At 57.6% G+C, this 67218-nt stretch overlaps 5 protein-coding genes and 1 long non-coding RNA gene across 11 annotated transcripts in view; 3 read left to right on the top strand and 3 right to left on the bottom strand.

Moving 5' to 3' along the window:
• Positions 1 to 1311, top strand: part of RTN4RL2 (reticulon 4 receptor like 2) — a 5944-nt gene extending 4633 nt beyond the window's left edge. Inside the window, exon 3 of the mRNA XM_077820278.1 lies at positions 520 to 1311. Coding sequence (XP_077676404.1) covers positions 520 to 1311 — 792 coding nt within the window. The remainder of the gene's footprint in view (positions 1 to 519) is intronic.
• Positions 1312 to 19165: 17854 nt separating this feature from the next.
• SLC43A1 (solute carrier family 43 member 1) lies at positions 19166 to 32666 on the bottom strand. Its single transcript, XM_077820800.1, has 14 exons — positions 32540 to 32666; positions 31908 to 32084; positions 30462 to 30645; positions 30051 to 30106; positions 29366 to 29442; positions 26994 to 27418; positions 26552 to 26730; positions 23773 to 23919; positions 22208 to 22243; positions 21573 to 21711; positions 21072 to 21213; positions 20798 to 20871; positions 20244 to 20367; positions 19166 to 19360 (listed from the first exon to the last, which is right to left on the bottom strand). Exons 2-14 carry the CDS (start codon positions 32059 to 32061, stop codon positions 19166 to 19168), a joined length of 1932 nt encoding a protein of 643 aa, XP_077676926.1. The 5' UTR covers positions 32062 to 32084; positions 32540 to 32666.
• An 11050-nt stretch (positions 32667 to 43716) lies between these two features.
• Positions 43717 to 46698, bottom strand: TIMM10 (translocase of inner mitochondrial membrane 10). Of its 3 annotated transcripts, none has more exons than XM_077820799.1 (3): positions 46575 to 46698; positions 46052 to 46176; positions 43717 to 44032 (listed from the first exon to the last, which is right to left on the bottom strand). In XM_077820799.1, the coding sequence occupies exons 1-3, from the start codon at positions 46674 to 46676 to the stop codon at positions 43831 to 43833; spliced, it is 429 nt and encodes a 142-aa protein (XP_077676925.1). In that variant the 5' UTR covers positions 46677 to 46698; the 3' UTR covers positions 43717 to 43830. The 3 variants fall into 3 exon arrangements, with proteins under 3 accessions (XP_077676925.1, XP_077676923.1, XP_077676924.1); XM_077820797.1 differs by having other exon boundaries at positions 46546 to 46667; XM_077820798.1 differs by lacking the exon at positions 46575 to 46698 and adding an exon at positions 46363 to 46496.
• A 20-nt stretch (positions 46699 to 46718) lies between these two features.
• Positions 46719 to 50515, top strand: LOC144267107 (uncharacterized). Of its 4 annotated transcripts, none has more exons than XR_013346541.1 (4): positions 46719 to 46742; positions 48056 to 48129; positions 48736 to 48840; positions 50373 to 50515. It is a non-coding gene; the product is annotated as an uncharacterized LOC144267107 (long non-coding RNA). The 4 variants fall into 4 exon arrangements; XR_013346542.1 differs by lacking the exon at positions 46719 to 46742 and adding an exon at positions 46914 to 47218; XR_013346543.1 differs by lacking the exons at positions 46719 to 46742; positions 48056 to 48129 and adding an exon at positions 47305 to 48019 and having other exon boundaries at positions 50373 to 50511.
• Positions 50516 to 51055: 540 nt separating this feature from the next.
• Positions 51056 to 55576, top strand: SMTNL1 (smoothelin like 1). Its single transcript, XM_077819818.1, has 8 exons — positions 51056 to 51220; positions 51564 to 51720; positions 51922 to 51967; positions 52168 to 52335; positions 52758 to 52860; positions 53358 to 53509; positions 54254 to 54398; positions 55418 to 55576. The coding sequence occupies exons 2-7, from the start codon at positions 51606 to 51608 to the stop codon at positions 54396 to 54398; spliced, it is 729 nt and encodes a 242-aa protein (XP_077675944.1). The 5' UTR covers positions 51056 to 51220; positions 51564 to 51605; the 3' UTR covers positions 55418 to 55576.
• Positions 55577 to 57125: 1549 nt separating this feature from the next.
• On the bottom strand, positions 57126 to 61286 carry UBE2L6 (ubiquitin conjugating enzyme E2 L6). The gene is made up of 4 exons (XM_077819816.1): positions 61131 to 61286; positions 58541 to 58636; positions 58185 to 58371; positions 57126 to 57841 (listed from the first exon to the last, which is right to left on the bottom strand). The coding sequence occupies exons 1-4, from the start codon at positions 61155 to 61157 to the stop codon at positions 57687 to 57689; spliced, it is 465 nt and encodes a 154-aa protein (XP_077675942.1). The 5' UTR covers positions 61158 to 61286; the 3' UTR covers positions 57126 to 57686.
• Between the last annotated feature and the right edge of the window lie 5932 nt (positions 61287 to 67218).

The following is a 67218-nucleotide window of genomic DNA, read 5'->3' as shown; positions in this document are numbered from 1 at the left end:
GCGTGCCCTGCCCTGCAGAGATCACAGGGCTGGGAGCTGGGTGGTTAGGTGGCAAAGCTTGTGTCATGTCATCTGACTTGCCTGCCGTCCGTCCCTCCCTCTCACTGTCATCTCGCCCCTCTTCCCTTCCTCCAACCTCTCTCTCGCCATCCCTCTGTCATCTCTTCCTCTCCTCCTGCTTTCCTTCCACCTCCCTCTATCATCCCTGGATCCTTCCTTCCATTCCTCCCCCTCTGTTCCACCATCCACCCTTCCCTTCCTCCATCCACCTTCTACCCCCATCTATTCCTCCATCCATCCAACTCTACCACTCCTCTCTCCCTTCTTTCTACCCCCTCTGTCCATCTGTGCTTCCTTCCATCCATCCACCCCCTCTCCATCTATTCCTCCATCTATCCATCTCTACCCCTTCTCTCCTCTTCTCTCCCTTCCTTTTTCTTTTTTTCTACTCGGCTCTCCATCCGCCCCTCCTCCCCTTTTTTTTCCCCACTCTCCATCCTTCCCACCTTGATCTCTCAGGACGACCTGTTTATGGATCTGGCCAACCTGAGCCATCTCTTCCTGCACGGGAACAAGATCCGGGTGCTGTCAGAGCACGTGTTCCGGGGGCTGTGGGGGCTGGACCGGCTGCTGCTGCACGTCAACCGGCTGCACTCAGTGCACCGCTGGGCCTTCCGCGACCTGGCCAAACTCACCATCCTCTACCTGTTCAACAACAGCTTGACAACGCTGCCAGGCGAGACGCTGGCCGAGCTGCCCTCGCTGGAGTTCCTGCGCCTCAACAACAACCCCTGGGCCTGCGACTGCCGCGCCCGCTCCTTGTGGGCCTGGTTCCAGCGCTCCCGCGTCTCCAGCTCGGCCGTGGCCTGTGCCACCCCGCCTGAGCGCCAGGGCCGTGACCTGCGCCACCTGAGCCAGGCTGATTTCTGGGACTGCCTCCCGGCCAACCACGGCCCGGCCCGGCCTGCCGGGGGCACCAAGCCGAAGTGGGGTGTGGAGGCCGAGGCAGGCCGGCCCCGCAGCAACAGCTCCTCCAACCACCTGTACGGGCTGGGGGAAGCTGGGGCGCCTGCCGCCGACCCCTCCTCCTTCTACCGGGACCTGCCGGCCAGTGACATCCGCAGCCCCAAGTACGACTCGCCCACCGAGGTGGACTACTGGGCCGGCTATGGTAGTGAGGAGGGCCGGCTCAAGGAGGGTTGTGCCGGGCCTGGCTGCTCCCCGCTGGACTCTGGGGCCTGCCAGCCAGGCACACTGCCCGCAGCCCTACCCCCACTCCTGCTGCTGCTGTTGGGGCCCCCCGGGCTCTGACCCAGCCCCACCAGACTGCCCCGGACTGAGCAAGGACAGCGACTGTGGGAGGAGGGGAGGACAGATCCTAAATAACCCCCCATGGCACTGAGACAGGGGGGCAGGCCCTCAGCCCCCATTCTGGGACTGAGCCTGCCTTGTTTCTCTCTCTCACTCACACACACACACCTGCCCTTGTGGGCAGCTGGCTAGTGGGGAATGTGGAGTTTGAGCAACGGGTGCTTTCTCGATGCCCAGTGGATTCCTGCTGCTTGTCTGCTTTTGGATGGGAGCCTATCAGTGCAAACAGGACCCCCAGAGAACCCCCTGCTGGCACCCCAGCTTCCCTCCCCATTAGGCCCTCACACCTCCAGGGAACACCCACATAGGACCCCAACCCCAAGGGACCATTCCATGCTAGCCCCCAACCCCGTTGATGTTGCTCACTAGACCCCCCCCACCCACTGCACCATCTCTCCCACCCTGGCTAGAGCCCCCCCTTCCTATGTGACAAACTGTGCAGGGGGACCAGCTGTTGGATGCCTCTTCCCCATGCAAAAGTCCACAGCATGGTCCCTAGGAGTTATAGCTCCCCTCCTGCTGAAGAGAGAGGGGGATCAGTGTCCTTTTAATCCCCTACTGTCCCTTCTAAGCCACACCACCCCCTGCTCCCACATGCCCACAGCTGCCCCCCCAGCCCATTCCCCACATCCCTATAATCTCCACTCCAAGCTACTGCTTTCCCCCCCCACAATCCCCCCCCCCCACTGCCTCCTAATGGAGAGAGAGAGGGAGCAGCGTCCCCTCCCCTGCAGTACTCCCAGCCCCTTCTTTCCCTTTCCCACATGACACCCCCCCTCATCCCCACCCACCTCTCCCTTCCCCCATCTCCGTGTTCCTGGACTGGCCCTCGGGGATGAAAGCTCTTTCCTTCTCCCCTTCCCTCCTCTTAGTCTGGTGGGATCTCCCCACAAGCCCCGCTCTGCGGCTCTGACCCCCCCTTTGCTGACACGTCTGATGCTGGATGTTTTTCTGCTGCTCACCCCAGCCCCCTTCTAACAAGCAAAAAAAAAAGGGGGGGGGGTTGGAAAATTATTTATTAAAAAAAATTCTATTATTTTAGGCCAGTTTGTTGGACTTAGTCACTCAAGCACGTGGGCAGCAGCTGCCTTGGAGTCCAGTTCCTGAGCTTGCCCGCTCTTGTCCGGGCAGCACAGGGGTATTCAGATTGCTGGCTCCTGGCTGGCTCTCTGGATCCCATCTCAGGCCAGGAGGGTGCCAAGCCTGGTGGGTCTGAGTCCTGATGGGGTAGGTGCCCTCATTACCAGCTCCTCATGCCAGCTGGCACAGATTCCCATCCCCGCAGAGCGGGCATGGACTCAGCAGGCAGAGGAGGTGAGCAGCAGCAGCTCTGGCAGCTTTTGGTCTCTTGCCCACAGAATCTGCTCTCATTTCAAAACAGCAGCTTCTGTCTCCTGAAGCTGGCAGTGATTTGGGGGAATCCTGGTGGCCCAACCTATTGGCCCCACGCCTCCCTGCCCCTGATGACTATCCCCATTGCAGGCTCTCGCTCTCAGCATCGTAGAGAGAGCCCCACAGAGGCGTGACGTGCATGCTGCTGCCTGAGTCTGCAGCCAGCGTGAGCCGATGGCCTTGGGGGTGTCCCTTTCAGCTGAGTAGGCTGTTAACTCTGGAACCCAAGGATGGTGATCTCACTGAAAATGACATGAACTTGTGGGTTGCTGCCCAAAGCCCCTTGCCCAGCATCTACCTTCAGGGGCCTGGCACACTTGGACCCCATGTTCACTTGTGTTCTCTTGCCCCCCGCCACTTCTGTCTCCCCATTATTGGGGTTAGGGGTGGGTGCAGGGTGAGCATGAGGTTGATCATGGGGTGGAGGTGAGGGATGGGGTGGGGTGGTCACATGGGGATGGGCGTTGGAGGTCAGTGAGGGGGGTCAAGGCAGGGTCTCACTGGAGCCCTGTGCTGTGGCGGCATAGGCAGATCTGGCGCTGTGCCAGAGGGGGTGGCTCTGCCTTTCCAGGTCATGTCATTCTCCTCGTGAAATATTCATGGCCTCTCTTGCAGAACAGCAACACAAGCCAGTGAGCACGGCTGCTTGAAAGAGCCTTCCCGCAGGGCAACCCAGCACTCCCTTCCCCCATCAGCATCCAGGGGTTGCCTCATGCCACATGAACCCCAGTCCCACCCCTGCCCCTTCTACCCCAATCCTCATGAGGCTCAAGGGGGCCTGGCCAGCCATGGGGGGAGAACAGAGCCCAGGACAGAACAACCACCTGCCCGGGGACACCAGGGAGGCAGGAGGGACGGGTCTGGCCATGGTACAGCTTTTGTGTTTACAAGAGGAGTTAAAGCCACACAGGGCAGGAACTGGCTCAGCCTCCCCTCAGCAGGCTGGCTGGTGTGAGCCACCATGTGAGGGGCTCTAGCCCAGAGCTATCTTCTCCCCTCCCTCCCTCTCCCAAAAAAAACCACCTGGCTGAGGGGCAGCTAAGGTAGCTCAGTGCATCTGTATCTCAGCACTTCTCTGGCCCCCTCCCGTCTCCATCTGTAATGTAGTTACCAGTTGCCCCATGCAGCAGGGCTATTCTCCCCATCGTACAGAGGGAAACCAAGGCACAGAGCGACTCTGTGTGCTGACACAATTCCCCTTCCCCCCCAAAAAAAGTTTTCTGAAATGATGCCCCTGGGTGGGAAGCTAACGGGAATGGAGTCTAACCAGAGGGAGTGCTGCATGCCTGAGTCTGCCCGCAGCCTGAAACAACAGCTCTAGCATGGGTACTAGCCACCCTTATCACATGGAGCTGTCAACTCTGGAGTCTACTGGTGACCCCTGTGGTGCCAACCCAGTGAAACATGGCTCTGCTGCTGATCAAAGTGAGTGAGGAAGCAGAGGAAGGATGGAGAGAGATTTGTACTCCTGGGGGTGGGTCTTGGTTTGGGGGACAGGGCTTGGGAGGCTGCAGCTCAACCACAGAGCAGCGTGGTAGGATAGTAAGGGAGGTCTGCCCAGCCCCTGCTCTGCAGCCACTGCCAGCCCCAAATTCACATCCCCCCCCCCAGTGTCACACTCTCCTGCACAACAGCTATTGTGAACACACGTGCAGCTGAAGGTGGGGAAGCAGCTGAGGGAACAGGGCTGGTCCTTTAAATCTGGTGGGGGAGGAAGGCAACTGAAGGCAATGTGGCTGGCCCTTTAAAGTAGGGGGAGTGCATCGGCAAGGCAGCTGGGAAGAATGGGGCTGGCCCTTTAAATCAGTGAGCCAGGATGGAGCTTGCAGCTGGGGTCAAGGCCAGGCCCAGTGCCTGCCAACAGGGGGCACAGCCACATACCATGGGGAGCAGCAGCGGGGCTCTGGGGTCCCTATAGCACCCCAAAGCTGCCCTCCGCAGATCTTCATAGCCAGTGCCCATTGCACATCGAACCCCCTGCCACTCAGCCACGCAGAGCCTAGCTCAAGCCGGTAACCGCTCAGCTGGCTGGCCCCTCTTCCAGGCTGCTACCTTGTTCTCCAGCGACTGGGCCAGGCGCTGGCTGTGCGGAAGCGCCTGGGAAAATATCGAGGACAGGGAGACACGTAACACAAGGGTCCAAGGCAGCTCTCTGTGGCTATGTTCTCTAGCAGGCCAAGCCCCGGGAATAACCTCACTGCAGAGCCATGAGATGGGAAGGTGCGGCAGAGCTGTGAGCATTCAGGATCAGCCCAATGGGCAACATGGCCCAGTAGCTAGAGCATTCCTGGGTTCTATTCCTGGCTCTTCTGCATGACTTCAGGCAAGTCACTTTCCCTTCTGGGCCTCAGTTTCCCCTCCCACTCCTCATCTATTCAAGCTGTGAGCTCTTTGGGGCAGGGGCTGTCTCTCATTGTGTGTCTGTGCAGCCTCCAGACAGAGGCTGGAGGACTCCAACCCTGGTGCGGGTCTGGGCAGCACCTGGCACAATGGGGGCCCTGTGGAGGGCTGTGGAGGGCCTATCACTGCACGGTGGCCTGACATGACAGGGGCCTGATTTTGGTTGCTGCCTGTAGGTGCTACAAATAGTAATGTTCTCTCCCACGCCCTGTGCCAGGAGAGAGCTGGGAAGCCTCTACTGGGGGTCATCAGGGAATTGCCACACACAACCTATTGGGCAGCCATGCGATCTCCCATTAATGAAGTTCCAATTTAATGGCCTGAACAGCTGTTCACCGCGGGATCAGGGGATTAAGCGGCAGGAAAGCAAAAGATAAACATCTTCAATGGTTTTATATCTTAAAGCCATAAGGCTATTAGAAAGTACGGGACACGATTCAGGGAGCCAGCTGCACCGTAGGGATCCCCATAGCCTGGCAGCTGGTGGGACCAGCCAGGGGTGCTGATCACAGCTACAGTCTCGCTGCCTGATGGGACCAACCCCCCTGTGGTAACGCCAGGGGGGTAGATCCACCCTGGTGGGGCTTGGCAGGGGGAACATGAGCCGTAGCGCAGGCCCAGCACAGACAACACCCCCTCATGCCCCAGAACATCTCCTCTTGTGAATGCAGCCTGGTGCCTGCCCACCATGCTGGGGTGGGTCTCCCCTGCCCTATGGTGGTCTACAGGGCCAGGGCAGAGGGATGACTCAAAGAAGGGGGCAGATGGGCGGTTCTTAGCCCGGCAGCGTGGGGCCATGCTGGCAGCTGTGGGGCGTGGGTGCAGAAAAGTGGCCCAATGCACTCAGCTTCTGAGCTGGAGAGCAAGCACATGGGGCTGCGGGCAGCTGATGCCCATACAGGGATCTGAGGAGACAGGCAAAGGAAGAGCAGGTATTTAGCTTAACAAAGAGCAGGTTATGGGGGTGACTTGATCACAGTCTAAATGTATCCACATGGGGAACAGATATTTACTAATGGTTTCCTCAGTCTAGCAGGGAAAGATCTAACATGATCCAATGCCTGGGAGCTGAAGCAAGACAAATTCAGCCTGGGAACAAGGCGTAAATGTTTAACCACTGGACCCACTTAGGAGCCTTGTGGTGGGTTCTCCAGCACTGGCAATTTTTCAATCAAGAGGGGCCACTTTTCTCCACTCTGCTCTGGGAATGATTTGAGGGCAGGTCTCTGGCCTGTGTTACACGGGAGATCAGACAAAAGGATCACAATGGCCTTGGCATCTAGGAGGGAGCCAGGAGTCCAGGGAGCCAGGCCTTGGAATGATCAGGTATCAGAGTCTGGGCAGGAGAAGAAACGAACTGCAACTGGACAGCGCATTGTGTGTGCCCATGTCTGAGTGTGCTGTGCCCAGTGTGCCCAGTGTAACAGGCTGAAGGGTAGGAAAGAGACAGGCCCTTGGGGCAGACCGATTCCCCCTTCCCCGACCAATTCACGCTCTGCAATAAGAGTGGACCCCCCTGCCTCCAGTGAGCCTCTCTGTGATCATGTGTCCCAGGATTGCATCTGCTTTCCCCTCCTCAATTCTGCAGAGGATCCGTTGCAATGGGAAGAGCCCCTTGGTTAGCCCACCACCGCCCTCTGCTGGAGGGGAGCATAGGTGTGTGTCATGGGCCCCATACTGCTCCCAAAAAATGACAAATCCCGGATTGTCCAAGTGCTGGGGTGTGGGAGGGGCGCTGTCTGGGCAGGAAGTCTCTGGAGAGGCAAGGCTCTGCACAGTACAGCAGGGCGCACTCTCTGTGCAGGGGGCACTGGCAGGGCAGGTTACAGCCACGCTCTCCCTGTGTCTGGCCCAGATTCCCGGGCTCCCGGTGCCCAGAGCACAGCACTGCGTGTGACATCACAGCAGCTCACTGACCCACTTTCCAGCCAGTCAGCGAGCCCCACGAGCACAGGGTCCTTGGGATGCGGGGCACTTCCCGCACGCACTGATGCACACATGCAATGATACACACTCACACACACACACACATAGAGTGACATGCACACACACACCAATGCACACGCACTCACAATACGCACAGAAACATCAGATACATATGCTCACACACAGAAAGACACGCAATGGGCACTGCTGCGGGGAAGCTCGCAGTGCTGCAGGCAGGCTAGTACTGTTGCAGGGAAGCTTGCAGCTCTGTGCTCAGGCTGGCACTGCTGTGGGAAAGCTCGCAGCACCATGGGCAGGCTGGCACTGCTGCGGGGAAGCTCGCAGCGCTGTGGGAAGGCTGGCACTGCTGTGAGGAAGGTCGCAGCACCGTGGGCAAGCTGGCAGAGCCGAAGTCTGTAAAGTGACCCATGCCAGTGGCAGTGCAGACAATGCAGCGGGTCAGGTTACCAGCATGAATGTTTAATACCCCACAGCCCTGTCAGACCTTCTGAAACCCTAGAGGTGCCACTCACCTTACGCCCCCGCCCCCCACTCCAGCTGGGCCCTTCCCCCCACAGCCAGGCAGCTGATCCCCTCCCTCCCCCCCACCTTCAGCTGCCTCCGTGATTCATTGTCCCTCCCGCAGCTTCTGGGCTCTCCAGATCCTGTCTCTGTGGCCCTCTCCACTGCCTCTGGGCCCCAGCTCCTATCTCTGGGGCCCCCACTTCCTCTGGCCCCCAGATCCTGTCTCTGGTTCCCCACCACCACCACCCACTGCCTCTGGGACCACAGATCCTTCTCTGTACTCCCCCACAACCCCACAACCTCCCTACACAGGGACACAGAGAAACAATTTTGCCCCAAGTAACAAGGGGGCGGGGGGCAGTAGGGTCCAGCCTGCCCAGAACATAGCCAAGGGCCCCTCTATCCCCCCCTTTCTGTCTCTCTTCTTCCTCTGTCTCTCTTCTGCCTCCCCCCCCCCATTGCGGGGGTGACCCCTGATCTTGCGGGCTCAGCTCTTTCTCTTCCCTGGGGACAGTCCCTTCATCATCCTGCCCAGATCTGCACACCAAGCCTGGCCTGTCGTCCGCTGTCCCAGGCACACACCTGCCTGCCCTCCTCCCCGCAGGGAGCACAACTGACCAGCCCTGCACCCCCCACCCCAAAGCAGATGAAGGGGAGTTAACCCTTCCCATGCTGGGGGGGGCATACCCAGGAAGAACCCTTCCCCCCAGGAGTTGGGGGAGCAGTCAAAGAAGGGGGGAATCCCTTTGTGGGGAGGAGGACCAGACTCAGTTATTGGTGCTATTAAATGCCTGACCCCCTCCCCCGCCATGATCTTCGGTGCTCATCCCATGTACCCCGCACGCCCCTTGCCAGTGTGGACCTGACTGCTCAGTGTGGGGAGGGCGGGAGGAGAGGCATAGGCTGGGGAAAGGGGGACAGGCACAGGGGGGAGGAGAGATGGCCCTAGGACACTGGAGTTAACACCCCACAGTGACCCATGGGGCAGTTCACCCCTCTCAGAGAGATCAGCTCAGGCCCTGTGCAGAGTCAGGCAACGTGTCAGTTACACACGGGGCTGTTCACACCCCTCCCAGTGATGGGTTCAGGCTATGTGCAGCCCCAGGCAGGATCACTGCAACGCTCACACCAGGGTCACAATTTGATGTGTTTTCCGAAGGCAAGAAACTTGCTGCTGCTTTTTTAGCTGCCAGCGGAGCTGGATGCAAACCCGGGAATCCTGGGCTGGGGCTGCGGCTTGGGGCTGCAGCACCTGGGCCTGAATCCAGAGGCCTTCACCTAAGGTGATGGACGTGGAGGAGGCAACTGCATCTCCTCCCTCCCCTGCCCCATCACCCAGGACCCGGGCCTGGCCAGAGCTAAGGCAGGGCCATGTTGGGAGCCAGCGCTGAGGTAGGTGCCCCCACCTAGGATCCCAGCCATGCAAGGGGCAGGTTAGTGCAGGGTGTGCTGGGCAGGTGGGGTGAACCCAGGGCATGCTGGCGGGCGCTCTCGCTGTCCCAGGCACACACCTGCCTGCCCTCCTCCCCGCAGGGAGCACAACTGACCAGCCCCGCACCCCCTACCCCAAAGCGGGCACCATGCGGGTCAGAGGGGGTTGACAGCCCCTGAAGTGCCCACCTGGCACACACAGGCCCCTGCCCTCCTGCTGTGATACTGCCTGGTCCCTATTGTCTCCCCTCCCTCCTTTTGTGCCCCTCCCCCTGCCCTCCCCCAGCTCACGCCTCTTCCCTCCTGTGGTGCAAGCCCAACACCTTGCCAGGCGTTTGCAGCCCTGACTAAGCGAGAACCTCCCACTCACAGTGCCTGGCCTTTGTTAACCCTTGCCTGACCCCACTCCAGCTGGGGTTGGGGGGGGAGGCTGCCCTTGCTGGGAAGGGGGTGCAATAACAGAGAGCTCAGAGGGGGTGCTGCACCCCCTCTTCCCAATCAGAACAAGGTACGCTGGGGGCATGGGCAGAAAGCATCCTTAAAACTTGGCTGGGGAGCTGTGGAGAGGGCGGGGGGAGCCATGTGTATGTGGGGCAGGGTTTTCCTCCTGGCAGAGCTGCACCAGGGCCCCCCCACTGCCCACTGGCAGGGCAGTGCCCAGAGGGCACAGATCCCCTGCTCAGGGACCCCTATCTCAATGGCCCTGGGGCAGTGAGGATGCTTGGGGGGTAGCCTCACCCCCTGGATTCTTGGGGGTGCAGAGGAGTGCTGAGGGGACTCAGCCCTGCTCCCTGGCTTCAACCCTCCTCCATGATCCCTTCGCCCAACACACAGCCCTTTCACAGCATCTGTTCCCTGCAAAAATCGGGTTGTTTTCCCTTTTCTAGCCCCTCCCAGCGCCTTTGTTTACTCATCGCTGCCTCCTGCCCCCATGCCAGCTTCGGAGGGAGGAGTCCAGCCCTCACCCCCAATAACATCTGGGCCCCTCCCCACATGTCCAAGACCCTCCTCCTCAAGCCAGCCCTCCCCTCCCTGCCCTGCAATGAGCAATCAGGGGTCCCTATGGGAATGGGGTCCCCTTTCCACACCAGGGCATGGGTTGAAGGCAGACAGAGTGGGGTGTGTGGGGCATGCTGCTGTGGGGGAGATCCATCACCAAGGATGATCTGACCCCCAAGGGCACAGGGGCCTGTCCTGATGCCCTAGGCATTAGTGCCCAGTGCTGCTCGTCTCTCCCTGCCCTGACCGCAGCCAGTGCCCGTCTACACAGCAGCCAAGTGGGAGATGACATTCCTGGTCCCTGCCTGCCAACACCCAGCTCTGCTGGGCCTGACCCCTCAAGGGTTAATACTGGAGGCTGCCTTCCCAGGGAACCAAGACAATGGGGGGGGCCCTGTGGCCTGGAGACCCCAGCCTGATTGCCCCCTCCCCAGGAGGGTCAGGTCCCTCGTGCCCCTGCTTGGGGAAGAGACCACCCCAGGCATGTGGCCGTGCTAGCCCCCACACTGACCCCCCCTAGCCCCTCCCCACCTGGCCCATGACCCCCCCCTCGGGTGCCGGGATTAGAAGGGGCGCAGTCCGGCTTCTTCTAATAATCTTCCCTGCAAGGGGAATTATTTCCTCCTGCAAGGATTAGCATGGGCAGGGAGAGGGAAGTGAAGGGCTCTGGCTGGGCCAGGGGTGGGCCTGCCCTGATTGCCTGGCTGCCTCCCCACCGCTCTACTGCAGATCGGGGAGGTGTGGCATAGTGCCACACCCTGGGGTGGTCCCTCCCGACAAGCAGCATGGTGCTGCCACTGCCAGGTGGATGGCCCTGCTCTGGCCACTTGGGCTGCGCCTGAGGCTGCCGGGTGAGACCCCTCCACACCTTCCCCAACTGGTGTCGGCGCTCCCCAGGGCTGCAGAATGGCGGCCCCCTGTGCCCATGGGAAGGTGGCCCACACAGGATGGGCAGCATGGTCTGTCTGGTCATGGTGCTGCAGCACCACCGGCTTGGCATGCGCCTGCTGGCACCCACAGCTTCACCCATGGATTGAATGGGCACCAGCCAAGCCTCTGCCCCCGCCCTGCCCGGCTGATGTTGTGGGTGGAGATCTCACTGGGCAGCCAGCCACTCATGGGCCATTGCTCCGCTCCCCTGCTCCCGCTGCCCCCAAGGTGGTCTCCTCTGCCCCCGGGCAACTGGCTCTGTGCCCCACCCCCAATGGGCTTTGTGTGCAACTGCCCTGGGAAGAACTGGGACGGGATCCTGGCATCTCGGCACATGAAATAACCTCAGTGAGAGATAATGGTGAGAAAGGTCGTATAACACAAGGGGTCACTGTGGGGGCAGCCACCCCTAGTGTGGGGGCACAAGGCCTAGTGAAACCCTACCAGTGGGAGAAGAGTGGTGTCTAGTGGTTACAGCAGGAGGAGGGGCTGGGAGCCAGGATTCCTGGGTTCTATCATTAGCTCTGGGGTGGGGGGGTTGTGGGGTCTAGTGAACAGAGCAGGAGTGGGCCTGGGAGTCAGAGTCCTGAGTTCTATTCCTGGTTCTGGCACTGACATGCTATCTGGCCTTGGGTAAGTCACTTCTCCTTTCTGGGCCTCAGTTTCCCCATCTGGCCCATGAGGAGATCAATACTTACCCACCCCACAGGTAGGACGGGGAGGCTCCTTTCATGGGTATTTCCCAAGTGCCCTTTGTGTCACCTGCCCTCCCTGCGGGTGAGTGCATTAAACCCAGCAGTGGAGCAGGCTTTGCCCTGGAGCCCATCTTTTAATGGCAAACTCGGATCTCACCCCGGGCTTATTTCCTTGAAGCAGTGCGGAAAGGGGAGCAGAGCATTCCCTTCTTGCCCCTGTGGTTGGGGAAGCAGCCAAAGAGTTAGTAGGGCCTGGCTTTCCCTCTTGCCTCTGCCCTTTTCCTGCCCAGCGTATAGGAGCACCCGCCCCCATCTGATGGAAGTCTACCTGCTGCATCTCCCTGCCATCCGTTGGCATGAACTGAGATGGCAGCCACCAGCGTGGCGCTGGGCCAGAGGAAAGACGTGAGACAAGAACATCAAAGAAAGAAAGAGAAAAAGAAACTCTGCGTTTATTAACATAAATGGCCTTTAGACTCAGCCCTAGCCGATAAATCATATTTCCCTTTTCCCCTCTCTAGCCTGTTCCAGCCCCAGAGGTCAAAGTCCTTTGTCATTAACAAATTAGCCACATGACCCTCCCATTACTCCCTTTCGACAAATGGGGAGACTGAGGAACAGAGCAGGGAAGGGACTTGCCCAGGGTCACCCAAAAGGTCAGAGCCAGGAATAGAACCCAGGAGTCCTGGCCCCCAGCCCAGTGCTTTAATCTTCTTCAGTGTATCACATCCTTGCACCTGGATGTGATACATACTCTTCTGGCAATGGGCAAGCCCCTCCCCCCCCCTTTTTTTTTTTTTTTTTAATTTAGTATGTATGGGAGGATTTGGTACCAGGCAGGAGTGGGGTCTGGGATTGCCATGGGCACAGGGCGAGGTGGTCTCAAGGCTAGGGTGACCAGATGTTCTGTTTTTAAAGGGACAGTCCCATATTTAGGCCCTCCTGCAGGCGTCCCAATTTTTTCTTAAAAAGGGGCAAATTGTCCCATATTTTCTGTCTCCCCCCCATCAGTACTGGCAGGTCCGGCTGCTGGTCAGATCGCTGCTCGCCAGCCACCCGCCCACCAGTGGAGGGGGGGAATCAGTGGCCGCTGATGTGGGTGGGTGTGCAAGGCTGGTTGGCGGGGTGAAGATGCAGCATGCGGGGCTGGCCACTCCCCCTGCTGGTCCGTCAGCACAGCCCCCACTGCGTGCTGGCTTTGGGCCTGCAGGGCCCCAACCCCTGTCCCGCTTCCAGCTGGCGCTAACTGCACACTGCAAACTGCCGTGGCTGGTGAGTGTGGGCAGGAGCCAGGCAGTGGCCAGTTACGGGTTGCCTCTGCTGCCCACCCATTGGCCCTTTACGTGCTCCCCCTTTCGCTGTCCTCTCCCTGCTTTGCCCCTTCACCCCCCCAGCCCCGCTGCTCCTCCATATCCCCTTGGTGGGGCACGTCCCACTTCCAGCGCTGTGTGGTGCTCCCCCCTCGGTTGGAGCACTCAGCTCACTAGCAGCTGGGCCAGCAGGCTCCTTCCTGCCTTAAAGATAAGAAGGTAAATAGCAAGAATCCAACTACGCAGTATTTCTTTTTAACAGGAGCTCAGTCAACTTGATGTTAATTTGAATGTTTGTACTGTATAGTTCTGATTGATTACTGTTGAACTCACTTGAATATTAGTAATTTTTTCAGGTGTCCCATATTCAGCATAGGGAAATATGCTGAAACCCTACTAAGGACTGACTGTTCGGGTCACTGGCTGAGGGCACGGCCTGCATTATCTCACTGAATTCTCCTTTGATTTTTGAAAAAAAGAAAAGCGAAGGAAATTCTCCCCTCCTTCCCCCCAGGCAAAACACCTGCTGTTAACCCCAAACTTCCTGCAGGGTTCGGCTGCTCTGACCAGGGCACCATCCAGCCTTGCTTTGCATTGCATGAGAGAGAGCATGAGAGTATGTGAGAGAGAGAGCCCTGCCCCACCCCCCCGCCACACATGGCATCAGCAGCTGGGCCCTGCGTAGGGGAAGAAAGGGGCCAGGGACCCCACACAGTGTGTACAGGCTAATACGTGACTGACCCCAGCACCAGCCCTGCTGGAGCTGGCTCCTACGGAGACACATGAGGGCACCAGTGTGTGGTGGCACGGGGGAGGGCAGGCGGGGGCTGGACCCACCAGAGTCGGCAGGAGATGGGCACTAGGGCACAGGGGCTGGGATTTCCCCACAGAGCTTGGAGAGACAGAGCCTGGAGGCTGCACCCTGACACAGACCCCTGTAGTTGGAGCCTCACCTCCTCTTCCACTCATAGGTGCCCCCCAGCCATTAGCCCCTCTACCCACCCCATTCCAGGAATCTCAGCTCATGAGGGAGCCCCCTCCCAGGAGCCTTGCTCCCCCCACTCTGCTCCTTCCCTTACCCTGCCTGCTGGCAAGCCTCACCCTCAGCCAGTGCGTCCATCATCCTTGCCGGCGGGTCCCTGGCACTGAGAGACGCAGCCCATCGAGCGGCAGAGTGGGATCCAAATGCCATGCCTATCGTGACTGGGAGCACACTGTGCTGCCAAGGTATTGAGGGGACAGCAACAGGGGACAGTCCCCCTAAATACAAACCCAGCTCTGGGCAATCATGTGGGTCTGGGCTTCAGCTCCACTAAGAAGAGGATGGGGCAATAACATCCATGTCACTGATACTGCAGTCCGAAGGACCCCCCACAACCCTTTCCAGGGGCAAATGCAAATGCAGCCACCTCTCGGGGGGGAGGCGCAGCAGCTGTTATTAACACCACAGCAGAAGCATTTAGGCAAAGAAACAGACCAAAGCGCTGCCGAAATGAAACTCCATGGCGCAGTGAGGGGAAGCAGAAGATAAATACAGGGCTGGAGTTGCGGGGACGGGGGAGCGAGGAAATGCCCCTGTGCTTTTGGAAAGTAAACAGGCTCTTCTGTTATTGCACCTAAGCCAGGCCTCATTTGTCAGTCTCATCTGAAAGCTAGAACCTAAAACAGCACCGAGCCCCTTAATGCCACATTGGGGTCAGCACTGACTGTGTGGGGAGAGCACCCCCTATCTAGTCCCCCACTTCCTGCAGCACAGTGCCCCCGAGTGCTGCGCTGGGGCATTGGAGGCTGCACTGACTGTGAGGCGAGATGAAGCCCTACAGAGCCCATACCCTGCTCTTTGTAGAATGGCATGCCCAGTACTCCAGTGGGGCATTGGGGCCAGTCTGGAGTGGGAGGGAAGAGTGCCCCCTACTGAGCCCCGTGACAAATATAGGAATTTTTGTCATATTTGTATGACTCAATGCGTGCCTCAATTTCTCTTAGTGCTCCATGCGGCTGGCTATACACGGAGTGTAAAGCACAGGAGACCCGAAGCGTCTGGCATGTGTAACTGCATGGGGTGATCTGAAGGACTCAATAAGGGCAGACTGGCACTAATGCCAATCACTGGCAGAGCCTACAGAGACAATGGCAACCCCAATGACCACCACCAAAGAGCCGCGATTGCCAGTTGTTTCGCTGCGCACACCGTCCCCAGCAAGTGAAGCTGAATGCCTCCCTACAGAGGCAGCTGAACATGTCAGCGCAGCCCAGTACCATCCGGAGCAGAGCAGTAGCAGGAACCTGCAGTGAATATTGGCCTCCCAGAGTCACTGGTGCTCTCCCCTGGGACCAAGACGAAGCCAGGAAGCCCAGGATGGTTCCTAGAGCAGCATGGCTCTAAGGAGCCCTGGCATAGACCAGGCTGAGCTCTGTCTCACCCTTTGCCTCTCCCTGCTGACCTCAGGCTTCCCCATGCGTGGGGCCAGGTGACTAATAACCCTGGAGATGGCAGCCTGGGATCACTGCAGATAAGTGTAGAGGCGTGCTGGTCACTGGCCAGGCGTCTGGCTCAACTGGACATGCTGAGCGCAGTTTGCGGGGTGAAGGAGGAGGGCTGGAGCCAGAGGCTTGGTCTTGGAGGTGTTGAAGCCACATGGCCTGTCCTGGTGCAAAGGTGTGACCCTTTGGGGGTCTGGCGTGCTTAAAGGAGTCTTCCCAAGGGAGGGCTTCCAGGGAAGGCATAGCATAGAACCTGTAGATCCGTGACACCCCCCCCTTGCTCCCTACAGCACAGCACCCCCTAGCACCACGCTGGGGCATAGAAGCCAGCACTGACTGAGGGGACAGCACCTCCCACCACAGTACTAACCAGACCCAACCCTGTTCTGACTGGGTGATCACAGGGTGTCATGAGGCTGCAGCGAGTGGTGCGGCCAATCACCATGGAGGACACGGAGCCCAGCCAACTGGAGCAGAGCCCAGGGCCATCTAGCCCAGTTTCCCATCTCCAATAGTGGCTGGAACCAGCGGCTGCCCTGGAAAGTGTAAAGAATCCCATAGGATCCGATGTGGGATAATCTGCCCACCCCACACACACATTAGGTCTCATCATCATCACTAGTAATCAGAGATTGGCTTAAACCTCACAGCCGGAGCTCTAATATCCCTGCCCCAACGCAGGCAGCATTCACTAAAACTCAGCCTAATCTTGTTACTCACAGAAATGGCCAGTCCCTTTTTGGAGCCCTGCTGTTGGCCTCACTGCAATCTTGTGGCAGGCAGTTCCCCTGGCTAATGGTCTCTTGTATAAAATAAGACTTTCCACTCTTGGGGTGGGAATTTGCCCCCTTTCCACATCTCCAACTGTCCCCTTGTATCAGGAGACAAGGAAAGCAGCAGCTCCAGCTCTCCCTTTGGTATTCTATAGACTTCCATCCCGTCTGCGCCCACATCCCTTCTAAGGTAACAATCCCCCATTTCTTCACTCTCTCATCGTTGGAGCATGTTTCCAGGCCCTTGGATCATTGTCACCCTTCCTTGAACCCCACAAGATCTGCACCATCCTTCTGGGGATGAGGCGACTTGTGCAGCGCATGGTGTCCAGAGGAGACTGCGCCATCCACTGATAGGAAAGCACTATAATATCCTCACTATTATTCACCATCTCGTTCCTTTAGCATCCTCACAGCTTTGCTGCTCCGACCGTGGCTGCACATTGAGCAGAGCTCTCCACTGATCTGTCTGCAATGACACCCAGGCCCTTTTCTGAGCTGCAACAATTATTTCAGACCCGTCAGGTGGGACGTGGGGTTCAAATTCTTCCATCTCCTTGCATTGAGCAGACACTGAATTCCAGCTCCCGGCATGTCGCCCGTTCCTGTCCCTCTGGGCTCCCTCGCTACGTCTTGACTGACCTCACGCTCTGGGTGTGCTCTCCGCTGCAGCTGCTGCCGCTTTGCCACTAACCTTCTCTGCCAGCACTCTAAGCGCTTAGACATGGGAACCGGTGCAGAGCCAGCAGACCTGGCATTAACCCGCTGCCAGGATGATCTTGCTCTCCGATTCCTGCCTCTTGGCCCGTTTTTGATCTGGGCCCTGTTCCTTAGATGCCACCTCCCGAGGGGCCTTGTCCTGAGATTCCTGGAAGCCCCAAGAGAGATGGGATATCACTGGGGTGGGGCCCAGATCCTCTAGACACAATCACCACCAGGCCTCATATTTGCCTTTTTATTTCCTCTGAAACATATGAGCAGAACAATAAATTAAATCCCCCCCCGGCTGTGGAGCACCAGCGATGGGGGAGGAGAGAGACAGTGGGGCTTACAGAGAGGAGGGGGGCAGGGGCCCATTCCCACCTCTTCCTGGCCAACCCCTTTGCTGGCCCCCGGGAAGGGAGTGCAGCACCACAGAGAATGGATGCAACGCCTCCATGGATGTCACTGGAAGGTGGCCAACTGTGGTTGCTCCCCAGCGCTGCCCGGAATGACAGAGATAGCCTGTGATTTCAAGCACCTCCTTTCAGTACTGCCAACCCAGCGCCTGCACCCATCCCCCGAGAAGGCCGCAGCCAGACTCAGAACCCACTGTTGGATCTGATCCACCCTTAGTACTATTTGTGGACATGGACGTTTGCTCTCTCCCAAATAAGAGATGAATAGGAGTACCTGAGAAATATGCACCCGGCAGCCACTCACCCCAGACACCTCCCAGGGACTGGTTCTGCTGGGGTGGGGTGGGATCCACAGCCACCATACACAGCAAGATAGCTTATAAAATAGGGGAGGGGAAACTTGATCAACACTCCAGTGTCAGGAGACAAGAGTGTGTCTATAACAAAAGGAAACTTGATCAACATCCCAGAGTTAGCAGATAGAGGGTATCTTGGTGTGGAGTGGCCTGAGAAGGGAGGGGAAACTTAATCAGCACCCTGCATTGGCAGATAGAGGATGTCCTAGAAGAAACAGAAAGCTTTATTGACACCCCAGCATTGGCAGACAGGGGACATCCTAGAAGAGAACATAAGAGTGGCCATACAGGGTCAGACCAAAGGTCCATCTAGCCCCGTATCCTGTCTTCTGACAGCGGCCAGTGCCAGGTGCCCCAGAGGGAATGAACAGAATAGGTAACCATCAAGTGATTCATCTCCTGCTGCCCTAGGGTGACCAGATGAAATGAAGAAAACATCGGGACACATGGGGAAAGCAAAAAAAAAAAAAAAAAAGCGGCCGGAGTTGATGAAGCGAAAAAAAAACGCCAGAGCGGCCAAAGCCGCAATATCAGGACAAATGGCGTCCCCACCGTGCATCGGTCGGAATGCGGGACAAAGACCTAAACATCGGGACAGTCCCTGTGCTGCCCATTCCCAGCTTCTGGTAAGCAGAGGCTAGCAACACCATCCCTACCCATTCTGACTAATAGCCATTGATGGACCTACCCTCCATGAATTTATCTAGTTCTTTTTTTATTAACCCTGTTAAGTCTTGGCCTTCACAACATCCTCTGGCAGAGTTCCAGCAGGCTGACTGTGTGTTGTGTGGAGAAATACTTCCTTTCATTTGTTTTAAAAGAAACTTTATCAACAACCCAGTGTGAGCCAATGAGGGACATCCTAGCAGGGTGAGGAAACTTTTTGACCCCTCCATGTTAGCAGATAGGCGAAGGCTCAGTCAGGCAGGGCAGAGAGGGGGAAGTTGTGATTCAAACCCAGGACCTGGCAGCTACACAGTTTCCCCATCTATAACATGGGGGGAGGAGGGGAATTCTGATACTCTCCCATCAGTTTGACAGATGAAAGTGGCTAGGTAAGTGCTAGAAATTATTATCCTGAATGCCCTGATCCAGCACCCCTTTCCATGGGGCAGATATTTATGGGAAGGCGCGTCCTGATTTGGGGCTTAGGAGTGCACCCCGATCTTTGGTTAGCTATTTACAGCCATAGAGCTTTATAAAGTTCACTGCAAAAATATATAGATCTCTCTCTCTCTCTCTCTCTCTCGATATATATAAAAAAACTATTAGAAATTCGACGCAGCTCGGCTATTTCCATGGCTCCCGCGTATTGAAACCTACAAGTGTTTCTTTTTCCTGCTCTTAGTGTCTCATCCCATCTGTTCGGCAATCGTCTGATGAGCGGATCTGGCATTTTGTTCTATGTCACCCACGCTCTCCCCCCCGCCCCCCCCCCCCGTTCTCCAGCCCCCCCTATGCCTCAGTGTCATCAGCGCTCAGCATGCCATTGAGGGCCACGCCATCCTGGAGTTTGACTTGGGCACTCTCAGCCAGGTCCGGGATCTCTCCGAGCGTCGTCTGGTCCCGGAGCAGGGTGCGCCGGAAGTAGCAGAGGTAGAGAGGCAGCAGAAAGCCCAGGAGAGAGAAGATCAGGAGGCCAAAATTGACCTGCGGGGAGGAGGGGGGGGTGCAAAGCAAGTGGGAGAGATTTGGAGGGGGGGAAAAAATCAGTGATTTCATCTCACAGCTGAGCTACCCACTCAGTGATTCAGCCACCAAAATATGTTCCTTCTCCACCCCCTATTAACTGCACGGCATGCTGGGAAAGGGGCCCGCTCCACAGCCCTGCACTCCTCCCCTGGGGGGAGGCAAGACCTTTTTAGTGCCAACTGGGCAGCTTTGCCAATCTGGACACAGGCACCTGCCCCACCAGGGACTGTCCCACTCCAAGCCAGCCAGGCGCAGGGGCCAGCACTCCCTAGAGGGCAAAGACTCTGGGTCTTACCCCCCAAGCCAGTCAGTGACCCCATCCTGGGGTCAGATCAGAGCCAGTGCCTCGTAGAAGGGAAAGGCCCTATGTCCCATTCCCCTCTTCCCTGAGCCATCCTGTTCCTTCCACACAGTATACCAAAAGATGCTCCTTTTCTCCAAGGGCAGGGAGGTCCCTGTGGCCCCTTCCAGGATGGTAGGAGGAGCCTGGGTCTAGCCCCACCCCTCACCTCTCCAGTGTCAGCTAATGCATTCAACTGGGGCAAATGGCAACCTCTGGTCTAACGGGGCCAGGTGCTCCACAGAGCCCCCTGCCCAGCCAGGGGAAAGGGCACCAGATCCAACCACCCGCCCCAGCCTCCCTCACCCCTTGGTGGATCAGCCCCAGAGCAGGGCAGAGTCTAAGCCCTTGGGGGTGGGGTCAGGAACTGGTATTGCCCTGCCCCCTTGCCGTATGCTAGCTCCATGGGGTGGGGGTGGGGGCGGGGGCTCCCCAGCCTGAGGCCTGTGGGAAGGGGATCCCAGGACAGGGTTGGCCCCGGGTCATGGCCCTCTCACTTACCCAGAAGGGGTCGCCGGCCAAGGGCCCCACCACAACCATGAAGAGTGGCTGCTGCAGCAGAGCAAAGACAGCGCTGATCAGCGACTGCAGGCCAGTTAGAGTGCCAAAGTGACTGGACGGGAACCTGCAACCACAGGCCAAGCGGCCAATGAGGGCTCTGCCCACCTGGCGCTCCTTCCGGGTAACCAAAGTCCTAGGAGTGAGGCCCCCTTGATTAGTGACCCCCAAAACTCTCCCCTTGGCCCCAGCAGACAGGAGAACGAGAGGAATCAAGGGGGCAACCCCCCATCTCCCCTCCCGCCTGCCCCACATCCCAGCTGGTTTGTATCCCTCCCCCCATATATTTGGCCATCAAGAACGACTAACCCACACCGAACTCCATCAACCTTAGCCAGCTGGGCTTGGACCCCCAGGAAGATTAAGGAGGGAGGGAGACGGGGTCCCCAGCTACTGGGTCATGCCCCTGTGGGCATCCCCGGCCAGTGCTCCAGGACTGGGTGTGGCGGGGCATGCAGGAAGGTCGGGGTGGAGCGGGGGGGGGGGGGGCGACTCACACAGCCGCGTAGAGACCCCCGCAGGCGGAGTGGAAAAAGCCTCGCACCATGGTGTGAAGGACAAAGGTCAAAAACTGCAGAGAGAGAGAGAGATGGGGGCATCAGAACGGGGGATCAGCAGCAGACAATGACCATTGGGCCTGGGGCACAATGGGAAAGGTCAGGAGACTCAGTGCGGCACCAGCTCTGGCGGGCCATGGGGTGGGAGGGAGCAGGCCAGGGGCGGCACCTGCCTGGGGCACCATGGGGGAGCAGGGCAGAGTGCCAGCGGTACCTGCAGAGGTAGGTTGTTGATGAGGCAGGTGACCCCAAAGCCCCCCAGCAGCAGGTTGGTGAAGGTGAAGGCCCGGATGGCGTTGGTGAGCTTCTGGATCTTGCGGTAACGGGGCCTAGCAGGTGGCTTCTCAGCCCTGGCGCTGGGAACGGCAGGGGAAGAGTCACCAGCCAGCCCAGCGGGGTCAGCGCCCTGGGGCATGAGCACCAGGATTCACACACACACACACACACACACACACACACACCCGTCCCCCCAGCAGGGTCCATGACCCGGGGCACCAGTGTGAGGATTCACCCCCCAGCTTCCTCAGCAGAGTCCATGCCCCCGGGCATGAGCGCCAGGATTCACCCCCCAGCACCCCCACTAAGGTCTGCGCCCTGGGGCACCAGCATTTGCACCCCCAGGCCCCCAAGCTGGGTCTGCACCCCGAGGGACTAGTGCCAGGATTCACACTCCCAGCCCCTCAGCAGGGTCCATGCTCCGGGCACACACTCTCACCCAGCTGCTGCGGTGGCACCCATGCCCAGCGGCCCGTCCACACAGTCCTTCATGCGCCAGTCCATCACGTAGCCGATGAAGGGGCAGGTGACGAGGCAGAGCAGCTGCATGACCCCGAAGACGGAGGCGTAGAACCCAACTGTCCATCAGGGAGACTGTGAGAACCCGGTGCCCAGGCCCCGCCCCCAACCCCACTGCCACGGAGACTCCCAGGCCCTGTCCCCACGCCCATCAGAGCGGAGACCCCTGTGCCCAGTCCCCACCCCTAGTCCCTGATCAGGGAGGAGACCCTTATGCCCATGTCCTTCCCCATCAGGGGGAGAACACCACACCCAGACCCCATCCTTCTGCCCTATAGGGGAGAACCCTGCCTGCAGGCTCCGCCCACACAATCACCTGGGGAGGGCATCAGTGCATCGGCCACCCCATGTGGGAGACCCCACTTCCACTTTTTGCCCCACTGGGGACTGGGGCTCCCCAGTCTCTTGGCAGCTCCATAAATTGCCAGAGCTGGGGCCAGGGACAGGACTCTGGGATGCTCCACAGCACTGCCTCTCTCTCCACCCCGGCCTGGCTAGCAAGGCTGGAAGGGCAGGGGGCAGGGCTGGCCTTGGCTACCCCCCAGCCGCTCCTACCTGTGTCCTCGGCCTGCTCCATCCGCTCCTCCGGCACTAGAGTCAACGAGGGGGAGAGACACAGACAGGGGATAAAGGGCCTGGAGAGAAGGTCCCCTCCCTCATCCTAGCTTATGTCCCTCCAACATCTTCTCCTCCCCACACCCATACCCAGCTCCTCCTGCTGGCCTCTGCCTCCCCCTCCTACCCCAACTCCCCACACACACAGCTCCCTCTGTGCTCTATGTCCTCCTGTGATGAAGTGATGATTTTCTGAGATATTTTTATGCATGACTCAGTTTCCCTCTGTATTTTGCCTTGCTACTTGTGGGCACAAAAGGATTAAAAGAGGTTCTGGGGGCAGGAGGTGTTGGGTCCCATAACAGGCTGGGGCCTGGCTCCACATCGATCGAGGGTCTGTAAAGCCAGTGGGAGCCCCAGCGATCCCTGGGATCCTCCTGCAGGTGGATGGACGAACTCAGCCCTTGGACAACAAACTGAGCGCCAGCTGGGCTGAGAGTTAGGGCAGGTTTGTGCTGAAAATCACATTGGCACGAAGAGTGGATGTGTCTGTGGCCAGAAGCCTGGCTTGCGCGGCCTCACTGAACAGAGCTCCCGGTGGAGCCCAGAGGCAGGGAGGCCGCGTGACTGGCCCTTAAGGAAGAGTGGGGCCCCCTGTGGGGCTCCTCCAAGGGACAGGGGAAACGTCAGGGCACAGTACGCACCCTGTGGGTCCATGAGAGCAGGCCCCCACCTAACGCCTCCACCTGGCCTATGTCCCCTTGTGACCAAGTGGAAATTTTGTACTATGTTTATGAGCCCTATGCATGCCACAGTTTCCCTGTGCTTTGATTGCTCTGCACAGGAGTACAAAGGATTAACCAGCTGTTCTTGGGGCAGAGCAAGAACCATGAGGTGTGTGTGCGTCCCGTGGCTGGCTGGGGTGGTACAAAGGGTAGGCAAAGGACTGGCGAAAACCAACCCACATCAATGGAGAATCCAGCAAGAGAGCGAGAACCCCAATGACCGGGCTGTTCACCCCAGCAGCCACCAGCCAGGAGGAGGGAGATATTCCCCTGGCCCTCAGATGGGAAGCAGCGCAAAGGCCCCAGCGGGAGAACAAAGGGGAAAGGAGGCTGGTGGCCAGGCCTCGGGGCTGACAAGGAGCCAGATGGAGATCGAGGCCATAACAGCTTGGCTGGCTAACTGCACCGGCGCTGGCCAGGCTGGACTATAGCTCAACCTTTGCCTCTCTGTGATAACCCAAGGCCTTTCCGATGCCATGGGGCAGGCGGGGTAATATGCTGTTCCCCCGTGCCTGGGAAGGCTGCTGCTGTCGCTGCAGATATCACTGACAGTACAGCGCCCCGAAGGGCACAAACCTCCCGCAGGGGACTGGCTCAGCTGGATTCGCTGCAGGGAGCCACGGAGACAGACAGGGCTTGCTGGGGCCCTAGAGGCCATGGGCCTGCCCCTGTGGAACTAGGTGGGGCCTTGGGGGCCAAGGACTGGTGAGAGGTTGGGCATGGAGCAGAGCAGAGCCTGTGGATCCATGACACCCCACCCCACCCCTCTGCTCCCCTCACCGTCTTGGCCGCCGCCTGTCACCTGGAACTCCAGCATCTTGTTCATCGCTGCCATGTAGAAGATGACGCGCAGCTGGGTCATGCCCATGGTGATCAGGCTCCACAGGAAGATGGGGGAGCAGACACTGCGGCGGAAGGGGATCAAGGCTGCAGGTGGGGGTGGGGGCAGGGGCAGGGAGAAGGCAAGGAGGAGATGTCACTGTCTGCCCCAGACAACCCCCACATCTCCTCCACCAGACATGATAGTACCCACCATCAGAGACACCATCACCGCCAACAGCCTCAGCCAGAGCCATCCCCACACTCCCCTCACCGCAATTCCCGTCCCCCCGACAGCCTCACCCAGAGTCATCGCTACGCTCCCCTGACCGCAGCCCCCATCCCCCCGACAGCCTCTACCAGAGTCATCCCCACATTACCCTCCCCCACTGCAGCCCCCATCCCCCCCAACAGCCTCAGCCAGAGTCATTCCCATGCTCTCCCCACCGCAGCCCCCATCACCCCCCTACAAACAGACAGGGGTGTCTGTCACAGCCCACCTCTTCTCTCGTATGTGGGAAAGGTGAATCTCAACACTGCTGGATTCTTGGCTTCTACTCCCAGCTCTGTGAGAGGGAGGAGTGGGGTCTAGTTACAGGGTGGAAGTCAGGACTCCTGGTTGTAGCCCAGCTTTGGTAGGTCAGTGGGATTTAGTGGTTGTGGGGGGGGAGGGTGTTGTTGGAGCCAGGACTCCTGGGTTCTCTCCAACCTTGAGCCCAGTCTAGCAGCTGCGCAGAAGGCTGGCCGCGTGGGTGACTGCATGCTCCGTTTCCCCTGTGGGTTAGGGCCGCCCCAGATCCCGCAGGCAGAACCCAGCGCAACTTATCGGCGTCTGGCATATGGCCAGGGAAGGTCAGGCTCCCCGATCCCTCCAGCAGGTGGAGCCAGACACCCAGGCAGCGCCCCTTGGCCTGCAGAGTCACTGCCTGATGCAGGAGGTACCTGGCCTTGCGCGGAGCAGCTGCCCGGCCATAAATTGGCAGGTTGGGGGCATAGCTGGCACCACCCACACACAGCTTGGGGAAGCCCCACGCACACACCACCTGCTGCCCCAGGCTGCACCTCCCAGCCTGGGAGACCCCCTGCAGCACCCAGCCTGTTAGAGCTTGGCACCTCCCAGCCTGGGAGAGTCCTGCACCTCCCTACGGTCCCCTGTACCCCCAGCCTAGGAGAGCCCTGCACTACAACCCCTGCACCCTCCAGCCTGGGAGAGCCCCCACCGCCCTGCACCCCCGACCTGGGAGAGCCCTGCACTCAGTACTGGGTTTACAATGGAGCCGGGCCCATGCTCAGAAGGGGCCCTGGCCTGCTCCATTTGCACTGTGCCCCGAGACCCCACTGGCTCCCTGCCCACCACTTGCTCATTTCAGCCTGCCCACTGGCTGGCCGAGGGCTCCTCTCCATCCTCATCCCCAGCCCCCTGCTTCTCTCTGCCCCCGGCTGGCCTCCAGTGCATCTCTGGCTCCGAGCAGTCTCTGCTTCCCACCACCTGTGGGGCCCCGCATGTCTCCCCACAGCTGAGCCGCCTGGGACTGGTGCAAAAGCCTGACCAGTCTCAGGTCTCAGCCGGTGTGGGGGGACGACAGTGGTGGGGAGAGGGGGTCTGGCAGGCCTCTCCAGGCAAGTGGGTCCTCAGGGAGCCCAGCCGGGGCAGGCCCTGTTTGGCTGATCGCGCCACTCCCAAGGGGCCAGAGCGATTCCCGGACCTGGGACCAGCTCTGGCTGAGCTGACAGTTCAGCCTGGCAGACAGTCACCTCCCAGCAGGGCCGGTGAGCGCGGCCAGAAGGCAGGGCGTGGGGGAGTGGGTCTCTCTCTGTGGCGGTGCTGGGCTGTAAGGGGGCAGGGAAGATGTGTGTGTTGGGGCACTAGGAGTGGGGGTTCTACGGGGGGTGCAGGGCACTTGTGATGGGGTTCTGGGCAGGGGTGGTGTTGTGCAAGGCGCTGTGCATTTATGGAGGGGTGGAGAGGGCACTGGGCATAGTGGATCCAGGGGAGCCCTGGCCATAGGGAGTCGGGAAGTGTTGGTTGGGGGGGCTGTGTGGCACAGCATGGGCCCGCCCCACGAGGAAAAGGGGTATGCTGGCAGCACAGGGCCAGGCAGGCCACTGTGCGCCTGGCAACTGCTGGTTTGTAAATAGTGCCCTCGCACTGGGCTGGGCGGAGCAGGGCCGCCCCTGCCATGCCATGTCCCATTGCTGGCCTTGCTCTAGGGACTGACCTCCCCGCGCCATGCTCCATTGCCTTCATGGGGACCTACAGATATGTTTGGTGCTGGGCCCACAAAAGGTTAATCTGGCCCTGCCTGCACTGCACCCCCATGCAATCCTAGCCTGGGAGAGCCCTGCAACTCCCTACAGTTTCCTGTAGCCGCAGCCTGGGAGAGCCCCGCACCCCCCCACACCCCCCAGCCTGACAGAACCCCTTCACACACACTGCTCCCCCGTGGAGGTGTCAGACTCTCAGACACTCTTGGGTGGCCCTGTCATACTGCCGTCCTCAGGAAGCGCTGCCTCCCACCTTGGCAAAGCCCTTCCCCCTTAACACCTTGAACCTCCCCCCCACACACTCTGGGGAAGCCCAGCAGCCCCCAAACCCTGCCCACCCAGGGTGCACACAGCCCAGCAGGGAGCACTGCAGCAGGACTTCCCTCACCCAGAGATCCTGCCCTCTGCAAGGTACCCTGAGATCTGCCCCCATGGGTGCTGGGGCCACCCCAGGCTGGGTCCAGCTGGCACTCACACTCGGCAGGCATCGTGGCCCCATGGCACAGGTCCTGCGTGGATGGGCAAAGCTCCTTGCCCTCCTGCGGGCACAGCCCCTTCTGGCTCAGGCGCTGCCCCACGGTGGTGACATGGGTGTAGAACCGATCGCCTGTCACCCTGTGATCCAGTGCCAGCCCGCTCAGCTTGATCTTCTTCCTGACCCAGGAAAGGGGGGGTGAGAGGAGAACCAGCGCCCCCTGCTGGGGGAGACCTACCACTGCCCCCCATTGCACCCCCTGCTGCCGGAGACCGGCCACTGTCCCCATAGCGCCGCCTGCTAGGGGACACCTGCCACTGACACCTGGTAGGAGAAGCTGAAGCTGGAGTAGCCGGGAGCTCCCCCCACAGCCAGTGCCCCCGCCCTGCTCCCTACAGCGCCCCCTGCTGGGAAAGGCTGGAGCTCCCCCACCCTCACTCACGTGTAGTTCGCCTCCTCGGGTGCCGGGAAGGACTCCTTGGGCCAGTTGACCAGGCAGTTGAGGAAGATGAGGCAGGCCAGGCCTGACCAGGTCAGCATAATGGCAATGAAGGAGACGCCAGCGTCGTAGATCAGCTGGGAACAGGGGAGCAGGAGGTTAGGGGGGCGGATGTGGACAGGGAGGATCTGGCTGGCCTCTTGGGCAGGGGTCACCCCGATACCCCTGATTTCTCCCCACGTAACCCAGGGGTGCTGATAGCTCTCTGTGAGCCCCCCAGTCCAGCAGCCCAGGCCACCCACTGCTCTAGGGCAGGAAGAGGGGGTTGAACCTGCCTTGACTGCGGGGAAGGTGACGGCCGAGGAGGCGTAGGAGCCAATCATCAGCGCCATGAAGGTGGAGCGCAGGTTCCCAAACATGTTGGGCAGCTGGGGAGGACACAGAGCAGAGAGGTTAGTGGGGGGAGAGGCACGGGGGGGTGGGGGACAGCTCCCTCCCCCTCCAGCCCATGGACACCACTTCTCCCTGCTGCAGGCCCCTCCCCGGGCCCGGCTCAGGCCCACTTGCCCTGAGGGGCCCAGCTCTCCTCAGGCCTGGGGTAGCCGTTTCCCTTTGACCCCCGCTGAGGGGGGTGTCTCACTAGGGGAGCAGCGGGTGGGGGAAGGGGAGAGGAGACCTGGATTCCCCCTGGGGAGGGATCCTAGATACAGGGTTAGGGTGCCATGGGGGAGGGTTAGGGCTGGATCCCAACTCTGGACAGTGTCGGGGCCCCATGGGGGAGGGGATCAGGGCTGTTCTTCCCGTCCCACAGATACAGCTGCAAGCAGCAGGGCACCTTGGTTTAGTAAACAGGCCAGCACGTGGTTGGGGCCCTAGCCCAGCTCCAACACGTGCCCTGCCTCCCATCCCCTCAGCAAGGGGGTGTGCCCCACGATCCTGCCCTCCTATTGGCTGCCCAGCTACCTGCCCAGGTCACGTGACTGCTGGCAGGTGTGGGGGGGGGGGGCTGTGCCTGTGCCAAGATGCAACATGACCCCACAGGGGTGGGGAGTGTGTAACCCCTCATATGCTGGATGGAGAGATTCCCCTCCCCTGACCCAGGCAGTGCCCCACGCCAGAGGCTGCAGCACTGCCCACTCTGCTTTGCCCTGCCCATATAGAGCAGTTCCTATCCCTTTGCCAAGGTCACCTGGCAGCCCGGCCTTGAGGGCTCGCTGGCACCCAATGCTGGCACACTTCCCCGCTCAGAGTGCTGCATGCAGCGTGTGCCCAAGCCCCAGGTCAGACCCCATCACAGAGAGGGCAGTGTGCGGGCTCACGCTGGCAGCTGGCATGTGGATATGGCCCCCAAGAACACCCCAGACCAGTTCCACCAACTGGGGACCCAGCCCCGCCCCAATGGAAACCCTGCAGCGACATTCCCGCCAACCGGCCTTCTCTGTGTGCCCAGAACCGCAGTGCCCAGCTGCGCACCCCCCAGAAACCAACACAGACAGGAGCATTCCGCATGGGGCGAACACAGCCCCAGCTGCCACCTGACCCAAGCGGGCGCACAAGGCCCTCCTGTGCCAGGCTCAGAGCTTGGCCCTGTCCCCACCCCACAGGGCAACCAGCCCCAACCAGCCATGCTGGGTGCCGGGCCAGTGCCCCTGCCCCACCGGACAAGCCAACGGTTGGGCCCATGCAGAGGAAGCCAGGAGGCAGATGGCTCAGAGCCTGGCCCAGAGCGATGGGAGCCGTGGACATGGAAGGCAGGCGAGTGGCACATCAGCCCGAAGCAATGAGGGGAGAGCATGCTGAGCCTGGGAGACGGCGAGAGACAGCACAGAGCCCCCTCCAGTGAGCACGACGTTTCGCACTCCCCCCCACACACACACACACTGGGGACCCAGGCTGGGCCCCACCCTGAAAGCTGGGTGCTTCGCCACGCTCCTGAACCAAACCTCACATGGGGCAGGAGTGGCTGAGTGAGCTGTGACGCCTCCATTCTTGGGCACAGGCCTCCTCAGCGGGGCAGGGCACAGCACAGCAGGGAGTCGTGGAGACCCAAAAACAGGCAGGGGAGCTAGTCACTCCCCTGCCATGTGACTCCAGGCCAGGGTCCTGTCATGCCACCTGCCTCCTCGGTACTCAGCTGTGGGGTTCAGGCCCCCACAGCAAGACCTGGGAGGAGACCAGGGCACTGACCCCTGTGGGCATCAAAGGGGGAGCCTTGGGACCAAAGATATTTTGTGCCCCTGGGGAGGGCTGGCATGCTACCTCTTCCTCCCCTCTGCTCCCCCCAGCCAGCCTTCCCAAGGGGCTCAGCACTCCCTCCTGCCCCACAGGGACAAGCACAGCCCCTCTTCCCAGGGGGGCACAGATCCCACACTCACCGTCAGCGAGGTGAATGTCAGGCAGATACCCCCGAAGCCATTCAGGGACAGGCCGAGGAAAATCAGTGGGGAGAGAACTGGGGGAGAGAGAGACGGGGAGAGTAGATGAGTCTGAGCTGGAGAACTTGAAAGACGGGAGAGCAGAGGAGCACAGGGCTGGGGGAGGGACAGCTCAGTGGTTTGAGCATTGGCCTGCTAAACCCAGGGTTGTGAGTTCAATCCCTGAGGGGGCCATTCAGGGATCTGGGGCAAAAATTGGGGACTGGTCCTGCTTTGAGCAGGGGGTTGGAATAGATGACCTCCTGAGGTCCCTTCCAACCCTATGATTCTATGACGGGAGAGCGGAGGAGTGTGGGGCTGGGGATTTGGGGAGAAAGGAGAGCAGGGCTAGTGTTTGGGGGGGACAGGAGAGCAGAGGAGCGTGGGGCCGAGGATTTGGGGAGATGGGAGAGCAGAGGGGCACAGAGCTGGGTGTTTGGGGCATGGCAGAGCAGAGGAGCACAGGGCTGGGGTATTGGGAGACTGGGGAGCAGAGGAGCGCAGGGCTGGGAGACTAGGGGACGGCAGAAAGCAAGATAAGCAGTGGAGATGGGGGAACTGTGTCAGTGGAGATATGGATCGGCTTCAGGAAACAGGTTGGGGAGACATAGGGGTGGGGAGCTGTGGGAAGGGGCCCTCACCTCACCTGGGGGGTTGTAGGCAGCCAGGGCCATCACAGCACAGGAGACAGCAAAGCTGAAACTACAGGGACACAGGGTAGTAATCAGCATCCCCTATGGCCCTTCCCCAACCCTGGGATCCCTCCATCCCCATGGCCATCTCCCACAGTGCCCCCAACCTTGAGATCTAGCCACCCTAAGCATATCCCTGAGGCCCCCCCCCCCGACAGGACCAAGCCTCCCCCATGGGCACCTCCTGCACCCCCCACCTTGGGACATCCCCAGTAGACACCTCCCCCTCCATTTACCTTGTCCCAGCCACTTCTCCCATCTTAGGACCCAGCCCTGTTTCCTCAGGGCCACAGCTCCCAATCCATGGGCCCCGCTTCCACACAACCCCCACCCAGGGGGTTCCTGACCCCCAGACTCCCCCGCACCTGCCGAGGAGGCGGAGGGGCCGGGGCCCCAGACGGTCCATGAGCACCCCCAGGGGCAGGGTGGCAGCGCTCAGCAGGAAGGACCCGATGGTGAAGCCCAGGTTCAGCATCTCCTCCTGCTCCACGCAGCTAGGCCAGTGGTTGGGGGGCAGCTCCAGAGCCGAGCCGTTGGTTCCGTTTTCACCTGGGGACATTTGCAGTGTCAGACCAGCCCCACCCACTCACCCTGACCCCCCTTGCCCCAGGGCCGTACCCACCTCTCACTCCATGACTGAGGCAGGGGCCCCTGGCGGAAGCTATTTGGGGGGGAGCACAGAGTCTCGTCAGGGAGCAAGAAGGCTCATGCGGGGCAGGAAAGCTCTCAGTGGGGGAACAGGAGGCAAGAGGTTTCATGAGATTTAAGCAGAACTCTCAATGGGGGCAACAGAGTCTCTATGAGGGTTGAGGGGGCCCTATGGGGGATAAGGGGAAAAGGGGGAGCAGGGGGCTGTCAGGGGGAGGGTCAGGGTTCCCATGGGGAAACAGGAGGCAAGGGGGGATGGGAGGGGCAGGGGTTCCCATGCAGGGAGCAGGATCCCATTGCGGGCAGGAGTGAAGTAGAGGTGTCCCTGCGGGTCTCCAGCCTCCCAGCCCTGGCTCAGGAATGCTGTACGGCATCACGCCTGGCAGGGTCTGTGACAAGCGCCGGTCTTGCTGTCACCCTGTCCACAAGCATGCTGCAGCCCCATGGGGTGAATGTCAGGGGGGCCAAGGCAGGATGTGTCCCTGCACAGCCTGGAACAGGGCAGACATGTACATCAGTGCCCAGGGCCCACTGAGGGGGGCCTGGCCTGGCCTGGCCCTAAGCAGCTGGGGTCAGTGGGAGGAGCCAGAGGCATGGTGCCTGTCAATCCCCCACAGGTCCGTCTGTGCCTCCCCGGGCTGTGTCTGGCTGGCTGTGCCTCGTGCCAGGCAGAGGACCCAGACCCTGTCAGATCCATCCAGCCCGCCGGGTCTGCCCGTCCGCCCGCCTGCCTGCAATGAAGGGCCAGAACCAGCCCGGCTGATCTGGGGAGGAACCCAGCTATGTGGGGCCTCTGGCAGGGACTGAGCCCCAGCCATGCCCCAAACACACCCACATTCCCCCATCTTCCTGTGGCTCCTCCCACCCCATCTCAGCTCTGCCCCATCTCATCTCAGGCTCTACCCGTCCCCTGCTTGGCCACACCTGTCCACATCTCAGCTCCTCCTCGGATTGCCCACTCCCACTGCTTCCCTTTGCCCTCCATTCCTCATATCATCCCCCACTCCTCTGCTGATTGGCCCCTCCCATTTTATTGTTGTCCTTCCTTTTTCATGTTTGGCCCCTCCCACTTTCTCTTTGACCTTCCTCTCTCCTCTCCAGCTTGGTCCCTCGCACTCTCTCACTCAACCCCACTCACTTTCCCTGGGCCCCTCCCCTCTCACCTGTGCACATGTGGGAGTAGAAGCCCTCATGCTTGAGCATGATGAGCAGGGAGCCCCAGCCCAGCAGCACGGCGGAGAAGAAGAGGTTCTCCAGTACGGCGGTGCATGCCATCCACCAGCGCCGATGGTACGCCTGCTGCAGAGTCAGCGCCATCCTGGCTCCACTGGGGCCACAGGCTGAGGACACAGAATGACTGGCTCATTCTTTGCCCCTCCCGTCCCCTGCTTGCCCCCTCCCACTTTCTCTCCTTGCCCCTCCCCTCTCTAAATAAATGGTAAAGCATAGGAGGGGGGTGCTGCAGAGATCTGGTCTTATTTAACCTCTGCCGTACCTGTCTGGAAGAGGGAGTAAACAGCACAGTATCCATCTGTCAAAGAGACTTACCTGGCCTGTAGTGTCTGAGCCCCTCAATGCCCCTCAATGCCTCAACGCACAGACAGGCCAATTATCCATTTTGTACAGATGGGGAAAACAGAGGTACAGAAAAGCCAAGTGACCTGCCCACGTCTGTGGCAGAGCAAGGAACTGAACCTAGGTCTACTCAGTCCCAGGCTAGCATCCTAACCACTGGGCCATCCTTCCTCCTATTGAAAGTAACAGATGCTATGAGCCAGGCCAGGGAAATACCCACCAGGGCTGGGAGAGCTAGTCCACCTGGGCAGGAAATGGAGACTGGCTGTTTTTCTAGATCTGCTCTAGCTCAGCAGTGTTTGCAGGGTCGTTGTAGCTGTGCTGGTCTCTGTAGAGCTGGAAAACTGGACAGAAGTTGGTCCAATGAGCGGGGTTACCTCACCTACCTGGTCTCTCTCTTTCAAACACAGACTCGGTCAAGGCAGCTGGAGGTCAGACGAGCGGTTCACAGTGGGCCGGTCTGGCCTTGGGATCTGTGACTCTCAAATACCAACACGGGATTTCACATGGGAAAGCCAGTGCTTGATTTGTAACGAAAGAGTTGCCAGGCTCAAGCAATTGTTTTGCTTTCTTAACGGACACAGCAAACTCAGAGGTGTGGGGGCTATGATCTTCCAAGCCCAGCAATGTGGGGGCTATGATCTGCCAAGCTCTGAGGTGCCGGGGCTGAGCCCTGGCATAAATTAAGCACTGGGGAAAGCGGCAGCCAATCCAGTTGGAACAACCCGATCCCAAAGCCAGGCGCCCCCCCACCGGGGCTGAGGGCAGAGACTTTGAAAGAGACCAAGGTGGGGGAGTGGGGCAGCGCTCCCCGAAATGAGGCACAAGTTTGGAAGCTGGAGTGAAGAGGCCGGAGCAACATGGGGCTGGAAACCACGCCATCCCAGCCAGGCTTGCCCTTGGCCTGGTGCTGGGGCTGATCCTACACGGGGCTCATTTCCAAGGGGAGACAAAATGTTCGGAACTCTGTTGAGTTTGCAAATCTCCAAAGGTGGGATGAGAGAACATTAAGAAAGAGGAATTTAGGTGGGAAAATGGCTTCAAAGGGGAATAGCCCCCTGGGGGAAGAGCCAGGAGCCCTGTCGCTCCCTTACAGGGGGATGGATCCAGCCAAAGATTTGTTCCCTGGGGGAAGATCAGCCCCTAGACCAACCCGTGTACCTGAGGGGCTTGCCCTGCCCCTGGGCTGTCCCACAACCCCCTGGCGGGAGTGGAGGTGCTAGGCCTTCCCCAGCTGCCAGGATTCTCATGTCAGGCTTCTCTGGCAGCACTCTGGGGTACCCCCATCGCAGGGGTCTCCTCTCCAATGCCCCTGTATCCCTCCAACATCCCAGCTCTGTAATCGACTCAAGCATCCTCTTCAGCATGGCTCCCCGCCACCCTCCGTGAGTCCCCCTCACCTTCTCTTCCTGTTCCAGCACAGCCAGCCACATGGCCCTACCCCTCCCCAAAAATAGCCCAGAGTCAATACAGGGCTGGGCTGGGCCCGGCCTGGCTGACCTGCCACGTGGACCGCACAACGATCGCTTTGCCCCAGTCACACACGTGTGACACACTCCAGTCCCCTTGGCCCAGCTGGCCCCCTCCCCAGCCACCACCTCCCCTCACACCGCTCCCCCTTGGCACCTCCCACCCAAACTTACCCTCCTGAAGAAAGGGGTCGGGGCTGGGGGGGGGCCCAGCTCGGTGATCCCGGTGCAGGGAGAGGTTGAGCAAACTCTCCCTCTGCCTCAAGCCACTGGCTAAGCGGGTTGTTTTTTTTGCCTGCTGTTTGCTAACAGCTGGGGTTACAAACGGCTCCGGAGTTGAAGAGCGCTTGTGTGTGTCTAGCAGTGCAGGAAGTGAAAAGAGCATGTGCCTGTCTGCTTTATAAGGGCATCAACTCTGCATATGTGTTTGAGAAAGAGAGAGCAAGAGCCAGGAGATGGATAAGAAGAATAAGGAAATATGAAGGAGCTAAAAAGGCAAAGAACAAAATAAAGAGGGAATTGAAAAATGAATAAAAGAATGAATGAGTTAAAGAAAGACTGAAGGAATGAAAGAACTAATGAGCAAAGAAAGAGTGAATTAAAGAAAGACCAAATTAAAAAAAGAACAGGCAAAAAATGAATTGAAGGAGGAAAGAAAGAATCAGTGAAAGAATTAAAGAAGGAATGAAAGGCAGAAGAAATGAAAGAACAAACTAGAGAAGGAAAGAAAGAGTGAGTTACAAAAAGAATGAATTAAAGAAAGAACAAAACGTGAAAAAAAGAATGAACTGAAGGAAAGAATGTATGAGTGAAAAAATTAATTAAAGAAAAAAACAGCAACGAAGAACAAATTGAAGGAGGAAAGACAGAATGAGCGAAAGCATTAAAGAATGAATGAAAGAAGAAATGAAAGAACAAACTAAAGAAGGAAAGAATGGGTGAAAAAGAATGAATTCAAGAAAAAACAAGCAAAAATGAATTGGAGGAAATTCAGTGTTGATAAATGCAAAGTAATGCACACAGAAAACATAACCCCAATTCTACATACAAAATGATGGGGTCTAAATTAGTTGTTACCACTCAAGGAAGACCTTGGAGTCATCATGGTAGTTCTCTGAAAATATCTGCTCCATGTGAACTGGCAGTAAAAAAAGCGAACCGTGTTAGGAACTATTAGGAAAGGGATCGATAATAAGACAGAAAATATCATAATGCCACTATGTAAATCCATGGTAAGCCCACACCTTGAACACTGCCTGCAGCTCTGGTCGCCCCATCTCAAAAAAAATGCATGAGAATTGGAAAAGGTGCAGAGAAGGGCAACAAAAATGATTGAGGGTCTGGAACAGCTGGCACCTGAGGAGAGATTAAAAAGACTGGGACAGTTCAGCTTGGAAAAGAGGTGACTAAGGGGTGACATGACAGAGGTCTATGGAATCAGGACTGACGTGGAGAAAGCGAATGAGGACGTGTTATTTACCCCTTCATGTAACAGGAGAACCAAGGGTCACCCAACGAAATGAATAGGCAGTAGGTTTACAACAAATGGAAGTACTTTTTTCATACAACGCACAATCAACCTGTGAAAGTCATTGCCAGGCGATGTTCGGAAGGCCAAAACTACAACTGGGTTCAAAAAAGAATTAGGTAAGTTCCTGGAGGACAGGCCCATCAATGGCTATTGTCCAAGATGGTCAAGGGTTCAACCCCATGTTCTGAATGCGCCTAAATATCCAACTGCCAGAAGCTGGGACTGAACAACAGGGGATGGATCACTTGATAATTTCCCTGTTCTGTTCATTCCCTCTGACACACCTGGCACTGGACACTGTTGGACAACAGGACACTGGGGTAGATGGGCCATTGGTCTGACCCACTCTGGCCATTCTTATGTTCTTGTGAAAGAATTAAAGAATAGACAAAAGATAGAAGAAACAAAATACAGAATGAACTAAAGAAGGAAAGAAAAATGAGTGAAAAAAAATGTTAGAAAGAACAAAGGAATGAAGGAAAGAACTAAAGAAGGAAAGAAAAAACAAGTGAAAGATGGAATAAATGAAAGAAAGAAGGATTAAGGAAAGAAAACAGGAAAAAAATGAATGAGAAAAAGAATTAAAGAATGAACTATAGAAATAAAAGAATGCATTAGAGAAGGAAAGAAAAATTAAAAGGGGAAAGAAAGAAGAAAAGAATGAAAGAGTGACAGAAAGGAAAGAATGAACTGATAAAAGGTGTGGGAGAGGAAGGAAAGTCATGCCTGACAAATCTAATTGCCTTCTGTGATGAGATAACTGGTTCTGTGGATGAAGGGAAAGCAGTGGACGTGTTATTCCTTGACTTTAGCAAAGCTTTTGACACGGTCTCCCACAGTATTCTTGTCAGCAAGTTAAAGAAGTATGGGCTGGATGGATGCACTACAAGGTGGGTAGAAAGTTGTCTAGATTGTCAGGCTCAACGGGTAATGATCAATGGCTCCATGTCTAGTTGGCAGCCGGTATCTAGTGGAGTGCCCCAAGGGTCGGTCCTGGGGCCGGTTTTGTTCAATATCTTCATTAATGATCTGGAGGATGGTGTGGATTGCACCCTCAGCAAGTTTGCGGATGACACTAAACTGGGAGGAGTGGTAGATACGCTAGAGGGTAGGGATAGGATACAGAGGGACCTAGACAGATTAGAGGATTGGGCCAAAAGAAATCTGATGAGGTTCAACAAGGACAAGTGCAGAGTCCTGCACCTAGGACGGAAGAATCCAATGCACCGCTACAGACTAGGGACCGAATGGCTAGGCAGCAGTTCTGCAGAGAAGGACCTAGGGGTGACAGTGGACGAGAAGCTGGATATGAGTCAACAGTATGCCCTTGTTGCCAAGAAGGCCAATGGCATTTTAGGATGTATAAGTAGGGGCATTGCCAGCAGATCGAGGGATGTGATTGTTCCCCTCTACTCGACATTGGTGAGGCCTCATCTGAAGTACTGTGTCCAGTTTTGGGCCCCACACTACAAGAAGGATGTGGAAAAATTGGAGAGAGTCCTGCGGAGGGCAACAAAAATGATTAGGGGTCTGGAACACATGACTTATGAGGAGAGGCTGAGGGAACTGGGTTTGTTTAGTCTACAGAAGAGAAGAATGAGGGGGGATTTGATAGCTGCTTTTAACTACCTGAAAGGTGGATCCAAAGAGGATGGCTCTAGAGTATTCTCAGTGATAGCAGATGACAGGACAAGGAGTAATGGTCTCAAGTTGCAGTGGGGGGAGATTTAGGTTGGATATTAGGAAAAACTTTTTCACTAGGAGGGTGGTGAAACACTGGAATGCGTTACCTGGGGAGGTGGTGGAATCCCCTTCCTTAGAAGTTTTTAAGATCAGGCTTGACAAAGCCCTGGCTGGGATGATTTAGTTGGGGATTGGTCCTGCTCTGGGCAGGGGGTTGGACTAGATGACCTCCAGAGGTCCCTTCCAACTCTGATATTCTATGATTCTATGAGTGGATAGAGGAGAGAGACTGGGAGATAGCAGAGGGAGAAGGATGTGGGGAAGAACAGAGTGGAGATTTCCAAATGGGACAGAAGAGAAGAAAGTGAGGCAGGGAGAACAGAGGAAAAGACCAGGTTGGCTGGAGCATATACTGGGAGCACGCAGATCTCACCAGTGGGGGTCACCCTTGGGAAACACCAGGATCACATTTGTGCAGGGCGTGTCTCACCCTTTCCTTTATGTCTCCCACAGGTCTCTGGTGCAGTTGGAGCCCTTCCCCCTCCCAGTTTCTCATTGGCCAGTGACCAGCCTTTAGCTGCTGTGATGAGTCCAGTTGCACTAACACAACCTACAACTCAACCTTTAACTCCCTGGGTGCCACCCACAGGTGCCCCCTCCCCTGGCCGGCCTAAGTGTTTGTGCTGCATGTGCACATTCATATGTGTGTATAGTTGTGCCTGTGGTTGTGTGTACAGATGGTTGTGCGTACAGATGGTTGTGCATGAAGAGTGGGTATACATATAGTTGTGCACAGTGGGTGGTTGTACATAGTGTAAACATGCATATGTGGCTGTGTGTGTGAGGTTGTGCATGTGCGGCTGTGCCTGGTGTGGTTATGATAGCATGTATGTAGCTGTGCAAGGTGTGTGTCTGTCCCTGTGTGGTTGTGCATGGGGTGATTATGGTTGTGTGTGACACTGCATGGTGTGTGATTGCATGTGTGGTTGTGCATGGTGTATGTTTGTCCCTGTGTCATTGTGTGACGTGGATCCACAAGATCAGTGCTACACCCCCAGCTTTGGAACAGTCTCTTGGAGGAATCCTTCAGTGTGCCAGACCCCCAAAGGGTCTCACCTTCCTTCAGGGCAGGCCGTCGGGCCTCACTGCCTCCTGTGACTGACTCTCCTGGCCTCACCCCATGAGCTCAATTCAGTGGGCCCAGCTGGGACAGACTCCCGGCACAGCCTTATCTGCTCTTAATGCCCCTCAATAAGTATTTGCAGTGAGGCTCAGTGTTGTCCAAACAGCCGGGTTCAGTACTCAGCTGTTGCAGAGCACAGGAAGGCCGTAGGTGAGCACAGAGAAACAAAGGTTAAAGCATGGCCCATGTCCGTCCTGCTCAGCCCAGAGCCCAGCCAAACTGTGGTGAACCCCTTGTTCAGGCTCTGTTTCAGTCTGACCTCCGTGGCCAGTTCCCAGGTGAGAGCCCCGACCCCTTCCCACAGCCAACTCCTAACCCCACCTGCCGCCTTCCTGATCTTTTGTTCTCCAGCTGCGGGGTTTGCTCAGCCTCCCAGCTGAGAGGTGGGGAAATCCATCCCCCTCTGGGTCACAGGCTGCTAGGCATTCACGTCCTGGTGTGTGGATTTGTTGTCTTAGGGGGCCGCCCTCAGCCAGTCCTTCCTTTTTAATGATCTGCTCAGGCAGCCACATAACATTCACACCGAGGTCTCCCAGCCTGCCCAGAAAGCAAACTGTCCTTTTTCCCCACTGTGGTAACAATACAACATAAAAGGGGGGGTTTGTGACATTCTATACCTAGGGGGAGCCTGCTGTAACCCCCATATTCCTCATTTTCATATAATCATGATCTTATGTATAAAGCATGCCTTGGAAGGTATCAGGGGAACAGTTATGATCTGCTGAAAGTCATTTCTCTGTCCATATATGTGTATAATTAATGCATATGAAGTTATGAGAATTATGTTGTATGGGGGTCACTAAAGCATGCTGTAACTTGGGGGAATCAGCCAGATATTAGCTCCCCAGAAGCAATGGCAAGGAAACCAATGCCCGGGCGGGATGTCAAACAACCCATCAACAGCCATTGTCAGCAAGGGGGCTACAATGCAGTGACTCACCTGCATTAGGCCACACCAGAAGAACTGCTCAACCTTGCTTGGAGAGGTTCCAAGTAATACTCACCTGACTCTGAAGGGGGTGGCAAAGCCAAGAGGGAGGAAAGAACATGACAAAAGGAAGAGACGTTTGCGATTCTCTTCCTCTATCTTCCACCTATATCTACAGCAGGGATCTCAAACTCAAATCACCACGAGGGCCACATGAGGACTAGTACACTGGCCAGAGGGCCAGATCACTGACACCTTTTCATACAAAGATATAAAAGCCCCCCCTCCCTGCCCCTGGCTCCGCCCCCACTCCACCCCTTTAATGAGGCCCTGCCCCACCTCTTCCCACCCCTTCCCCAAAGTCCCCACCCCAACTCCGCCCCCTCCCTGCCCCTATTCCGACCCCTACCCCAAATCCCCGCCATGGCCCCATCTCTTCTCTGCCTCCTCCCGAGCATGCTGCACCCCCGCTCCTCCCCCCTCCCTCCTGGAAAGTCCTATACACCACCAAACACCTGTTTGGCGGCGGGAACCGCTGGGAGGTAGGTGGAGGAGTGAGGACGCAGTGCGCTCAGGGAGGCGGGGAGCTATGGCGGGCCACAGGAAATAACTCTGCGGGCCACGCGTTTGAGACCCCCTGATCTACAGACACCACCACCAAGCAACTGAAGTGCTGACCAAAGGGGAGAGCCTGGCTGAAGAGCAACCAGCCAGCCTGTGGTGAGACGCATCTAAGTTTGTAAGGACATTGAAAGTGTTAAGATCAGCTTAGAATGCATTTTGCTTTTATGTCATTTGACCAAATCTGACTTATGTTTTGATTTATAATCACTTAAAATCTATCTTTATAGTTAATAAATTTGTTTGTTTATTCTACCCGAAGAACTGTGTTTGGTTTGAAGCATGTCAGAGACTCCCCTTGAGATAACAAGCCTGATACATATCAATTTCTTTGTTAAACTGACAAACTCATATAAGCTTGCAGCGTCCAGCGGGAATTACTGGACACTGCAAGACTGAAGTTCCGAGAGTTGTGTCTGGAACCGGAGATACTGGCTAGTGTCATTCAGTTGTAAGTAGCTGGGAGCAGCTTACATGACAGAGGCTGTGCATGAACAGCCCAGGAGTGGGGGTTCTCACAGCAGAGCAGGGTAAGGCTGGCTCCCAGAGACAAGGATTGGGGTGACCTAGCAGATCACCAGTCCAGATAACACCAGAGGGGAATGTCACAATGCTAAAGGGGGCCGGTTCCCCAGTCCCATGACCAGAGACACTCAAGGGTATTAACTGCTAGGAAACAGGCAGCTGTCCTTCCCAGGACAGCCTGTGGATCTCCCCGCCACTGGATGTCAGTGGGTTAAACGCTGTGGTGGAGTTTGTGGAGGGGCTGGGGAACGCTGGGAGCAGAAAACTCCTGGCCTGTAGCCTCAGCTGATGGCTGGGTTCAAGTGGGAATGGCCCACGGGTGGCATAAAATAGCTGGCAAGGTGCTCAGCTCCCAGATGGCAGTCTCACCTGCAGGCATCAGCGTGATCCTGCAACAGTTCATGGCTCAGAGAGCACCCCAGGGGCCATGCTGGGAGACCGCTCCTCCCCAAAGCCCACTGCACTAGAGCCAGTTAGTTCTCCTTCCCCCTCTCAGGGTCTGTATGAAGTCACCCTGGGGCACAGCATCCCCAATGCACCAGGGAGACTCAGAGACTGTCCCCATTACTGGGGCTGGCTCCCACAGCCGCCCACTCCTGTTGGGGCCTGGCCCTCTGTCCCCTGTTCCCTACCCCCTCCACACACACACAGCCCCCCACCCTCCAAAGTAGACTTGTTTCCCTTGGGCTCCCCTCCCCACCACTGCAGCTTCAAAGCCCCGCCCTCCTCCCTCCTGGGTCTAATGCCAATGGCCTGAAGCCAAAGCAAAAGAGGCTGGAACTAAGGGGCTCATTTTAGGCCATTAACCCTTGGGGCCCACTGTGGCACGGGGCAGATTCTCCATCACTCTGAGCTCTCTCTTTCTCTCTCTCCGAACGCTCCACTCGGGCTCCACCACGCAGGCCGCTCTGGCCTGGGCTAGCCAGGTCACACTCGCTGATCACACTGCTGGCCTGGGAATCTAGGAACTCTGCCCCTCCACCCATCCAGCTTCACGCTGCTCCCCTGCCCCCAAACTGCCAGCCGTTGGCATCATTCCTGCCGTGCCTCCTTCTCTGTCCCTCCCCACAGCTGTTGCCCTCCTAGGCTGGCTCCTATACGTCCCGGGATAGAATAACCACAGCCACATGGCTGCCAGTATTGTTAAACCAGCACTACCCTCAGAACAGAGAGGTGCCTTACACCTGTACAACTTTAGCACCCTTCCTCTATAGCAGAGGTCCCTAAACTGTGTGGTGTGCCCTCTAGACATTGGGGGGGGGGGGCACAGTGGTCTAGGCCAGCCCCCATCGGGGGCAGCGAGGGAGGGCCACCCAGCCCTGCCCTCAGCTCTGCTCCAGCCCCGCCCCATCCCAGCTGCATGCCTGATCCCATCACCAGCGCAGCTCTGTACCTGGCTGGGGCCCAGCTGCTGCCCCGACTCCAGCCTCAGCCCCTAGCCACAGCTCCAGCCCTCTTATCCCGTCCATGCCCCACCCCCTCTGTCCGTGCACCCCCTGCTCCTGGCTGTGGCTCCAGGGGTGCACGGACAGAGGGAAGGGGAACATGACCCTCAAAAGTTTGGAGACCACTGCTCTCCAGGAATCCTATCCCAGTCTAAGCATCTTTCCACCACTGTAACTGCATCCACCCATCAGGGCTTTGCACCACTTGAAGCCTGGTCTACACTCAACGCTTGCACTGGCAAAGCTATGTCAGCAGGGGGGTGGGGCAAAATTTTACTGCCATCGATAAGCCTTGGTGTAGACACACACAGACTGGGGAAAACATCCTTTTGCCAGTACAGATTGAGGATGCAACCGTGTCATAGAGTACCTTGAGATCCACTGATGGCAAGTGGTACAGACGAGTTAGATGTTAGGATTATGTTACACCAGCAAAAGAACGCTTTTGCTGGGAGAAGCTGGGTCTCAGCCAAAGCTCCACCGGTTTATCTATCCCAGCAAACCTTTTCTAGTGAAACAGGGATTCACTCTACGGGGAGAGCTGAAGGGGCAAACGGGGTGTGTGCAAACAAGACTGTTTCTGCTACCACTATGAATGCTCGGTTTGTCTGGCTGTCCTCCCACCTCAGGTGTATCTGTCTATCTGCAGACTGTGATCAAAGTAGGGCAGGGACTATCCCTTCCTGAAGGTCTGGGAAGCCCCCTGAACACAGGGGTGTTTCCACAATCTAGCAGCCAAAGATCTAACAAGATGCAGTGACTGGAAGTTGAAGCTAGATAAATTCAGACTGGAAACAAATTACAAAATGTGAACGGCGAGGTAACCCCGGAAACAATCTACCAAGGGCTGCAGCAGATTCTCCATCACTGACAATTCTTCTGTCAAGATGGGATGTTTTTCTAACAGATCTGCTAGTTCAACCAGGAGCTAATTCAAGGAAGTCCTCAGGTCTGTGTTACGCAGGAGATCAGACTAGATAAGCACAGCGGTCCCTTCTGACTTTATAATCTATGACTCCTCATTATTACAGCCCATTCCTCTAGCATTTTCCCCACGGGAGAGGCCACCACCCAGCCAAGATGAACAAAACCTCAAGTCAGTTAAAAATAACTCCCAGCTGGTGCCTTTTAATCCAATTCTGATCTCTAAGTAGCTGGGATGGGAGAATTCAGCCTCTGGCAAAACAGAGCTGCCATGTAATTAACCTGCAGTCAGAACTCTGAATGAGACAAAGGCAGGGAAACAACCCAATTAAAATCCTGGGTTGTTAAACATGTAGCACAGCCGGGAGCTGTTAGACCAACATGGTTATTAAGGGCAATGTGCTCTGCAGGGAGCAGCACGCCCCCTGGTGGGCACACAATGCACCATCAGTCCACTGTGCTTGCCAGGATGAGTTGACTGAAATAAGAGACAAACGCTTCACACATGCATGCATGGATCTGCAGCCACCTCTGGGGTGGGCGGTGATTAAAGGGGAAGAGTGACATCCCTCTACTAGGACTTTGGGACAGGAAGCGAAAGGTTAACTGCAGGGGAAGGGAGGTTATCCAAACTTGATCAGGACCCTGCCATTCACACACCGATCCCAGTGACAGTACCAAGGATATTTAGTGTGCACAGCAGAAGAGGAGCTGAGCTTTACAGCACACCAGGAAGATACCCCTGGGCCCCTGCCCCAGCAGCACAGCGCCCCCTAGAGCTACACTGGGGTGCTAGCAGAGGAAAAAACAGCCAGATGTCAACCTGGCCTCCTGCAGAACTGCTCCCCATGCAGGAACTGACCTCCATTAACCTTTTCTCCCATGAAGTGGTAAAAGGACAGAACAGGGCTCTTAGCCCCCGCCCCCGGACTGGCCTACTAAATGGGAGGGTCAGCTGGACAGGGCAGAACTGGGATCCTATCCACTCAGGGATGGAGCAAGGAGGGTGTGGGAGGGGGAAGCGGAACATCCCATTGGTGTATCCCAGCCCCTGCTCTTTGAAATGTCCTTGCAGGAAAAGACCTAGCTTATACACAACTGCAGAGGTTTTATTGATGGGGGGGACACAGGATTGAGTCCAGGATACAATGCTGGGGCCATTGGGCCAATCATGCATGCTGTCCATGTTCAAGAGGAAGCCCCTACACTGGCCCTGCCCCCTGCTGCATCCTCTTCATCAGCTCCTCATCCTGCATGGAAAGCTCTGTCAGTTTCTTGCCCATGCGCTCGTGGATGTCCAAGTACTTGGAGACACAGCGGTCCAGGCACACAGACTCCCCCTTGGAGAGCTCTGCCTCCTTGTAGTGGGGAGGAACGCACTTCCGGTGACAGGCGTTGGTCATTCTGGGCCACAGAAGGGGAGAGCATGAGAATCCACAGGCGCCCCTGTGACCCCAGTCCTGCCTCCTCCCCACAGACCCCCTACTATCCCAGCCCTGAGATCCCCTCACACCCTGCCCACAGTTCTGCCGGTGCCCCTGAATCCCAATCCACAACCCCTGCTATTGCAGTTCTGGACTCTGCCAATTCCTCTCAATCCCAACCCATGGACCTTTGATGTTCCAGTCCTCAGCTCCAGCACACCCACAGCCCACTAGTTACCCTTCATTGTGACCCACATCCCATCTTGATTTAAAACTCATCACTGATGGAGAATACACCATGATGCTTGGTAAATTGTTCCAATGGTTAATTACTCTCACCATTAGAATCTGATGCCTTATTTCCAGTCTAAATTTATCTAGCTTCAACTTCCAGCCATTGAATCATATTAGACCTTTCTCTGCTAGGCTGAACACCCCATTATTAAATGTTTGTTTCCCATGTAGGTACTTACCAACTGATCAAGTCATCACCTAACCTGCTCTTGGTTATGCCAAATAGACTGAGCTTCTGGAGTCTATCACTAGGCAAAAAGAAAAGGAGTACTTGTGGCACCTTAGAGACTAACCAATTTATTTGAGCATAAGCTTTCATGAGCTACAGCTCACTTCATCGGATGCATACTGTGGAAACTGCAGAAGATATTATATACACAGAGACTATGAAACAATACCTCCTCCCACCCCACTCTCCTGCTGGTAATAGTTCATCCAAAGTGACCACTCTCCTTACAATGTGTATGAAAATCAAGGTGGGCCATTTCCAGCACAAATCCAGGTTCTCTCACACACCCCCCCCAAATACACACATACAAACTCACTCTCCTGCTGGTAATAGCTCATCCAAACTGACCACTCTCCTTACAATGTGTATGATAATCAAGGCGGGCCATTTCCAGCATAAATCCAAGTTTAACCAGAACGTCGGGGGGGAGGAAAAAACAAGGAGAAATAGGCTACCTTGCATAATGACTTAGCCACTCCCAGTCTCTATTTAAGCCTAAATTAATAGTATCCAATTTGCAAATGAATTCCAATTCAGCAGTTTCTCGCTGGAGTCTGGATTTGAAGTTTTTTTGTTTTAAGATAGTGACCTTCATGTCTGTAATTGCATGACCAGAGAGATTGAAGTGTTCAACAATTTGCAAATGAATTCCAGTTCAGCAGTTTCTCGCTGGAGTCTGGATTTGAAGTTTTTTTGTTTTAAGATAGCGACCTTCATGTCTGTAATTGCGTGACCAGAGAGATTAAAGTGATTGAACACTGAAGAGATTGAACACTTCAATCTCTCTGGTCATGCAATTACAGACATGAAGGTCGCTATCTTAAAACAAAAAAACTTCAAATCCAGACTCCAGCGAGAAACTGCTGAATTGGAATTCATTTGCAAATTGGATACTATTAATTTAGGCTTAAATAGAGACTGGGAGTGGCTAAGTCATTATGCAAGGTAGCCTATTTCTCCTTGTTTTTTCCTCCCCCCCGACGGTCTGGTTAAACTTGGATTTATGCTGGAAATGGCCCGCCTTGATTATCATACACATTGTAGGGAGAGTGGTCACTTTGGATGGGCTATTACCAGCAGGAGAGTGGGGTGGGAGGAGGTATTGTTTCATGGTCTCTGTGTATATAATGTCTTCTGCAGTTTCCACAGTATGCATCCGATGAAGTGAGCTGTAGCTCATGAAAGCTTATGCTCAAATAAATTGGTTAGTCTCTAAGGTGCCACAAGTACTCCTTTTCTTTTTGCGAATACAGACTAACACGGCTGTTACTCTGAAACCTATCACTTGGCAGCATATTTTCTAATCCTTTAATCATTCTTGTGGCTCTTCCTTGGACTGTCTCTAATTCTGATGAAGACAATGATCCCTGCTGGCTTTCAAACCTACGACACCCCAGCAAGCTGCACTCGGGGGGGCGGGGGGGGATGGGATGCAACCCTGCCCTTGACAAGGAGCTGCCGCGATGGGGTCATTACCTGTTGTACATGTCAGCCATCATCTCCACCTCCAGCTCGGCTGCCAGCTGCTGGGCCCTGAGCGGATCCATTGCGCCCCAAATGACCAAGTCCCCGGCGTTGGGCTGGGAGGCAGCGACTTGCTCCTGGAAACACACAGAGCCTGTCAGAGCTGCCACTCCCGCCCCCTAGTGCAGCTCCCCCATGCCCCAGGGTCGCAACACCCCCTGCCAGGGCACCCTTGGCCCCCCACCACTACACAGTGCACTTCCCCCACCCCCCCAGGGCGGCACCCAGCCCCCCAGCACCACCCTGCGCAGTCCCCTCCATACCCCAGGGCGGCAGCACCCCCCGGGCAGTCCCCCCAGTGCGGCCACCCCGACACGCTCCCAGGGGAACGCCACCGCCCAGCCGGGCCAAGCGACCCCAGCCAGCGCACTGGGGGACTCCGGCTCGCGGGGAGGGCACGTCCCACACCGCAGAGCTGCCCCCGGCCCTGGGCGGGGACCCCTCACCCTCCGCGCCCCTCGGGGGATCACTAAGCCCTGGGGTCAGAGGTCAGGCCCAGGCCGGCCGCTTTCTCCCGGATGTAACGTGACTTTCCCCCGCCAACCGGAAACACGCGAGCAACAGGCGCTTCCGGCATAATGGGCCCCTCTCCCCTCCAAGGTACAATTGAGTCAGGTTTGGGGGAGAGAGCGGTCCACTTCCGGTATGTGGCGGACTCAGCTACCACAGAGTTACCTGCAAGAGAGCAGGAGGAAATAGGCAGGAGACTAGGGGGGCCAGTTCCAAACCATAGAGATGAGAAGGGACTGGAGCTAGAGCGGAGAGGCGCTGACTCCAGAGGAAGGCGGGGAACCCAATTAGAGCACAGAGCTGGGGGAGGACCTAGGCTAGAATATACCGGATGGGAAACGAAATGATGGACGCAGCCATGTTACCATAGAGTTCTAGCTGTTGCTAGACAGGCTAGGAGGTCTAATGACCTTAGAGTAGTCGGAGGGTCCGTGTCCCACCACGGCGGGAGGAGGGGGTGTAGGGGCTCAGACCCAGAGGGTGCAGGGGAGGGAGAGAGGCCCCTGGGTCACCTGCCTCAGGTTGGGATCCCGCAGGGCTTCGGGGACAGCAGGGATGAGAGCAGCTGGGAGAGTGTGGGGTTGGGGTGATCGCAGTGGGGCCTGTCAGGTAACAAGGGCTGTGGGAGACACGGGGTGGGGTCTGTCAGGCGGTGGGGTGACAAGGGCTATGGAGGTTCCAGGGGTGGGGGATGATCACAGTGGGGGCCAGCAGACAGTGGGGCTGTGCTGTTATTTGCAGTATGCCCCCAGAGTCCCCTGTACCTGGAGCAGGAACAGGACAGGAGCAGAGTTGCCAGAACCCAGGCACAGCCTGGCTCCGCCAACCACTCTCTCCATTTGACCCCAGGCAGCACCTCCCGCCATAAGCCCTTGGGAGAAGTGGCAGCACCGCAGTGTGGGACCTGGGACTGACCCCACAGCCAGTGGGGCTGGAGCGGGCCCTGCCCGATCGCTCCCCAAACACATCACAAAAACGTGCCCTACCCTGGCTGCCAGTCTTACCACCTGCCCGCCACTTACGAACGCCCTGGGCTCAGTGTCCCTGTGGCAGTGCCTGTCTCTGCTGCTGCCGATTTTACATGGAAAGAGGCGTCTGCCTCTGAGCCAGTGACGGTCTGAGCCTCCTGCTAAACAGAGTCAGGCAGCTCGTCCTAGGCAGTATGTGTGCCCAGTTTGTCACACCCCACCACCATATTATACATGGGGAAATTGAGGCACAAAACGAGGCAGGGACTTGCCCAAGCTCAGAATCAGGACAGAACCCAGCTCTCCTGACTCCCAGTTCCTGGCTCTACCCGCTAGAGCACGTAGCTTTTGCCTTTAGAAGGGAGGCAGCAGCACAGTTGAGCCTGAGATGCCAGGGGAGGCAAGGAACAGCTGCAGGGGAGCCACCCAGGGCCTGGATTAGGTGAGACCTACCCTGTCTTTTCCTTCTGCCCCATAGATGGTGCCCATGTGACTGCCTAGCTGGCTGGGTTGGCATGCCAGGCCCCAGAGCTGCGCTGGGGACTGAGACAGGTTGTATTACATAGAGTGGCCTAGATGCTCCACAGAGACATTCATGAGGATTGGGAGGTGGGGCAGTCTCCTTCCTGATTGGCTGGCTGTGCAGTGGGGAGTGACCCCCAAATCCCTGATGCTCCAGCAGCCAAGTGCCTGCATCTCACAGGCTCAGGAGGGGGACCCTGCCCAGTGTTTGAGCGCCCCCAGCAGTGCAGAGAGGAGGAGATGCCCTGTGGTCCCCCTTGCACTCCCCCATGGCTCTGTTAGCTCCAGCCCTGGGGTGCGAAGCTGAATGGCTGGTGCCCCCTGGAGCAGGGGCAGTACCCTGGGTTGGAGGAGGGAGAGGCTCCAGGAGCTGTCAGGGTGGGATCCCCTGTGGCTGTTTGTCCTTTTGATTCACTCCCCATTTGAGACCTCTCAGCACAAGAGTCCCCTGCCAGGGTTAGTGGCTGCACTTGCTGCCTGGTGAGGTCCCTCCTTAGCCCCTCAGGCTCATCCCAGGGGGCCTCACCAATGTGACCCTGGGAGAGTGGACCCCCCCCCCCCCGGAGGACCAGAGGAGCTGGCATTTTGGAGGAGTATAAATGAGAGTAACATCTGTTCCTCTCCTGGTAAAAATAGGCTGTGCTGCCCTGGGAGAGGGGCTGTGCCAAGGGCGGTGACACAAAGAGCGGGACAGACGGGGACTGAGCCCAGAACCAGCCTGCCCCAAGGAGCAGCCAGCAGGTGGGTGCAGCCCTAGCCAGCACCCCTATGCCAGGGAGGGCCCAGAGCGGGGGAGGGGGGGGAGTGGGGCATTGAATGAACCCCTCTGGTAGGGGGAGCTGGGTCGGGCTGGAGACACCACCTACCCTGGCTTATGGTACTCAGGGTGCAGAGAGGGTCCACTGCCCATTGCCCCGGCTCAGGATCCCCCAGAATCACCCCAACCCATCCCTTTCCTCTCTCAGGCACTGGGGGAGCCCCTGGAATCACCCCAACCCCCTTTCCTCTCTCAGGCACTGGGAGAGACCATCTGAATTAAAGGCAGCTCATGGGAGCCCAGGTCTGGAATAACAGGGGCTGCAGGTTGGGATTGAGGGGCACTGGCAGAGCAGGGGGGAGCCCTGGGCTGGAGTAGCAGGGGGCAAGGGGGTGGGACTGAGGGGCACTGGAAGAACTGGGGGGAAACTGGGGCTGGGTAGCAGACAGAGGTGGGTCAGGATAGAGGGGCACCGGAAGAACTGGGGGAACTGGGTAGCAGGGAGCATCTGGGTGGGATTGGGGGGCACTGGCAGAACGGGAGGAGCCCAGGGTGGGGTAGCAGGGGGCAATGGGGCTGGATAGAGAGGCCCTGGCAGAGCTGGGGTGGAAGCCCGTGGCTGCAGGCAGTTTACCATGAGGAGGGTGGCAGAGCCGTGGTTGGCAAATCCCCCATTCTCTGGGTCTGGCAGAGCGGTAAATGTCAGGGGTATATTTAGCTGCTGAGGAGGGGGGTCACCTGCACCATCTCCAAGGTGCCCTCCCCCCTCTGCAGGTTTGGGGCCTGAGTCAGAGGCCTGTTCCAGCCCCTGGAGATTGTTTAGGAGGGGATGGGGGGTGGGGCATCTTGCTTTAAAGGGCCAGCATTCAGCGTGGCCTCCTATTCCACTTGAAAGGGTTGACAGCGCAGCCAGCCCAAAAGGGCTCTCTCCTTGGCTGCCTCCCCAGCTCTCTCAGGTTTAGGTAGGTCCTACAGTATTACTGCATAGTCATACCTCGCTGGTGTTCATTGCATGAACCAGGGGCTCCCGGCACCCCTCCATACCCTTCCACAAGGTCCCTGGGTGCAACCCTCCATTGCAGGGACACCCTGCAGCTCCCCCACACTGGGGGCTGTGTGTGCCCCCATTTCCTCTCCTCCCAGGTTTCCCCAATCTCTCCCCAACACCAGGGTGTCTGTGTACCCCCCATTCTCCCTCCCCCGCTCAGTCTCTCCCCCAGGCTGCATTCCCTTCCCCCCACCCCCGAGAAAAAGAACTGCATTGGAGCTGATGTAAGCTCCCTATTGCAGGCCCCACAATGCCATGGTATGGCCAGCAGAGGGTGAGCCGATGCCTCCTGCCCTCTCTCCCCCCCCCAAACTTGGCAATGATGGGGCTCAGGGGTGGGGGTAGACAGAGCGCTGGGGGGGATCTGGTAGGCCGGTTCCTAGGCAGACCAGTCGGGGGGTCTCTCGCAGCCCCTATCCAGGTCTCTGCTGCCCCCATCTGACCCACATGCCTCTTGTCTCCTTCCAGAGATGGAGGCACAGGAAGGCACCCCTCGCCCCAAGCCAACAGCAGAGGTCCCCGGGGCCACGGCTAAGGAGACTGAAGGGGTGGCTGGGACTGGAGCCAAGGAGGTGGCTCGGGGTGGGGATGGGCTGGGGGAGAAGGGGAGAGCTGGTGATGCTGGGAGCGATGCTAAGGAGGGCGGTGAGGCCGGGGGAGCAGGGGATTCTGGGAGACATGCTAAGGAGGGCGGTGAGGCCGGGGGAGCAGGGGATTCTGGGAGCGATGCTAAGGAGGGCGGTGAGACAGGGGGAGCAGGGGATTCTGGGAGAGATGCTAAGGAGGGAAATGAGGCCGGGGGAGCAGGGGATGCTGGGAGTGATGCCAAGGGGGATGGAGAGGCCGGGGCAGCAGGGGATTCTGGGAGTGATGCTAAGGGGGGCAGTGAGGCCAGGGGATCGGGGGATGCTGGGAGTGATGCTAAGGAGGGCGGTGAGGCTGGGAGAGCGGGGGATGCTGGGAGCGATGCTAAGGAGGGCGGTGAGGCTGGGGGAGCAGGGGATTCTGGGAGCGATGCTAAGGGGGGCGGTGAGACAGGGGGAGCAGGGGATTCTGGGAGTGATGCTAAGGGGGGCGGTGAGACAGGGGGAGCAGGGGATTCTGGGAGCGATGCTAAGGAGGGTAGTGAGGCAGGGGGAGCAGAGGATTCTGGGGCTGGAGCACAGGAGAGGGAAGACAGAGGGCAGGGGGCTGGGGCAGAGGAAAGGGAGGCAGTAGGTGGGTCTGGGCCTGAGCCGCAGGATGGGACTGGAGGGGCCGAGCCAGAGACGCAAGGGACTGAAGCCGAGGAGGCCAGCAGTGCCGTGGCCAGAGAGGTGAGTGTCCCCCTGGGTCAGATGGGGTAATGGGAGGGAGGAGGGAAACCCCCACACACACACCCCCACAGGGCCAGCTTGCCCAGAAGGTGCTGCGGGTGCCCATGTGCCCTCCCTGATGCTGTGGGGGCACAAGCATGCCCAGGCCATTGCAGGGAGCGGCCCAGGGCTCGGGATGGGCTGCGGGACTCAGCCCCAGTGGTAACCCCCAGGGGAGGTGGGTTCAAATCTCACCGGGGGGGGGGCAGGGAGGCCATGCGGGGGAGGACAGGAGCTGGGGCCAGCAGCAGGGGTCTGGGATTTGGGAGGCAGGGGCCTGTTAAAGGGCTTTGTTCCCTCCCAGGGGCATGGTGGGAGCACCTCAGAGGAGCCGCTGTCCCCAGAGATGGGGGGCGAGGAGGAGGCGTGGGGTGAGCCTGCACCCAGCTCCCCCGACGAGGGGCTGGCCAGCCCCACAGGGGACGCTGCCTTTGGGAAGGAGACTGGGGCCCTCCAGCCGGGTAAGGCCAATTGAATCGGGGAATGAGGGTGGGGGAAGAATACAGGGAGGGGACACCCCCTCACCATAGCCCCGCACAGCCCCCAGTCCCTCCTCCCACTCACACAGGGTCACCCCCCCCAGCACAGCCCCCCAATCTCAGATACCCAGTTGAGCTTGTGGTGACTGTTTTTAACATCAAAACTTCGTAAATTCCTTTCAGGAGGCACCTCCCAAGGCCGAGAAGCCACTCCAGGTGGCAGCGCCAGGTGAGAACACCCACAGGGGTCCCCAATACCAGGATAAGGGACTCCTACCCCCAGCACAGTGCCCCCTAGTGCCAGGCAGGGAGGTGGAGGCATACAGCCAAGGATGAGGAGAGCCTGCCTCCCCCCTCCCCCGCCCACCACAACACACCACCCCCTCTCTTCCTGGCCCATTCTCTGATCCACTTCCCACCTCTTCGCAGCACTGGAGGGACAGCCCACCAGGACAGTGCGCAGAGCCCTGCACCTGAAGGAGCTGCGCCCCCCAAGGAGAAGCCAAAGAGACCGGCGCTGGATCGGAGGGAGCTGACCCGACCCCGCCTGGCACCCAGGGCCCAGTCCCGCAAGGCCCTTGTGGAGAAATTTGGGGGGTGCGCAATCCCATATTAACCTCCCCCAGGGGCTACGAATGAGCTGGCCTACACACGAGAGGGCAGAGCTTGGAGGAAAGGCCCTGGTCGGTCAACCAATGGAGAGTGCCCAGTGCCATTAAAGAGAAACACGCCAAGAGAGGGTGTAGGGAGGGGCACCTAGTCACTTGTGGAACTCACAGCCACTGGACATTAGGGGCAAAGTGCTCGGGGCAGCTCTTGTGGCACCAAGGGTACCATGGGGGTTAACCCCTTCAGCTCCTGACCCACGCAGGCTCAGGGGCTGGTGGGACAGGGAGGAACGGCCGAGGGATGCGGGAGGGAGGGGACCTGGCCAGTCACTGCCCTAGCTCTGGGGCTCTGCAGCAGAATGCGCATTGTCCCTTCTCTCTGTGACACTGGCCCCTCCATCCCCCCTGCAGGGCAGCCAGCGGCCCTGCCCCCAACATCAAGAAGACTGGAGGTGCCAATGCCATCAAGAACATGCTGCTGGAGTGGTGTCGTGCCAAGACGCGTGGCTATGAGGTGAGAGGCTGGCAAGGGTGAGGTAGGTGCCTTCATGGGCGTGACTAGACCTGGCCCCGGCGGGAAAGATGGCAAGGGAAGGCAGCTAGGATAGCCCCTGGGAAGCATTGGGGTAGGTGGCTGGCCCAAGGGGTACAGCATGGGGGGTTCTACCATCCCCAGGTAAGCAGCTCAGCCCCAAGGCCCTGGGTCACCAGTGCTGACTACAACATGGAGAGGAGGAAAAGCAGGGGACCACCTGCTGCACCAGGCAGGCCTCTGCCACGCTGGACACAGCGCTGCCACCCATCCACTGTGGAGATGGCCAGAGAACATAGCTGCCAGCTTTCTGCCCCAGCCTCTCTTCCTAGTGCATGGGAGGGGTGGGCAGACCACAGGATCGGGCACCCCCAGACCCTGCAGTGTCCGCAAAGAGACTAGGTGGGAAGCCCACCCAGTGCTAGTGGGGCTGACTGGCTCTCCCTCTCTGTGTCCCTACTCTACTGCCCGGCTGCCAGCATGTGGACATCCAGAACTTCTCCTCCAGCTGGAGTAGTGGCTTGGCCTTCTGTGCCCTCATCCACAAGTTCTTCCCTGATGCCTTCGACTACACGGCCCTCGACCCAGCCAACCGCAGGGAGAACTTTGCCCTGGCTTTTGCTACTGCTGAGTGAGTGCACCCTACACCTCACCCCCCCCATGGCCAGGGTAGCCAGCCCCACCCAGGGAAGGGCCTCTGCCACCCATCTGACATGGGGCTTGGAGGCAGAGTAGGAATCTGCAGTTGCCCAGTAGGGGTGCTGTGACACCAGAGATGGGGAGGAGCCTGCACTGCCCAGCCCCACCCTCCCCAGCAGCGGGCGTTGGGTGTAGCACCCCACTCTATGTCAGCTGGTGTAGGAGGCCCTGCCGGGTACTGCATCCAATAATTGAGGCTGTTAGCTAATTAGCGGTACTCCCTCTGCAGCTTGGCCACCCTGTGGCTCCTCGTAGCTCTGCCCTCTCCCCTAACCAACTCCCTGAGGCCAGAGCACAATGACCCTGACAGTGTGGGCCCAGCCAAATGCAATCAGGGCAGGGCAGGGCACGACCCTGCTGGGACGGGGCTGGAAGCAGCTCCAGGGATGCACCCTCCAGCCTGGACTGGACACTGAGCCCTTCCTTAGGGCACCAGCTCCGTGGTCCCTTCCCATCCCCTGTCACAACAGGCACATCCTGGGCCACTTCCCCTTTGCCCACTGGCATCAAACACTGCCTGGTTTGCAGAGGGGCCATGGCTCAGGGTATGGGGTCTTTGGCCAGAGAGGTCAGTGGGACAGCCATGCCCAGGGGACACACAGAGCAAACCAAGGGCGCCGAGCCGAGTGGCCGAGGGCAGCACTGCTGTGCTGACCCCTTGCCTCTTGCCCCACAGGCAGCATGCTGACTGCGCCCCACTGCTGGAGGTGGAGGACATGGTGCGCATGAGCTTCCCGGATTCCAAGTGTGTCTACACCTACATCCAGGAGTTGTACCGCAGCCTTGTGGACAAGGGGCTGGTGAAGACCAAGAAGAAATAGGTGGATGGGGAAAGCAGCCGGCTGGGGAAGCAAAGATAGCGCCCGGTGGCATGGGTGAGGAGGGGCTGCCCAGACATTCAGCCTGGCACAGGGGGGCATGGGTGAGGAACTGCAGGGGGTGCTACCCTCCCTCTCACTGGCCACATGGGAGCGAGGGGCTCCCCGGTGCCTGGACATCACCTCCCCTCAGAGGGGCAAATCAGGCTAGGTATGGGGGGATGGGGTGCTGTGCCCACCCCAGCAGTCCAACCCCACCAGGACACCACTATGGGGTGTGTGTGTTCTTCCTGCAGGCCCATGCAGGATGGGGCACCTCCACCCCCGCTCCAGTCGGCCTAGCCCAGCCCCTGGCTGAGCTGGGAGCCTATGTCTGAACGCTCCATGGGGGCAGGGCAGAAGTGGGCATGGGTGGGGAGGGGGTTTCCTGCTCTGGAGAAAGGCCTTGCCCCCCCCACCCCAGAGCATGATGGGGAGGAGCTATCCTCTCCCTCCCCCAACCTCCTGAATAAGAAGTGCAGGGGGCTCAGCACTGTCCCTGGGGTGGTCCCCTCCATGAGGCGGGGGGGGGGGGAGGGGAGGGGAGGGAGAGAGAAGAGGGTCCAGCAGGGCAGGGCAGCTCCAGGGGCATCTTCTCTCCCCTGCCCAAGGTAGGGAAAGGGGCATGGGGTGGTTACAACAGATTCTTTCTAGTGGCCTCTTTTCAACAGAGCCCCCCCACAGCCTGGTTCAGCCTTGTGTGCAACGATCAGCAGTAGAGCCCACTGCTCGGCAGACCTGCTACGGGCAGGATACCCGGGCCTGGCCCCTGACCCCTCTCCCAGCCCCTGGAGTCCTTGGCTGAGGATGCCCCAGCTGGTGGGAGAGAGAGTGAGCTTCCAACAGGTGCCACCAACACCTCACTGGGGTGTGTGGTAGCTGGCAGGGACCCCTCCAAGGCAGAGTTCCTGAAACAAGGCCCCCGTCAGGCATTCTCCTCGGGCATTTGACCCCCACAATACCTGCTCCCACTCTCCCAACAGGTCTGTCCTGGAGCTCTCCTCAAATGTGGCATCTCTTCCACTGGTAACCCTCCACAGCCATCTCCTGCCTGCCCCCTTCCCAGTGCTGCAGGAGCCCCCGGCTCAAGCGTGCACGAGAGACCCTGGCAGATCCAGTAAAGCAGAACTGCTCCAAGCTCAGGCAGACCCGGGCAGTTTCTTGTGGTTCGCTCGGGAAGGTCAAGGGCTCCATCAGCGTGGGCCACATTCCTTGGCCAGGGCGCGACAGATGTGGCTGGGGCTGCAGCCCAGTCAGGAGCGATGCCCATCAGCAACAGGAAGTCACCTCTGCCCCCTGCCAACGCCAGATGAGCACATTTCACCATAGGGCTGGGGCCAGTGCCCCTCGTGGATCCCAGCTGGCAGCAGGTGTCTGGAATGTGTCTTTGGCTGACCGCAGTAGGGCTAGTTCTCCTGGCACTCCCAGGGTCCATTAGAACCAAGCGCCCCACACATAGGGCTACCCCCACAGGAGCTGCCTGGCTCCAAGTGACAGTGAACCAGGGCTGCCTTCCTGCTGGTGCCAGTGTGACACCCAGCTGGGTACCAATGATCTTCCAAGCTCTGAAGGGCCTTGTCCAAGTGCAGGCTTCTGCTCTGGGCCTTAGCTCAGCTCTGCCAAATCCCACAGCAGGTGCTCAGCAGAGGGCCTGGAAGTCTCATGCTTGTGCACAGACCCCTGCTCCCTTCCAGCCCATAACTACAGGCCCCATAGCTCTGTGCTGCCCTCTGGTGACAGAGTCTTGTTAGTGCTAGGTTGTGGATGGTCCAGACTGATGACAGCACCAACAGCAGCCACTTCTCCCAGCTCCAGGGCACACGGCAGCAGCTGCTCAAGGGACATCAGAGATGGCCCCGGCCTCTGGAGGTGCAGGTCAGGGTGCTGAGGTGACCTGCATTTAGGACAAAGTGGAGGAGTGGACCGTACCAAGGGAGGAGAGAGAGGGGTAGGGTGTGATCACCCGCCTCTGGGATTTTTAATGGGCACAAGCAGCCAAAGACCACAGTTTTATGTCCCCTGGGAATGCAACCCCCCCCGTGCGCTGTCCGGAGCGGCCCTATAGGATCACACACATGGCATTGGCAGCTCTCAGCTGGGCAACTCCATGGTCTGAACCTCAAGCCAGCTCATGGTAACTGGGGAGGGACGGGCTGGGGGGAGCTGACTAGGAACAGCACCCAGCTCCATGGGAACATGCTGGCCCAGGGAGCTGGGACAGGACTCAAAGCCCTTCCCCTCCAGTGCGGAGCGGAGATCAGAATGATTCATCCTCAGGGCATCTGCTCCAATCCCACCTCAAAGGGGGAGGGTGGAAGTGGCTGGGGCAGGAACGGCAGGAACAGCAGGAAAGAGGAAGAGTCTAGAGATAGTCCAAGGTCCCCAGAGATTGGCCCCACACCAGGTTGGGGCGGGGAAGGCAGCTGCCTGGGAAATCATCCAAGGGGGGGATCTGCACATGGGAGTGGAGGGATCACGGTCCATTTTATTGACCAGAAAAAGGAAGTTATTTCACACACACAACCCCCCACCAACAAAGGGTCTATTTTAAAAAAACATTTCTCATCACACTATTCCAACCCAGAATCACCCTCCAGCCTGACACCCCCCCCCCCCCCCACGCAGCCCCAGTCACCTGCCCAGCTGCAGGACTCCTGGGGGGAATTCCCCCCCCCCCCCCATCTCTCCCTGTCTGCATGGGCTGGGTGCAGGGAAGGCATTTGGGGCTGCTCTCCCCACCCCCCACCCTCCCCTCCAGTCTTTGCAGCTGAGGTTTTAAAGTGCCAGGCGACAAACCAAAATAAGATCAACAAAGGAAGTGGGGTTCGTGGCATAAAGCTCAGTGCCCAGGGAGCAGCCTTTGGCCCGGCCACTCCTGGCAGGCCTGGGGGCCACCCAGTGAAGACAGGGTGAGCAAAGGAGTCAATCAATGAAGGAAAGGGGAAAGCCCACGCACCCAACTTCAAAACCCCCTGGGGCTTCAGTGCCCCCTCACAGTTGAAGGGCTCCTACAAGTGACAACAGTGCTACCGTGAGGTGCTGGGTCCCCCCTTAGTCTGGGCAGAGGTGGGGCACATGCCCCAGAATTCCATGGGGTGCATCGCCATGACAGCATGCAATGGTGGGAGAGGCCATTTTGGCCCCACCCACCCACTAGATTTCACCCACTAAGTGCATAGGCACCACCCCTGCCTGGGACAGCAAGTCTTCCCCACCAGGAGTCGGCAGCAGGGTGCCAGAGCAGAAGCAGGGTCACTCGCAGGGCCGCTTCTCGCTGAATTTGCGGGTGTGATCCTCGGCGTTGCGCAGGAACCTCTTGTAGTCACGGGTGAACTCCTCGGCCAGGTCGGCGCGCAGCGGGTGGCCCGGCTCAGGCTCGTTCACCAGTGCAATCAGAGCCTGGATCACTGCACAGAGGGGCAGGGAGGGGGTGAGCATGGCATGGAGTGGGGCAGGGTGTGCCTGCTCCCACACACTGGCCCCGGCCCCCCAGACACCCCATACAGTAGCAGCCTCACCCACCCACGCTGCCTGCTGCCGGCACCACCAACTGCCCCACAGGATACCAGCCTCACCCACCTGCACTGGTCCTGGCACATAAACTGCCCCAGCCCGTCATCCTCACTCACCCCTACAGCCACATCACTGCCACCCTTGTTGTAACCCCCCAGACTCCACAGGCCCAGCGCTTCTGGGCACCACCCCCACTAGCTCCCTGGAGGCATGTACATGTGGCAGGGGGGCATGTACCTTGATCCGTCTTGGTGGCGGGTTTCCAGTTCTCAGCACTGATGATGGGCAGGCAGACCTGCCCCTTCTCGTCCACATTGGGGTGGTAGATTTTAGTTTTGAAGGTGACCTTGGGGGGCTTGAAGGGGTACTCGGCTGGGAAGCTGATCTCGATTCGGAAAGCACCTTTGTTGTACGGAGGATTGTCCTGGTCATAGGGCAGGAGAGAGAGGGCAGAAAGCTACAGAGCCAGCAAACACTGATCCCTGGGAAGAACTGGGGGCTTGCCCCATCTGCCTTGGACAGCACAGACCCCTCTGGGGCAAGCAGCCTGTGCTGAATCCCCACCCCTCTAATCTCCCAGTCCCCACACTCACCGGCACCAGGAGCCCTTTCCACAGGAGAACATTGGTGTCGTCCACCTCAATGTCCTTCAAGCAACGGGACCCAGACCTCTTCAAGTCATCCAGCTCCTGCAGTGGGAGAGAGCCGAGTCATCAGGGACCACACACCACCCCCACCTCAGAACTGCCCCCCAATTGGCCCAGCCTTCTGCTCCCTAAAATTGCCACCCCAAAAGGCCTCAGACTCCCACTTCCCCATCTGCCCCCATGTAGCAGCACAAATCAAACCACCAGTGGCACCAATTCAGATCTTTTTGAGGGGAAGGGAGGGGTGAATTCCAGTTCCTGACACACATACACACCAGGAACCTGGTCTAGTCCCCACTTGTCACCCCCTCCACTGGGTAAATTTATAAGTGCATTTGTATGACAAGGCTGCTTGTGATGGCAAGGACTGGGTTCAGCAGCCCTGGGGCTCAGTTCCAGTTTATGTCTTGTGTTCCCGATGCTCATGCTTCAGGATTTCAGCCACAGCCACCCACAGGAGTAAGGAAGGGATTTCCCATCTCTCAACATACTCTGGAAGAGTTTTTTTCTCTCCTTTGAAGCATCAGGGATGGCCACAGCTGGAGATGGGATATTGGGCGGTCAGGCATCTACCATTATCTCTCAGAGGTGCTTGGCAGGCTGGATCCTGCTCACATGCTCAGGGTGTAACTCAGGGGTGGGGAACTTCCGGCCCGCAGCAAGTCTCCACGCCGCAGGCCAGAAGCCCCGAGCCTCAGCACGCCCCTGCGGGGCTGGAACCGTGAGCTTGCCCCGCTGCAGGGGAGAGGATTGCCAGGCTCTTAGAAGTCCGGTTGGCTCTGCGCAACAACCGGAAGCATGCCCCTGTGGCCCCTAGGCACAGGGGTGATCAGGGAAGCTCCCCGTGCTGCCCACGTGCCCAGCACTGACTCCGCAGCTCCCATTGTCCAGGAACCACAGCCAACGGGAACCACCGCCTTTGGATGGAAGGGCAGCTGGGCCAAATCCGACTGGTATTGTGACCCTATGTGCCAGGTTGCAACGTCACTCACTGAAACGTGACCTGGCCACTCTCCCGTGAGGACAGAGGGACAACCGGGGCAAATCTGAGCACTGCTGAGACCCTGGCAGCCAAAGCGACGCTCCGGCAGCAGCTGTACTGATTTAGTACGGGACCACTGCTTAAAAGTGGTCGGCCATGGCACTCCCCGGCTCCGGGAAGTATGGAGCATTGAGCAAACGCAAACACCCTGGGGCGGTGTTCACCCATCCCGTCAAGGCCACACAACTGGGACGGCTGCGAGCCACCCTCTCTTGCCCATAGTCTCCCCACACCAGGGCTGCAGCAACCAAGAGCTGGACTGAGCTCTGCCCAGGCACATTTCTCAGAAACTCATTGAAGGGGGAGGGGGGGTGCGGGAGACAAACTCACTTCCTGCTCCCAAAGACAAACAAACAGAGCCTCCTGGTGCGAGCAACCCAGCTGCTCACCTCCCCCTAGTGGGGCATCCCAACTCCCAGGGACTGGAGGGAGCCTTGGGTTACCCAGTCCCCCCACCTCACCCTACTCTAGGGCTCCCCTCCCCATGCCCCTGAGAAACATCACTCCAGAGAAGAGAGTCCACTCCCTCAGCTCAGCCCGCACCCCCTGAGGCTCCCCATTCATCCTCACCCTGCGCTTTTGGTTTCCAAGAAACCAGAAACCAGCCAGGGACTTTCCGAGGCAGCAGCCATAGAAAGTGAAAGCACCTGCCTGGTCCTGACACTTACTTTTAGACATGCCTCCTAAAATTAAATGCCTCCTTTCCTCCTGCTTCATCCTCACTTCGACCTGAACCACCCCGCCCTCCCCTCCCCCACAGCTCCCCCTCCATGGCAATTTAGCCTGGATCCTTTATAAAGCTGGCACCACCAGGGTCAGCATGGTGCATTTGTCCGAAGTTGGCCAGGAAACAAAGGGTGAACTTCTGTGTCAGCCCCCATCACCTCGCCCTAAGGGGGTCCAGAGCCCTACTTTTTTCTGTAGGTCACTCCAGCCACCCCACCTCCACCAGCGTGATTTTGATACATTACGAGTCATTTTTTTCAATCTGGGTTTTATTCCCGTCTGGTCATGGGGTTGGGCAGCCAGATGCTGATCAGAGCTGGAGACAACCGCCCAACCCCCTTGCACAGGGGTCACAGCTTCACCTTTGATCCGGCTCCAGGCACATGACAAGCAAAGGGCAGGGGCAGGTGTGACGGGATGGGGGGGTGGAGGGAGAGACACAGGAAGGGGTTAACCTCATTGCAGGGGGCCTTTGGAGCCGCAATGGGACCGGGAGCCACAACAGAGACCTGGGGTCGGTCCAGCACCCCCCTGGCTAGCCAAGGGCACCCAAACAAAAGTGAAAGTAATGCAAAGCTCCCACCGCAGCCTTACCTTGTGTCCCACAACCACCCCGCACCCGGCCTCTCCCCAGCCCCCCAACTCACCCGGCCCGGTCCCGCCATCATCCTCAGCCCCCCCGCACTCCCCGCCCCGCCCTCCCCCCGGGCCGGTGCCATCAGCCCGCGGGGGGCTGCGAGGGCCAGAGACCCGGCCCGGCCACCGCACCTTGCCCACTCTCCTGCTCGCCGCCATCTTCCCAGCCCGAGCCCAGCCCGGCCGGCTCAGCGCGGAGCAGCGACTCTGCGGGGCGGTGGCGAGAGAGGAGCCGCCCCCGCGGCCGCGCACCACCGCCCTCCCCCTTCCCGCCCCCCGACCAGGGCGAGGGGCGGGGCCAGAACGCTCTCTCTCCCCCGCCTCCTCAGGGACCACAGAGATAGGGTGTGGAGGGGCTAGAACTCCCCCACAAGGATCATAGAGAGGGGCTGGGGGCTAGAGTGCCCCCAGGCCTTCTCCGTAGGGCTGCCAACGTTCCAGTGTCACGAAACCGAACACTCTAGCCCCGCCCCTTCCCTGCCCCCCGCTCATTACATTCCCCTCCCTCCCTTTCACTGGGTGGGCAGGGGGTTGCGGTGCGGGAGGGGGCGAGGGCTCCGGCTGCGGGGGCCGGCTCTGGGGTGGGGCCAGAAATGCGGGGTGCAGGGTGCAGGAGGGGCTCCAGGCTGGGGCAGGGAGTTGAGATGCGGGAGGGGGTCTGGGCTCTGGGGTGGGGCTGGAGATGAGGGGTGCAAGAGGGGGCTCCCAGCTGGGGGGTGGCGCCTAGGGATTCAGAGTGCAGGAGGGGTTGAGGCAGGGGTTGGGGTGCAGGAGGGGATACAGGCTGTGGGTGTGGGCTCTGGGATGGAGCCAGGGATGAGGGGTTTGGGGTGCAGGAGGGAGCTCCAGGCTGTGGGGTGGGGCCGAGGGATTCAGAGTGCGGGAGGGGGCTGCAGGTTGAGGCAGGGGGTTGGGATGCAGGAGGGGATACAGGATTCAGGCGGGATCTGGGATGGGGCTGGGGATGAGGGGTTTGGGGTGCAGGAGTGTGCTCCAGATTTGAGGGAGGGCTCAGAGTTGGGGCAGGGGGTTGGGGCACGGGCTTACCTTGAGCAGCTCTCGGTCAATGGTGCGGCGGGAGGGGGGCTAAGGCAGGCTGCCTGCCTGTCCTGGCACCGTGCTGCATGCGCCCTGGAAGCAGCAACCAGGGCCGGGTCCTTGGTGGGGAGAGGGGGCAGGAGGCTCCATGCACTGCTCTTGCCCACAGAAACCGTCTTCCCCAGCTCCCATTGGCTGGTTCCTGGCCAATGGGAGTTCAGAGCTGGTGCTTGGGGCAGGGGCAGTGGATGGAGCCCCGTGACCCCCGCACCTAGGACCCAGACCTCCTGGCCACTTCTGGGCACAGCATGGTGCCAGCCAGGACAGGTAGGGACTAGTCTGCCTTAGTGCCACAGCTCCACCGACCAGACTTTTAATGGCGCGGTTGGTGGTGCTTACCAGGGCCGCCAGGGTCCCTTTTTGACTGGGTGTTCTAGTCAAAAACCGGACACCTGGTCACCCTAGTTTCACTGGGAGTCTCCCGGAATCATGCTCAATCTCCCGGAGGCTACTGAAGCCAAACCAGGAGATTTTAGGCCACTAATGGTCTGGCAACTCAGTGGGGCTAAAGCAGGCTCCCTGCCTGCTCTGGCCCTGCGCTGTTCCTGGAAGCAACTGGCACATCCCTGTGGCCCCGGGGAGGGGCAGGGGGTCTCCACACACTGCCCCCCCCCCCCCGAGCACCGACTCCGCAGCTCCCACTGGGGCCTTTAGGAGCTACCAGAATAGAAATAATGTACAACGGTGGAAAGTGAAGCCAAGAAGAAATGGGCTGTGTAGCAGAGGTTAGCTGGGGAGCCAGCAAGTGAAGGAGTTTATTGTAAGACATGTTGGTGGTGTAAGGATAAGGCCTTTGACTGCAGCCATATTGTAAGGCCTAAAGCCTAAGGCCTTTGTCTGCAACCAGATTAAAAGAGCAGCCAAGCAGCAGCCATTAGCTGAGAAGCAGAAAGTCACATCCTCACATTACATTAAAACAATGTAATATCAGGCTGTTAAGAACGAGACCCTGTCCTAATGGCCCCCACTATCACCAGGTAAAGAAACAGATCTTAAGATGGTTAACGAAAACTTAGTTTGATATCATTCTGTCTGTCAAGAAATCACTTACAAATAGTTATGGTTGTGAAATCCTCATTTTTTTATTGTTTTGTCATTATGGTCCTCACTTGCCTATTGTTTATCTGTATGAAGAACAGGAGTACTTGTGGCACCTTAGAGACTAACAAATTTATTAGAGCGTAAGCTTTCGTGGTCTACAGCCCACTTCATCAGATGCATAGCATGGAACATATAGTAAGAAGATATATATATATACATACAGAGAAGGTGGAAGTTGCCATACAAACTGTAAGAGGCTAATTAATTAAGATGAGCTATTATCAGCAGGAGAAAAAGACTTTTGTAGTGATAATCAAGATGGCCCATTTAGACAGTTGACAAGAAGGTGTGAGGATACTTAACTTAGGGAAATAGATTCAATAACTGTAAGGACCCAGCCACTCCCAGTCTATATTTAAACCCAAGTTAATGGTATCTAGTTTGCACATACTAACCCACAGAATCCTTCCTACCAACACTACAAAAAGAAGGATTCTGCGTGGACTCCTCCTGAAGGTCGAAACAACAGACTGGACTTCTACATAGATTGCTCCCGTCGACGTGCATGGGCTGAAATTGTGGAAAAGCAGCTTCACTTGCCCCATAATCGCAGCTGTGCTGAACACAACGCCATCAACATCTCAGGAACAACTCTGACATCATAATCAAAAAGGCTAACAAAGGAGGTGCTGTCATCATCATGAATAAATTGGAATATGAACAAGAGGCTGCTAGACAGCTCTTGAAGAGTATGTCTACACTACGAAATTAGGTTGAATTTATAGAAGTCGATTTTTTAGAAATCGCTTTTATATATCGATTGTGTGTGTCCCCACACAAAATGCTCTAAGTGCATTAAGTGCATTAACCCGGCGGAGTGCTTCCACAGTACCGAGGCTAGCGTCGACTTCCGGAGCGTTGCACTGTGGGTAGCTATCCCACAGTTCCCGCAGTCTCCGCTGCCCATTGGAATTCTGGGTTGAGATCCCAATGCCTAATGGGGCAAAAATATTGTTGCGGGTGGCTCTGAGTACATGTCGTCAGGCCCCCCCTCTGTGAAAGCAATGGCAGACAATCGTTTCGCACCCTTTTTCCTGGGTTACCTGTGCAGACACCATACCACGGCAAGCAAGGAGCCTGCTCAGCTCACTGTCACTGTATGTCTCCTGGGTGCTGGCGGATGCAGTACTGCATTGCTACACAGCAGCAGCTCATTGCCTTGTGACAGCGGACGGTGCAATAGGACTGATAACCATCGTCATCATGTCCAAGGTGCTCATGGCCGCCTCAGTAAGGTCAGTCAGGAGTGCCTGGGGAGACATGGGCGCAGGGATTGAAATAGGAGTGACTCGAGCAGGTCATTCTTTTTAGTCCTGCCGGCAGTCGTATTGCACCGTCTTCTGGTGAACAGCCAGGAGATGAGGATGGCTAGCAGTCCTACTGCACCGTTTGCTGTCAGCCAAAGATGTAAAAGACAGATGGAGTGGATCAAAACAAGAAATAGACCAGATTTGTTTTATGTTCATTTGCTCCCCCCTCCCTCCCTCCATGAAATCAACGGCCGACAGTCATTTCGGTGAGATCTGTCAGGGGCACCTTGAAAAGTTTAATGGAGATTCAGTCCTGCCTGGAATAGCGGCGGGAGGGATAGCTCCGTGAGTTGAGCATTGGCCTGCTAAACCCAGAGTTTTGAGTTCAGTCCTTGGGGGGGGCCATTCTGTGTGACAGTTGTTTCTGTTTCTCCTTGATGTAAAGTCACCCCCTTTGTTGATTTTAATTCCCTGTAAGCCATGTCGTCAGTCATCCCTCCCTCCGTCAGAGCAATGGCAGACAATCGTTCCGCGCCTTTTTTCCATGCAGACGCCATACCATGGCAAGCATGGAGCCTGCTCAGATCACTTTGGCAGTTAGGAGCACATTAAACACCACGCACATTATCCAGCAGTATATGCAGCACCAGAACCTGCCAAAGCGAAACCGGGCGAGTAGGCAACATCAGCACAGTGACAAGAGTGTTGAGGACATGGACACAGACTTCTCTCAAAGCACGGGCCCTGGCAATGTGGGCATCATGGTGCTAATGGGGCAGGTTCATGTGGTGGAATGCCAATTCTGGGCCTGGAAAACAAGCACATACTGGTGGGACTACATAGTGTTGCAGGTCTGGGACGATTCCCAGTGGCTGCGAAACTTTCGCATGCGTAAGGGCACTTTCATGGAACTTTGTGACTTGCTTTCCCCTACCCTGAAGCACAAGAATACCAAGATGAGAGCAGCCCTCACAGTTGAGAAGCGAGTGGCAATAGCCCTGTGGAAGTTTGCAATGCCAGACAGCTACTGGTCAGTCGGGAATCAATTTGGAGTGGGCAAAACTATTGTGGGGGCTGCTGTGATGCAAGTAGCCAACACAATCAAAGATCTGCTGATATCAAGGGTAGTGACTCTGGGAAATGTGCAGGTCATAGTGGATGGCTTTGCTGCAATGGGATTCCCTAACTGTGGTGGGGCCAAAGATGGAACCCATATCCCTATCTTGGCACCGGAGCACCAAGCCGGCGAGTACATAAACTGCTTGGTGTACTTTTCAATAGTGCTGCAAGCACTGGTGGATCACAAGGGACGTTTCACCAACATCAACGTGGGATGGCCGGGAAAGGTACATGATGCTCGCATCTTCAGGAACTCTGGTCTGTTTCAAAAGCTGCAGGAAGTGACTTTATTCCCAGACCAGAAAATAACCATTGGGGATGTTGAAATGCTTATAGTTATCCTTGGGGACGCAGCCAACCCCTTAATGCCATGGCTCATGAAGCCATACACAGGCACCCTGGACAGTTGTAAGGAGCCGTTCAACTACAGGCTGAGCAAGTGCAGAATGGTGGTAGAATGTGCATTTGGACATTTAAAAGCGCGCTGGCGCAGTTTACTCTCTCACTTAGACCTCAGCGAAACCAATATTCCCATTGTTATTACTGTTTGTTGTGCACTCCACAATATTTGTGAGAGTAAGGGGGAGACGTTTATGGTGGGGTGGGAGGTTGAAGCAAATCGCCTGGCTGCTGGTTACACACAGCCAGACACCAGGGCGGTTAGAAGAGGACAGGAGGGTGCGGTGCGCATCAGAGAAACTTTGAAAACCAGTTTCATAACTGGCCAGGCTATGGTGTGAAAGTTCTGTTTGTTTCTCCTTGATGAAACCCCCCGCCCCTTGGTTCACTCTACTTCCCTGTAAGCTAACCACCCTCCCCTCCCCACTTTGATCACCACTTGCAGAGGCAATAAAGTCATTGTTGCTTTACATTCATGCATTCTTTATTAATTCATCACACAAATAGGGGGATAACTGCCAAGGTAGCCTGGGAGGGGTGGTGGAGGAGGGAAGCACCGGGTGGTTGGTGGAGGAGGGAAGGACAAGGCCACACAGCACTTTAAAACTTTAAAAATTATTGAATGCCAGCCTTCTGTTGCTTGGGCAATCTTCTGGGGTGGAGTGGCTGGGTGGCCGGAGGCCCCCTCACCGCATTCTTGGGTGTCTGGGTGAGGAGGCTATGGAACTTGGGGAGGAGGGTGGTTGGTTACACAGGGACTGTAGCGGCGGTTTATGCTCCAGCTGCCTTTCCTCAGCTCAACCATATGCTGGAGCAAATTAGTTTGATCCTCCAGCAGCCTCAGCATTGAATCCTGCCTCCTCTCATCACGCTGCTGACACCTTTCAGCTTCAGCCCTCTCTTCAGCCCGCCACCTCTCCTCGCGTTTATTTTGTGCTTTCCTGCACTCTGACATTGTCTGCCTCCACGCATTCGTCTGTGCTCTGTCAGTGTGGGAGGACAGCATGAGCTCAGAGAACATTTCATCGCAAGTGCATTTTTTTCGCCTTCTAATCTTCGCTAGCCTCTGGGAAGGAGAAGATCCTGTGATCCTTGAAACACATGCAGCTGGTGGAGAAAAAAAATGCGACAGTGGTATTTAAAAAGACACATTTTATAGAACAATGGGTACACTCTTTCACGGTAAACCTTGCTGTTAACATTACATACATAGCATATGTGCTTTCGTTACAAGGTCGCAATTTGCCTCCCCC

Source organism: Eretmochelys imbricata, chromosome 6 (assembly GCF_965152235.1).
Source record: "Eretmochelys imbricata isolate rEreImb1 chromosome 6, rEreImb1.hap1, whole genome shotgun sequence".
NCBI lineage: Eukaryota > Metazoa > Chordata > Testudines > Cheloniidae > Eretmochelys > Eretmochelys imbricata.
This window is presented reverse-complemented; position numbering and strand designations above follow the sequence as displayed.

Bases quoted from the DNA above. Each gene is read 5' to 3' on its own strand.
- SLC43A1 (XM_077820800.1), bottom strand. From the start codon at position 32,061: ATGGCGCTGACTCTGCAGCAGGCGTACCATCGGCGCTGGTGGATGGCA. The intron at 26,731-26,993 runs GTGAGTGAGGGT...TTCCTGGGTCAG, and splicing joins CCCGAGGAGGCGAACTACAC to GAAGAAGATCAAGCTGAGCG. The intron at 21,214-21,572 runs GTGAGAGTGTGT...TGCCGTTCCCAG, and splicing joins GGTGCCACCGCAGCAGCTGG to CGCCAGGGCTGAGAAGCCAC.
- TIMM10 (XM_077820799.1), bottom strand. From the start codon at position 46,676: ATGCCGGAAGCGCCTGTTGCTCGCGTGTTTCCGGTTGGCGGGGGAAAG. The intron at 46,177-46,574 runs GCTTAGTGATCC...GTGTGTTTCCAG, and splicing joins GCCTGACCTCTGACCCCAGG to GAGCAAGTCGCTGCCTCCCA. The intron at 44,033-46,051 runs GTAATGACCCCA...TCTGTGGCCCAG, and splicing joins ATGGCTGACATGTACAACAG to AATGACCAACGCCTGTCACC.
- SMTNL1 (XM_077819818.1), top strand. From the start codon at position 51,606: ATGGGGGGCGAGGAGGAGGCGTGGGGTGAGCCTGCACCCAGCTCCCCC. The intron at 52,336-52,757 runs GTGCGCAATCCC...TCCCCCCTGCAG, and splicing joins CTTGTGGAGAAATTTGGGGG to GGCAGCCAGCGGCCCTGCCC. The intron at 53,510-54,253 runs GTGAGTGCACCC...CTTGCCCCACAG, and splicing joins CTGGCTTTTGCTACTGCTGA to GCAGCATGCTGACTGCGCCC.
- UBE2L6 (XM_077819816.1), bottom strand. From the start codon at position 61,157: ATGGCGGCGAGCAGGAGAGTGGGCAAG. The intron at 58,637-61,130 runs GTGCGGTGGCCG...CTCCCACTGCAG, and splicing joins CGAGCAGGAGAGTGGGCAAG to GAGCTGGATGACTTGAAGAG. The intron at 57,842-58,184 runs GTACATGCCCCC...CCCTCTGTGCAG, and splicing joins CGCCACCAAGACGGATCAAG to TGATCCAGGCTCTGATTGCA.